The sequence below is a fragment of the Oryza brachyantha genome, chromosome 12 (genome assembly GCF_000231095.2).
Source record: "Oryza brachyantha chromosome 12, ObraRS2, whole genome shotgun sequence".
Taxonomy (NCBI): domain Eukaryota; kingdom Viridiplantae; phylum Streptophyta; class Magnoliopsida; order Poales; family Poaceae; genus Oryza; species Oryza brachyantha.
In genome coordinates this window covers 13556301-13617319 of record NC_023174.2, presented here as the reverse complement: position 1 = coordinate 13617319, position 61019 = coordinate 13556301, and the positions used below count along the sequence as shown (strand labels likewise).

The 61019-nt window shown below is 40.1% G+C and overlaps 7 protein-coding genes and 1 non-coding gene across 12 annotated transcripts; 2 read left to right on the top strand and 6 right to left on the bottom strand.

Moving 5' to 3' along the window:
* Window positions 1–3310: 3310 nt before the first annotated feature.
* On the bottom strand, window positions 3311–9895 carry LOC102717756 (protein DEHYDRATION-INDUCED 19 homolog 4-like). Of its 2 annotated transcripts, none has more exons than XM_015843336.2 (5): window positions 9660–9895; window positions 9404–9558; window positions 5656–5733; window positions 4013–4278; window positions 3311–3738 (listed from the first exon to the last, which is right to left on the bottom strand). In XM_015843336.2, exons 1-5 carry the CDS (start codon window positions 9718–9720, stop codon window positions 3633–3635), a joined length of 666 nt encoding a protein of 221 aa, XP_015698822.1. In that variant the 5' UTR covers window positions 9721–9895; the 3' UTR covers window positions 3311–3632. The 2 variants fall into 2 exon arrangements, with proteins under 2 accessions (XP_015698822.1, XP_015698823.1); XM_015843337.2 differs by having other exon boundaries at window positions 9672–9895.
* Window positions 9896–13430: 3535 nt separating this feature from the next.
* TRNAT-AGU lies at window positions 13431–13504 on the top strand. The gene has a single exon. It is a non-coding gene; the product is annotated as a tRNA-Thr (tRNA).
* A 3479-nt stretch (window positions 13505–16983) lies between these two features.
* Window positions 16984–21236, top strand: LOC102704386 (cellulose synthase-like protein D4). The gene is made up of 2 exons (XM_040529819.1): window positions 16984–18145; window positions 18238–21236. The coding sequence occupies exons 1-2, from the start codon at window positions 17196–17198 to the stop codon at window positions 20927–20929; spliced, it is 3642 nt and encodes a 1213-aa protein (XP_040385753.1). The 5' UTR covers window positions 16984–17195; the 3' UTR covers window positions 20930–21236.
* Window positions 21237–23679: 2443 nt separating this feature from the next.
* Window positions 23680–25109, bottom strand: LOC102717481 (major allergen Mal d 1-like). Its single transcript, XM_006664028.2, has 2 exons — window positions 24850–25109; window positions 23680–24011 (listed from the first exon to the last, which is right to left on the bottom strand). Exons 1-2 carry the CDS (start codon window positions 25022–25024, stop codon window positions 23707–23709), a joined length of 480 nt encoding a protein of 159 aa, XP_006664091.1. The 5' UTR covers window positions 25025–25109; the 3' UTR covers window positions 23680–23706.
* Window positions 25110–28139: 3030 nt separating this feature from the next.
* LOC102717202 (major pollen allergen Aln g 1-like) lies at window positions 28140–29563 on the bottom strand. Its single transcript, XM_006664027.2, has 2 exons — window positions 29283–29563; window positions 28140–28686 (listed from the first exon to the last, which is right to left on the bottom strand). The coding sequence occupies exons 1-2, from the start codon at window positions 29455–29457 to the stop codon at window positions 28385–28387; spliced, it is 477 nt and encodes a 158-aa protein (XP_006664090.1). The 5' UTR covers window positions 29458–29563; the 3' UTR covers window positions 28140–28384.
* A 3074-nt stretch (window positions 29564–32637) lies between these two features.
* On the bottom strand, window positions 32638–34417 carry LOC102716919 (major pollen allergen Aln g 1-like). Its single transcript, XM_006664026.3, has 2 exons — window positions 34004–34417; window positions 32638–33200 (listed from the first exon to the last, which is right to left on the bottom strand). Exons 1-2 carry the CDS (start codon window positions 34176–34178, stop codon window positions 32893–32895), a joined length of 483 nt encoding a protein of 160 aa, XP_006664089.1. The 5' UTR covers window positions 34179–34417; the 3' UTR covers window positions 32638–32892.
* Window positions 34418–41857: 7440 nt separating this feature from the next.
* Window positions 41858–43741, bottom strand: LOC102704111 (major strawberry allergen Fra a 1.06-like). Its single transcript, XM_006664569.2, has 2 exons — window positions 43567–43741; window positions 41858–42325 (listed from the first exon to the last, which is right to left on the bottom strand). Exons 1-2 carry the CDS (start codon window positions 43739–43741, stop codon window positions 42024–42026), a joined length of 477 nt encoding a protein of 158 aa, XP_006664632.1. The 3' UTR covers window positions 41858–42023.
* Window positions 43742–47296: 3555 nt separating this feature from the next.
* LOC102703830 (probable polygalacturonase) lies at window positions 47297–51801 on the bottom strand. 4 transcript variants are annotated; one of them, XM_040529906.1, is made up of 8 exons: window positions 51636–51801; window positions 50934–51257; window positions 50075–50195; window positions 49806–49980; window positions 49625–49695; window positions 47812–49185; window positions 47628–47682; window positions 47298–47545 (listed from the first exon to the last, which is right to left on the bottom strand). In XM_040529906.1, exons 1-6 carry the CDS (start codon window positions 51645–51647, stop codon window positions 48515–48517), a joined length of 1374 nt encoding a protein of 457 aa, XP_040385840.1. In that variant the 5' UTR covers window positions 51648–51801; the 3' UTR covers window positions 47298–47545; window positions 47628–47682; window positions 47812–48514. The 4 variants fall into 4 exon arrangements, with proteins under 4 accessions (XP_040385839.1, XP_040385838.1, XP_040385840.1 ...); XM_040529905.1 differs by having other exon boundaries at window positions 47297–47545; window positions 47628–49185; XM_040529904.1 differs by having other exon boundaries at window positions 47297–47539; window positions 47628–49185.
* Window positions 51802–61019: the final 9218 nt, after the last annotated feature.

Below are 61019 nucleotides of genomic sequence, written 5' to 3'. Positions count from 1 at the left end.
TTATTATCTGTCAGTGCACGTGCTCAATTCTCTCCGTTCCACGTTATAAGACTTTCTGGTATTGGCTAGATTCATACGTGTGCTAATAAATCTAGACACATATACAAAACATATATATTGATACATAGATGAATCCAAGCAAACTCAGAGAGTCTTGTAATATGGAACGGAGGGGTACGTGGTAGCGATGTTCACCACTTGCATGAATTAATGTGTGCCTATTTTTTCTAAATTCATTCATCTCTTTTTTTGTATTTGAAAAATTATTTGAGACCAGACGACACGGTTGCAAGTAAACGACAGAAAATAATTATCGCGGTGTAATGCAATTTTTCCCCCTTCCCCGAATTTGGGGTCATTGCCGTCGTCGTCTGGACCTCCCTCCGTTCTCCATTAACGACATACAACTCCTGTATTTTGACTAAAGTTTACTTTTAAGTTAATGAAAGTTGCTGGGTGATTGTATTTATCGTGTTAAAGACTTCAATAATGCGACATGTTTTTTCAAGTATTTTATTTTATTTTTGAACATTTTTTTTAAAAAAATTTAGAACTAAATTATCCAAAAGCGTATTATGAAATGTGAACATTTTAGCCGGATCAGACCGGGTGGCACGGTAAAAGGTTCGGGTGGTTTTGAAATGGTTTAGTTTTAAAATTAATTAAATAAAAAAAAGTTAAAGACCGATGAAATAATCTCAGTAATATATCTTGAATCATGTCTGTGTACGCTGACGTCATGTGGGCCCCACCGAGGTGACGACACCTTATCCGTGGTGTGGAGGGATGATGAGTGGAACAACAGGCGCCGTTGGATCTGGTGTCAATGGTATCTCCTTCATACACCTCTCTTTCCACTGGGCACCGGCAGCGATCACGAGAAATTTTTAGTTAAATAACGTATTAAAAAATATAATAATTTTTAGTTTAAAATTTTATATGTGTCATTGGCGAGTTAAGAGCCATACTGAAAAATAAATGGGATAAAAAATCCTAAAATTAATTCAAAATTAGGTTTTACCGTTCGAATTTTATTCGCGGCTTATTTGTTATAGGAGAAATGACAGGGCTCATTTTGTTTCATCGACTTGTTTCATTTCTTCCTTTCTGATATTAAACAAAAACTTAGGTGTCTTACAGCCTTTCGACCTAATTGCCAACACCTTGGATGCAATTTGATATTATAACATTACAAAGACTTATAGGTCTGAATTGAGCAAGCAACTCCGAATTTGGTACCTGCGGTATAAGAACCAAGGTGGCTGAGTTGTTTTTTTTTCTTTTCGAAAGACTATCTGATTTTCGTTATAGCTATTTTATGACATAATTAATGAAATTATCTACTATAAAATTGAAATTTTATTTTAAAGATGATCAACTTTTATACATAAATATTTTGCACTATCGAACAATTAATAAAGCGTTCTTACAAAAGACGAAGAATAATCTTGATAAAAGTAACGCATATGTGGTCCCATTCAACTCCTTAGGGACACGGCCAACCACAGACCAGTGTCTTTGATAAAATGCTGCTGGTAGGCCATCTGGCCTGGGGCCTTTGTCGCTCCCAATCGAAACAGATCAGCATGCATCTCCTCCACCATTCTTTCGTCGTAATCGTCATGTTTTGTCGACATTTCTTCGTATTGAAGACCTCTTTTCAGCCTTGCTGATCTGACTATACTCATGAGTAAAAAAATACAAAGTTGAAGTCTAACAAATCCCATTTTTCTTTCTAATAAAATAATCAGAATACTTAACTAACTACTATAGTTGTCTAAGCTAGGGCCTTTTTTTTTCCAAACACATGCAGTGCTATCAATTAATGGAAGTGATATAAGCCAAGGTGTGTGGTTTATTTTAAAACTCTGGGCCGCTTACAGTGCCGACAATCAGGGGTTGTTTAGCTTAATTTAAGCATAAACAAAAGTGGCCTATTAATAATTAAAAAGTAATTTATCGTAAAACTTTTATAACCGTATTCTTCATCTAAAAGAAAATGCAGAAAATAAAATACAATTAAAAAACCCCAAAATTAACTCTAAATTTAAAATTTTAAAATTTAAATTTTAGATTGTAAGCCTAAGCATAAGAGAAAAGACGGCGGACGCGGAAGGACATCAACGTAGGAGAGCGGCGAACTTGAGAGGATGATAGAGTGATGATTAATGTACATCTTTTGTTGTAAATGTAGCATTTGTAATCTATTGTTCTTTATACGCTTGTTACAGAATAGTATGGGAAATTTGCATAGTCAAATTTTGGGCAACAGAGAAGGGATTAGAGAGGACCTATGCACAATAAGATCGTGAACGGAAGTAGTCCAAGGGTTAAGGAAATATGTAGGTGAAAACACAAATTATGTAGAAACTTGAAATTGTTGTATAAAAGTTCCAGAAAAAAATATCAAATAAAGATCCGCACATTGATAAGGTGAGATTAATTAACCATACAAACTTTAAGAACAAACTCAAAAACATATTTGAAAATAACGAAAAGACACTACATGATTTATTTTTCTTTTTTTTTTGTTGCTTGTGTTTTCCACGGTATATTTAGGGTGAGTTAGAAGGTCATGGAAGAAGATGGTGATCATGCAAACGTGATATCTTATAAGTGAATAATTACTAAAGTATTAATTATTGTAAACTTAAAAATAAACTAAATGGTTTTTAGAAACAATTTTTAGGTAGAATTTTTTTTCTAAAAAATATATTGTTTAGTAGCTTTGGATACGTGCTCACAAAAATGACCGAGAGTCTTCACTCTTTCCAGTAGTACCGAATGCACCCTTAGCCAGGAATTGGTGGAAGTGGAAGAGGAGCATGTTTGTTCCTTCTCTCTCCTTTCATTTCTTTTCTCAATTTTTTATCCCTTAGACTTGCTACCGTTTACACATCAGACTTTTAAACTCACTTTCTCAGGGTATTGAAGTTAACAAATGTACATGCTACCAAGATGCAAAACATTTTTGCATATACTTCCCCAGGCTAGGAGGAAGCCTGTGAACAATCTGAACTTTTGTCATCTGCGTGTAAACGGTAGCAAGTCTTTTGGATGTGTAATATTGGGCAAAAGCACAGGACTTGAATTTGACTACCAAGTCTTGAGGATTTCTTTGCTTAGCAAACAAATACTATATGCTTAATGTCTCCTTGAGTTTTCCCACAGGTACATGCATGAGCATAAGAATCATGAAAAGTAGAAAAGGAGTACATGCCAACACAGAATATGTTTTCATCAATCTATGTTGGGCAGCTTTGAAAACTATGCGCTTTCTAGTAATATGAACACCACATAAACATATTTCAAATGGAATAATTACGAATAAAGAGGGTTCATTCTGGAAATCTTTTGGCATCCCAACATACATACAGCTAAGGCCACTTGGGTCTCCTGACAACAAAGGTATTCATGGTGTTACCAAGATATACATATGATCTTATTTGTGCGACACACTTGTCACATGCTAAGGAACATTCATATTCACAAATTCATCTTTCTGATCATCCTAGAACAATGTTGCCATCTTCAGATGGAAAATCATCTAGATCTCACCAACTTCCACTTGGTATTATACTGTTTGGCGGAAGCGACGGCTGCCTTCAATCAATTTTTAGAATGGAAACTCTTCACAAGATGTCATCAAACATCAGGGACAACACCAGCCCCTGCACAAATTGGCTCCTCCGAGTTTTCTCTTCCTTGACCTCAGGGAGCAAAGGTTCATCGTCAGCACTGGCAAAAAAGTACCAAAGTCAGTCCATCATCACTCTGAACATAAAATTTAATCAATGGTTAAAGGAGATATGTTTGTCCAATAATTCTACTGACAGGAATGTTTCATATATAGAACAACATCCTTCCTGAAGCTGATGACTTAATGAACTATCTTCAATTTTACAGATTTACTAACTGATGGCTATACGAATGAACCAACTGCATATAGAGCTAATACCAAAGCTTTGATGTACAGAATTAACCACATTGATTTTCAAAAAGTTTTCAGTACCTTTCCACTGGTTTCTGTTCCTTCTGTTCTAAGGAAACACTTTTCTCATCCATTTCATCCGAGAACTCTTGCTGTACGTCTTTTGGTAAATCTATGTCAGTGAAGTTGCTGACAAAAGAGGATAGTAGAGGATCAGCCTCTGTGTTTTGTGAAGCAGAACGCGTGGATCCTCCATAACGGTACTGCAGGTATTTCGCATCCTTTTTCAATGCAGCACGCGATGAAGAATGTGATCCATGTGAAACTCGACGATTTCTCCATTTACCCTGCAGATTAGTTTTGGTTGAGGGAGTTAAACAATATGTACCAGTAGTAGTTTTCATCAGAAAAAGAAATAAATGATTTATGATCTGTTTCAAGAAATGTCACTCACAGCTGAATGATTCACATAGTAGCATCTGTCACATAAATTATGATATCAGCCAAAAAAAAGAGTAGCAGATTGACAATGACCATAAACCCCAATGACATATATTATTCATTCATACTATTGATGGTACCAATTAATCAAGTACAGAAGAAGCTTTATAATCGCTACTAGGTCAGTATTTTTTTCTGCCTAAGGAACAAATTGAGCATCCTACTGCAGTTCCATCACAGAAATGTTAATCCAGAAGGCCAAAGGCCCTATTAATGCTACTATCATACAAGGCTCCAGTTAATTAATGTAGCAGTGCCAGTGGACCACTATAAAACATAGCAGAAATAGCAGGTGCTACGCATTGAGCTAGATAATGCTTTAATGTATCATATACGAGAAACAGTAGATAATGCATTAATTGGGCTTTAAGCCCACCATGAATTAAATGAAATAGCAGGAGCTATGCATTAAGCCCACCAGGTATTAAACAAAATCTGTAAATCAATCAATGACGCAATCTAATGCATAAAGATCACCATACATTAATTATGTATTAGACCTACGATGTATTAAACAAAAGTAGGAAAATCTTTAGAATCAAGATAAAATGGAGTAAACCTAACTAAACCCTCAAATTCACTTGTTCACACTAGCACCACAGTCAAAAACTCAAGAAATGGATATACTATGTACATGGTACATGTATAACCTTTTACTTCTTTGAAGATTATATACTGGACATAGTCAGATTGTGGCCTTTCAATTGATATTGCATGCTGCAAGTCAATAGTCAATGATACTAAGCTCAACAAAATTAATGAGCAAGTTGGATGCAGATGGGAGCTGCCCAAATTCCCGAAAAAAGAAAGAACTTTCAAGGGGAAAAGGACAACTCAATGGTACTCATTTTTTATAGAAATGACACTAGCCTTATATATGGCAGAAGAATCTATTTACTTCCTGAAAAGCCTCACACACCGAATAAATTCCTAATTCAGTTACTAAAAGGATCTGATGCAACGGCGTCCACAAAAAAAATGTTATTCACACCCAGTAGAAAAAAACTGACGAGGAATCAACAAATGCAACTTAAATACCTGAAGTTTGATTCATAAATAACAACCATCTGCCACATACAATTTGATGTTAACCAAAAACGAGTTGCAGATTGACAACTACCCTAGACCCTAGTGGTGTATATGCAACTCTCCCATATTATAATAGTGGAATTAATTGACTGGTGAAAAGGAAAATAGCTAATGACTGTTGGAAGGACTGGTACCTTGAAGAAACTGGGATGCTGTGAAGTGATGTGACTAACCAAGTCCATCCCGACTCCATCATAGCAAATTGGGCACACCTGCAAGAACAACAAGACAATTACATTAAAAAAATTGTATTACATAAAAACCTTTTAAGTAAAGAATAAGCTAAGGGTGCCAAAGCATTATACATAAACTTGAGATGTTGTAAGATTCACATGGGCATTCGGATGATATTGTGGCTCAAGGATCATAATATATATATATATATATATATATATATATATATATGAAAATTATATCCTACTACCAGGTGTAGCTACTCCCTGCACGTCCACGATGAAAAACATTTTCATAACTGTTTCTGCTTCCACCCAATAGAAAGTATAGACAATGTTAAATCTCATGTGAATGATATAGCTATATGTATAGAGTTTGTATTTTCTGTTAGAGGAGAGAAGAAATATGTATAGATGTGTTTCTGCATCTTAGACATGAAGGGAGTAGCTACACCTGGTAGTAGGAGAGAGGCTTCCTATATCTTAGACATGAACGTTGTGTCCATACATTCTAACCTATGTTCTCCTCAGTAGAAGAAATAGCAAGTGGTAATGCGCTATGCACTAAGCTATATAATTAAATGGGCACAACACAATTGTGCATTAAGTCTAGAACATAATAAAATTAAAATTCATAATGAAATGAGTGAAATATTATCTACTCAACTCTCATCACTTATTTACAGTACTGTCCAAAACTCAAGAGCTGCATTTGGAAATTACAAACAGAACCTTCACTCCATTAGACTTTGGACACAACTGGATTTTGGCCTTTGATTGGATATTGCACACTAGCTCCATAACACAATGAAAGATTGGGATGCAGAGCAGCAGAAGAAAGGTCACCAAACCCCGATTAAGCTATGAAAACTAACATATTTAAAAGGGGGGAAACAGCTAAATGGCATTCCTTCCGTTCCATATTATAAGTCACTTTGGGTTTATCCTAAGTTAAACTTCTTTAAATTTGACCAAGTTTATAGAAGAATATACTAGCATCCACAATACCAAATTAGTTTCATTATATTTATTTTTAGAGTATATTTATTTCGTGTTAGAAATATTGCTATATTTTTCTATCAACATGGTCAAACTTGAATAGAAATATGAAACAGAGAGAAGACTAGTTTTTCTTTTGAATAGAAATAATATTATGGCAGAAGAATCTAAATACCAAAAACATTCCATATTCCAACTAGATCCCTAACTCCATAACTAAAGCCACCCTGGCACAACTGCATTGCACGAAAACAACAAAAAAAACATTCACTTTCACCCAAATAAAACCAGAGGAATCACTAAAGCTTGCAGCTTAAATATCTGAACTCCACTCAAGATTACAAGTTTCCTTAACTGTGATAATTGTGGTAAACATTGAAAGCTATCATCAACAGATCAGCATACAATAATGTGCTAGTAGGACCACAGACAAGCGCATAGAGATAAAATCAGCAGGCCTAGGTGGTAAAAATTGGTTTGGCAGCCAAAGGGGGTAGGGTTCTGTTAAGCACATGGTTGTTAAGGCGGTAAGGCGACCTAAGGCGACCCCTCACCGCCTTACTGCCATAGCGGTAAGGCGTAAGGCGAGGCGACGCCTTAGACAGTCCCAAATTAATAAGGTGATAAACAAAATAATCTAATATGATAGCAAATCAAACATGCATTTTAACAAAAGTACATTACAGAGTACAATACCTATATACATTTCTTGTTCTTGACCACTCATGAACCCACAACATAGTAGCAGATGAAGGAGCATAGCAAATGGGATGTAGAAGAGGGGAAAGAAAGACCAAAACAGAGCAGCAAAAGAAGGATCAGAGCAGACAAAGGAGCAGAACAAAATCAATGTCAAGCAAAGGAAGGAGCAGAACAGAACCACAGGGTGGAAAGGGAGAGAAGAAACTATAGTATACCATTCAATTTTGTGCCCATGGAGGCCTAGGATGATGGTGCAATTGCAGAGGAAGGAGCAGAACAGGATCGTCGCAGACAGCAGATGGGATCGTCGCTAGGGATAGATACGTCGCCAGGGATGGATCGATTCTCTTTTCTGTTACTTTCTCCCTAATCTGGTGGGGTTTGGCACGTAGGGGCCCTTTTCACCCCAAAAATTGGTGTTTTGTTGTCCTATTGCACGCCCAAGGCCCATCTCCCCAATATTTTCGCGCCCTTTTGGCCAGATTGGCCTAAAATCGTGGCCTCACCTCCCTATGGCGTCGCCTTCAGTCGCTGTAGCGTCTCAGGACGCAATATGGACGCCATAGCGACGCCTAGGGCAAAAGGCGGACGCCATACTCAATCCTATAAGGCGGGATAGACGCCCTGACTCCTGCCAACGCCTTATCGCTATAACGACGCCATAGTGACGCTGTGGCGACGCCTTAACAACCATGGTTAAGCATCTAGGGCTCTAAGCAGGCTGCAGGCCAGGTGGACACCTCTTAGGAGATAGAACACTGGTTAAAATAGTTGGATCTTGCAATTCTTATCAACATAAAATGAAATAGTGTAACACACTAAGAAACTAATGGGAAGATCACACTCTAAGAACAAAAAACAGCCCAATTCCTCGCAAAACAAGAGCATATTAAGCTTGTTTAAGAACACAAGTCTCCTAAAGCCAACCGAGCATCTCAAATTTAATAGCCTGATACACATGTATTTGCCAAAAGCACATAAAGACTCTTGACCATTGATGATAGTATAATGATCTGTACTACACAAAATACACATTTTTGAAAAAAAATATATTATATCGTGGTTGTCATATTTGCTCGACCAAAAATACAGAAATACTATATTAGGCATCAGTAGGAACATCTAGAGTAGAATCATAAATTGTAGGGTTTCCTAAAGCTTATACAACTAACGGTAGCAATCAATGAAGCGGACACATGTGCTGTTCCTTTGGCGGCTGCCTTGCCACTCAGCACTCACTGAAGCCACCTAACTGATTTCTCCCGCAGTCCTGTGTTTAGGGCTTTAGGCATTTGGCACCGGCACAAGCGCGGCACAATCAAATTAAAGAAACTCCACCTTCACAACTGATCTATAGTAAAAACAGATCACACATACTTCATACATGACAGGAAGCAACCGCAAAACCAACAAAATGAAAACTTCGCAACTGAAATCATTGCTTGGCAACTAAAAAGTGGTTGAGTATGGATGTTATATCAGCAAGGAACCCTACATGCCCAAAAAATCCCAGCAAGTTGACCAAAATGTAACTCCACAACATAAGGCAGCCGAAACACACCAGATTAATAATGAACAGGAGCACCTTGCGCACCCAAAGAATACCTCTACAGAACTGAATTCATACCTCGATATCTAAAGGTAGATCAAGCACACCTAGTAGTATATAAAAGCATAAGCACCTTACATATCTTGACAACAGCCTTAGCTATACAAATAAAATCATCAAACACGCATAGCACGCAAGCAAAAACAACTCCAACGCCCCCAACAATCCTATCTTTCGCCACTAAATTCTTGTGCCTAGCGACTAAAATCACGCAGAAGCGCCGGCGCTCCTCGCAAACTACAAAACAAAACAATGTTAATAGCCCAAACATTTTACGCACGGCATTAATAAAGATGACCCGACGTTTTCTGCCAGAAGCAACTAAGGATCGCTACAATTTTACATCCTTTATTATTATTATTTTTTCCCCGCGCAAAAGCTTGAGATCGATGGGATTACCCCGGCCCTGTTCTCCGCCTGGTGCTCGTCCTCGATGTGGCAGCACAGCCCGAAGCCGTCGAACTCCTCGTCGCAGAACGGGCACGCCACCTCCGCCGCGCCCCTCTCCTCCTCGTCGCCGCTCCCCTCCGCGTCCTCCAGCCCAATCAACGCATCTGCCACACCCACGCAGACCCACACCCACGCACCATCAGAAAAAGGGAAGCCCCCCACCCCATCCCCACGCCCCCCACCCAAGATCGAATCTTTGGCCTACCGAAGCACGAACCGTGGAGCCTGACGTCCGCGGCGAGGCGCTCCCACGCGTCCATGTCCATGTCGTCGGCGGTGGAGGCGGAGGCGGTTCTTGACCGGGCGGGGACCCCGGGGGAGCGAACCGGGGCCGGCGAGAGGCGCGCGATAGGGCGGGGGGGTTTAGGGGGCTAGGGTTTTGCCGCAGGTGGGTGGGAGAGGTGGGAGAGATGGATGGATACCGCCGACACGGGAGGGAGGGAGGGGGAGGAAGGAGAAGGAGAGTGGGTGTGTGTGTGGTGTGTGCTGGACAAAGAAAGCTTTTTTTTGCTTAGGGAGGAAGGAGGCTCTCTTGCGAATAGACCCCTCAGTTTTTGTGAATTTTACGGCGTGTGATAATTGGCCCGGGCCCGGCCCAGGCCCAGTAGTAGTAGTAGCTCGGTCCAATTGGCCATCGTGAAGAGCATGTTCGAGAGTGAGAGAAGAGCTGCTTTCAAAGGAATAAGTTCATCGAAGGTCCTTAACTTAATTTGAGATCTCTTAATCCTAAAACCAGAAATATGTACCCTAAACTCATATAAACCGTTTAAAAAAGATACCTCAGCAGTATTTACTTAGTTTTTGATCAGTTTTGCTTACGTGGTGACGTGTGAGTCCCACATATGAGGTTTTTTTTGTTTTTTTCTTTTCTCTCACGTGTTGTGAATAATCTGAGCGACCAGGCAGGCGTAGGGCGGCAGCGGGACGGCGAATCTGCGCGAGGGCTGCTATGGCACTCGGCTCGGCTCGACAGGCTCATCGACGGCGAGGGGCTTAATTAGGCGACGAGGAATTCAAGCAACAAGGCATATCTTCTGTTCTACTCAGAGGACCAGCGCATCTACTACTTCGTGAGCAAAGGCAGAATCAATGGCAAGATCGTGAAGATCGTGCTTTGCCATTTGCCAATGAAGGGAGAGCCCGGAGAACGATCGTGCAGAATCGACCTGATAGCATGTTGGCATGGTGCTGATCAACAACGACATCAACGGCTACACGACCTTTCTCAAGGATTTCTGCTCCGGCGTGGTGCAGGTGTCCGCCGCCGACAGCAACAGCACCACGGAGTATGCCGCGTCGGGAGCGCTTGCCCGGACTGGTCATCGGCCGCCAACAAGTCGGCCATCATGACGAGAAGCATTCCAAGGCCGGAGCGTTCCGAACCGGCGTTGGCCACGTGAAGCCGACGAGGGCCGCCGACCCATCCCGCTGCCTCGTTCGCTGTACGCCGTCGCCCCCGGCCTAGCCGTCCCCTTGGGTCGTCGCCCCCGCCCGGCTCTGCCCCCGTGCGCGCCAGCCACCGCCGCCATTGTCCTCGCGCGGCTACGCCGTCTACCTGCCTCGGCCGCCACCAACCCAGCCTTTGCGGCCCCCGCCTAGCTACATCGTCCCGACGCCACCGCCCCCGCGTGGTTCCGACACACGCCCGCGCTCCGCCCTCGAGGTGCGCTGGCCGCCTCACGCCATCGCCGCGCGGCTTTGCACCCGCCCGCCACATGCCGCGTCGGCCCGGCTGCCACCGCCCCGCGCTCTGCCCTCCAGCCGCGTGGCTCTACACCCGCTCGCGCCGGTCGTCGCCCTCCTGCACGCGTCGGTCGCCGCCCGCGCTCTGCCCTCCAGCCATGTCGGCCGCCGTCGCGCTCTGCCCTCCAGCCCGGCACTGCCCGTGCCCCAGCCCATGAGAGAGGAGAGGAAGAAGAGAGAAAGGGTCCGGTAGAAGAAAGGAGGAAAAAGGAAAATTAAAAAAAACTGACATGTGGGACCTACCATATGCCACATCAGCAAAACCGGTAAAAAAATTACGTTGATATTGCAAAGGGACCTTTTTTAAACAATTTATACGAGTTTAGGTATCTACATATCTGGTTTTGGGGTTAAAGAACGTTAGTCAGACTTGATGTTAAGTTGAGCGACCTCAAGTGAACTTATTCCGCTTTCGAATGACAATTATGGATTTGTCAGCTCGTTTTCAAACTTATATTTAATTATGTAAAATATTTTTATATAAAATATTATTATCTGATCTTTTTGAAGAAAGTTTTTTTACTTTTTACTTGTTAATTTAATTGTCTATACCTTCACAAATCAAAAACATGCAAAATCTTACGCTTTCAAATGGGAGCTTTGTAAAACATATATCTTATTAGTGAATAATAAATTAAGTATTTATTATTCTAAACTTTAAAATATGTTAATATGGTTTTTAAGAAACTTTTATATAGAAATTTTTTTATGAGACATGTCATTTAGCAGTTTGGAAGCGTACTCATGGAAAACGAGGGAATGCTTCAAAAAAACCCAGCCTTAGGTGAGAGTTTTTATGTTTATGTTTCGGAAAAGAGAAATCTACTCCATACCATTTATGTTTAAATGAATTACCACTGACATTGTCTTACGTTGAATTTATCTATTGTTCTATAATATCTTATTGTGTCTAGGTACTTTCTTTTCAAAAATTTCTAAAATGCCCTTATCGACATAGAATGGAAACAGTTGATTTATTCCATTGCAAGTTTAAAAAATAATATTTCTGCGTAGCATCCTTACACACTATTTAGGTTTGTGTATAAGTTCTATGGATTTTCACTTCCTTTGTGCAAAAAAAATAATTTATTAGTTATACCTTTTGTGATGAATTTATTCACTATATGATACATAGAATAAATGTCTGCTCCACTATAATGTAAATCATCTTTCATTTGCTATATAAAATAATTTGTGTTCTATTATTTTTTAATATGATTCCTTTCTCATAACACATAGGAAACACCTTTTTTAAAAAATTAAAAATCTTGAAACATATTTAAGAAAACTTCTATGTCGTGAAAGGAAACTACACAAAAGAATTCATAATTTTCTAAAGGTTAATTGATTGTCATTGTCAACCCTTGTATGTACATAAGGGTATAGTATATTATAGAAAATAGCAATGTTTAGTGGTAAATGGTAGAACCAGGACAAAGACAATGCCATATAAGTAACATGAATTTATTAATTGTTGGCACCTGGTCAAATGACATATTATAAAGAGAAAAATCTAACAGATGCTATTAAAAATCCCACTGACGAGTGTGAGTTCTACAAAATATCATCATACGAATAAATTTATCTAAGAAATACCATCATACAAAATACCCCGGGGATAAACTCAATGCCATATAAGTAACATGAAATTGAGTTGATGGTTGAAATAGCCCATATAAGGTATTGTTTCATTTGTGTTATTAAAGACAAGAGATAAGCTCTACTGAAAACAACATATGGTTTCATGTATACAATCATAAGGTGGCTGCCATGCACGATAATATTTTGTTTTCCTTCTAGAAAAGAGTAAGATATATGTTGTCAAGTAATACTAACATAAATTTCCATACCTTATCAATCTTGACATATAAAACTCCTAAGAGCCTATTCGTTTTGAAGGAAAACCAAAGGATCTAATTTCTAAGGATTGGATTCCTTTAAAAACCATTCAGTTTATAAGAATGCACCATAGGAAAATCAAAGGAAATTTTCCCTTCCTACAAGACATAGAGAGAAAACATAGAAAAATTTCCATCCACTCAAACCTCTTGAAAAAATTCTTATGGAATGGCGCTACCATACATCCCTAATCCTCCACCTTTTCTATTCTTTTGGATTGAAATTCCTCCAAACCAAATAAAACCTAAAACTGGATTGGGTGAATACAGGTAAGAATATATGAGCAAACTCATTTTGAATTACTTATAAACTTTTATATAAATCTTACCAAGCAGCTCTCGTAGCTCAGTTGGTTAGAGCACCCGTTTAGTAAGCGGGAGGTCTTGAGTTCGACTCTCAACGAGAGCAAAAATTTCCTATTTTTTTCTTTTTTTTCCTTCAGACAGCACACTTATTTTTATTTTTTATTCTTCACACAGAACACTTGAGATTTTATTTTTTTTATTCTTCACGCAGAACACTTGAGATGTGATTACATTTCACCTTGAAAAGATTCTAAAAACGACGGTTTATAGTGAGTTGCAACATCTTTTCTTCTCTTTTTGGAGAAAGATCCAGCAAACAAACTCTTGACCTCAATACAAGCTAGCAAGAACAGAAGAAGCATGCATAGCAAGCGACGAGTCTTGTGTACTCACCTTTTGCCATACATTACAATGCAAAAATTTGAATTTTTAAATCTAATTTTGGAATGGTTTTAAGGTTTTTTGGTTGTTGTGTTTTTTAGCGTCGAGTGTTTAAGTTGCTAAGAACACAAATAAAAACGTTAACAACAAATTATTTTTTCTGCTAATAATTTCAGCATTTGGCTATCCCATGGGGCCCTGAACTGTCCATCTCATCCAGTTTTAACATTTCGGCAGAGACGCACAATATACAGCACACATCCATTCTCACGATTTCGCTACATATGCCCTCACAGATAAATTCGGAAGAGTAATTCTGAAATCGTATCTCTGCATCCAAAGCGTCTGGTAATTAATCCTAACCTGAAGCCAGGCAGGGAAGGCATTATATGTAATTCTGAATTCTCTCATTCTGCATTCCCTATCACTGGTAACAGTTGCTGCACTTCCTGTACCACACAACTCTGCTCTCTCTAATTTGATAATTCTTTGTCACTTTGAACAATATCTTTGACTTTGATTCTCTATTATAATATATGTAAAAATAAATAGATGTTTATTTATGAATGTTGTCCTAGTGTTTTAAATTAAATATTTTGAAAAGTATTAATAGAGTTTTAAAAGTTTGATCACGTTCATATCTAAAATGATATGATAGTAAGAATTAAAACTAGAGGGGTGGTTCAATAGCTACAGTCAAAATCCTGAAATGCATCTGGCAAATGATCAAGACTCCACCTCCAGCCTCCTCTCGACAGAAGATGGTAACATACCAAGTTGGTCATGGTTTGTCTTTTTGAGAGAAAAAATCTAAATAATATATTTAGAAACAAAAAAATAATATATGAATAAAACTTTTATCTAAAAGAAAAGATAAAAAATAAACTACGATAAAAAAACTCTAAAATCAACTTAAAATTTAAAGTTAAAAATTCAATTTTTGACGTATAAGCACAAGACCAAGGAAAAAAAAAAGAGGGGGCTCAAGTTCATCATTTTACAACCACAACATGGCTCACCACCAAAATTGGCCTCCTGGGAATTAATATGATCTGGACAAGTTCTGCTCCATCCCTTTAAAATTCTTTGCTTGGTAATTGACCAAAAACAAAGTACCGACAAGACTATTGTGCAGTCCCCATTTTCTGAGGTTTGCAAACAAGATTCAGAAGATGCTGATCACCTAATTCTACATTTGTCCTATGGCAGTGCCATTCTGGAACACAATACAGATGTCCCAACTAATCCAAAACATGACAGACATTCACAATATCTTTGGGGATTTTGCTTAAATCGAGCTTAAATGAAATAGCTTGTTAATGATTAAAGGATAATAGATAATATATGAGTAAAACTTATATCGGTTTTTACGCACATATTTTCCAAAAAGCCGAAATATGTGTTTTTGAAGTAAAAAATCTATATAAAAGTTCATAATCTTATATTTCTAAAGTACTGGTAGCAGTTAACTTCATCATATAAGATAAACTTTCATCCTCCATATAAAAAAACAGCGTTAGAAATAATTTCATTTTTGTTTTCATCCTCAGGAACCAATTTCAGCCACCTGATCCAAGCAACTTGATTGAATCTTGATGGCCTAGTCAAGTGTAATCTGAAATACACTCGATGACTCGAACAAGAACACATTTGATTCACAAGCCGATATTAACACCCAATTGAGCTGAGCAAAAAAGAACAATTAGGACTCATCCAGAACACCGGAATTTTACATGACTTCACCGAAATCAGTCCAATTCGTCCAAAATTCTCATGAAATTTCTCCAAACCAAACGAACCCTTATCGCCTAATGTTCGCTAACAAATGAATACCGAAGGATCACAACATCACTGGTTTAGTTTTACTACAGCTCAGACAAAAACCCTAGCGCTAAAAAAGATTTGATTTTTGGGACGCTCCAACGGCTGGGTGACGGATAGTCAATGCAATCAGCACATCTTGTTGACTTTCCACAATCTGCAGGAGAAGAAGAAGGAAAAAAGAAGACCCATAGTGGGGCCCACATTCGTGATAGTGGCAAACGGTGGAGCCAACGGTTGGGATGATATCCGTAATTTCTTTCTCTCAAGAGATCATCATGATGGTCAAAATTTGCTCCTGCTTTTGATTTCGCATCATCTCTCAAAAGTTGTATTTTGGGTGTGATTTATACTTGCCATTTGCAGTGGTCCCCATAGGAACTTTGGAGAGAGCCACATGCTGTGCGAAAAATTTGAAATTATTGTTAAAATAAAATAAATGCATATTTCAAATTTTAAATAATTAATGCTCAATTAAATCATATGCTAATCATGTTTTTATGTTTGGCATGTAGCTAAATAGCCACCCCCAACTGCTGAAAAGAACTGGCTCTAAATACATCGATTTCCATTGATTTGCCAAACATTAAATTTTAAAACCATGTAGTAGGAGTTGAATTTTTTTGGGTATCGTATTTTACTCTCTACCGATTGTATGTTAAACCGCAAATAACACACAACGGTTTTATGGCTTTGTAACATACATGAAATTATAGTTAAAAATCGTGCATTTCAAACAGAACCATCCCCTGCATTCATACAAATTTAAAACAAGATCCTTCTTTCCCTAGCCAAAAATATTTTTAGAACCTTACCAGCTCCGGTGCATGAGTGGGCCCATTTGGAACCCTGACTTATCCTGGACTCACATGTCAGCGACCTCAAGTGGTGCTGTACAACAGTGCAAGCTTCTTCTACCACATAACCCATGTGAATCAACCATGGACAAAAAACATTGATTAACCACCCCCCACAAAAGCCTGCTTTGTTTAGCCACAATCGGATGATGACAAACCAAACCCCAATCAGTAGCCTCTCATCACCCAAATCACAAGATCCACATGTACCGCCCCCGACCCCACCTGTCAGTCAGTCCATCACCCCAACGCGGGCCCCACCACCCCAAGTGGGCCCCACACGCGAGCATCTTCGAACCCCTTCCAAACGGCTACTTCCATTGAGAGAGAGAGAGAGAGGGGCTCCCCGCCTGCCCAGTCAAACCTCAGCCGTCCGATCCCGCCCATCCGACGGCGGCCGGATCCCCCGACCGTTGCCGCCGCCACGTCAGCACGCCACCTCGCTCGACTCGACCGTTGGGGCTCGCCGATTCTAAAAAGGCGAAGCGGAATAAATCCTCTCGGTCCCCGAGGCATCGATTGCTTCAATCCATCGCATGTGGAGAGGGATCTCGAGCTCCCTATAATTTTCTCTCCCAATTCGGTCGCGTCCAATCCTTAGCCGCGAGCTCGAGCTGTTCGGATGGTGAAGGCGTGAGCTTTTCTTTCTTCCTTTGCTCGCCGGAGTTGAGCTGAGCTGATTTGAGGTTGAGTTTGAGCTGGTTTGGTGAGTTTGAGTTGAATTGGTGGGTGGGGATGTCGAGGCGGCTGTCGTTGCCGGCGGGGGCGCCGGTGACGGTGGCGGTGTCGCCGGTAAGGAGCCCCGGGGGGGATGGGGTGGTGAGGAGGGGGAGCGGGCTGACGAGCCCCGTGCCGAGGCACTCGCTCGGGTCGTCCACGGCGACGCTGCAGGTGTCGCCGGTGAGGCGGAGCGGCGGGAGCCGGTACGCCGCCGGCGCGTCGAGGGACGGCGTGGAGGAGAGCGCCGAGTTCGTGCACTACACCGTGCACATCCCGCCCACCCCGGAGAGGGGGGCGTCCGTCGCGAGCGAGGCGGCGGGGGAGGAGGTGCACCGGCCGCAGAGGAGCTACATCTCCGGGACGATCTTCACCGGCGGGCTCAACTGCGCCACGCGCGGCCACGTGCTGGATCTCTCCTCCGGCGCGGGCGGCAGGCCGGCGGCGTCCGGGAACATGTCGTGCAAGATGCGCGGCTGCGACATGCCGGCCTTCCTCGACGCCGGCCGCCCGCCGTGCGACTGCGGGTTCATGATCTGCAAGGAGTGCTACGCGGAGTGCGTCGCCGCCGCCGGCAACTGCCCCGGCTGCAAGGAGGCCTTCTCCTCGGCCGGGAGCGACACCGACTCCGCCACCTCCGACGACGACGAGGCCGTCTCCTCCTCGGAGGAGAGGGACCATCTGCCGCTCACCTCCATGGCGAGGAAGTTCTCCGTGGTGCACTCCATGAAGGTCCCCGGCGCCGGCGCCGGCGCCGGCAAGCCGGCCGAGTTCGACCACGCCCGCTGGCTCTTCGAGACCAAGGGCACCTACGGCTACGGCAACGCTCTCTGGCCCAAGGACGGCCACGCCGCCGGCGCCACCAACGGCTTCGTCGGCGTCGACGAGCCCCCCAACTTCGGCGCCCGCTGCCGCCGCCCCCTCACCCGCAAGACCAGCATCTCCCAGGCCATCCTTAGCCCTTACAGGTTCCAAATTCAAACAAATTTCACCCAAATTTCTCCAAGTTTTGAGCAAAATTCGATGAAATTAGTTAATATTTTGGAGTTAATTTGGTCAGGTTGTTGATTGCGATTCGGATGGTGGCGCTGGGGTTCTTCCTCTCGTGGCGGATTCGCCACCCGAATCCGGAGGCGGTGTGGCTGTGGGCGATGTCGGTGGCGTGCGAGGTGTGGTTCGCCTTCTCGTGGCTGCTCGACAGCCTCCCCAAGCTCTGCCCCGTCCACCGCGCCGCCGACCTGGCCGTCCTCGCCGAGCGGTTCGAGTCCCCGACCGCGCGGAACCCCAAGGGCCGGTCCGACCTCCCCGGCATCGACGTGTTCGTCACCAGCGCCGACCCGGAGAAGGAGCCGCCGCTGGTCACCGCGAACACCGTGCTCTCCATCCTCGCCGCGGACTACCCCGTCGAGAAGCTGGCGTGCTACCTCTCCGACGACGGCGGCGCGCTCCTGTCGTTCGAGGCGCTCGCCGAGACGGCCAGCTTCGCGCGCACGTGGGTGCCCTTCTGCCGCAAGCACGGCGTCGAGCCGCGGTGCCCCGAGGCGTACTTTGGCCAGAAGAGGGACTTCCTCAAGAACAAGGTGCGCGTCGACTTCGTCCGCGAGAGGCGCAAGGTGAAGCGCGAGTACGACGAGTTCAAGGTGCGGGTGAACTCGCTGCCGGAGGCGATCCGGCGGCGCTCCGACGCGTACAACGCCGGCGAGGAGCTGCGCACCAGGAGGCGGCAGCAGGAGGAGGCCGCGGCGGCGGCCGGCAGCGAGCTGGGAGGAGCGGCGGCTGCGGCGGTTCCCGAGACCGCCGCCGTCAAGGCCACCTGGATGTCTGATGGCTCGCACTGGCCGGGGACATGGACGTCGCCCGCGCCGGACCACTCCCGCGGCGACCACGCCGGCATCATCCAGGCGATGCTGGCGCCGCCGACGTCGGAGCCCGTGCTGGGAGGCGAGGCGGCGGATTGCGGCGGCCTGATCGACACCACCGGCGTGGACGTCCGGCTGCCGATGCTGGTGTACGTGTCGCGGGAGAAGCGGCCGGGGTACGACCACAACAAGAAGGCCGGGGCGATGAACGCGCTGGTGCGGACGAGCGCCATCATGTCGAACGGGCCATTCATCCTCAACCTCGACTGCGACCACTACGTGCACAACTCGGCGGCGCTCCGGGAGGGGATGTGCTTCATGCTCGACCGCGGCGGCGACCGCGTCTGCTTCGTGCAGTTCCCGCAGCGGTTCGAGGGGATCGACCCCAGCGACCGGTACGCCAACCACAACCTCGTCTTCTTCGACGTGTCGATGCGCGCCATGGACGGGCTCCAGGGCCCCATGTACGTCGGCACCGGCTGCGTGTTCCGCCGCACCGCGCTGTACGGCTTCAGCCCGCCGCGCGCCACCGAGCACCACGGCTGGCTCGGCCGGAGGAAGATCAAGCTGTTCCTCACCAAGAAGAAGAGCATGGGCAAGAAGACGGACAGGAGGGAGGACGACACCGAGATGATGCTACCGCCGATCGAGGACGACAACGGGAGGCCCCTCGGCGGCGGCGGCGGCGGAGGAGATATTGAGTCGGCGGCGGTGCTGCCGAAGCGGTTCGGCGGGTCGGCGACGTTCGTGGCGTCGATCCCGGTGGCGGAGTACCAGGGGCGGCTGCTGCAGGACACGCCGGGGTGCCACCACGGCCGCCCCGCCGGCGCGCTGGCCGTGCCGCGGGAGCCGCTCGACGCGGCCACCGTGGCGGAGGCCATCAGCGTGATCTCCTGCTTCTACGAGGAGAAGACAGAGTGGGGGCGGCGCATCGGGTGGATCTACGGCTCCGTCACCGAGGACGTGGTCACCGGCTACCGGATGCACAACCGCGGGTGGCGCTCCGTCTACTGCGTGACGCGGCGCGACGCGTTCCGCGGGACGGCGCCGATCAACCTCACCGACCGCCTCCACCAGGTGCTCCGGTGGGCGACGGGCTCCGTCGAGATCTTCTTCTCGCGCAACAACGCGCTCTTCGCCTCGCCGCGGATGAAGCTGCTGCAGCGCGTCGCCTACTTCAACGCCGGCATGTACCCCTTCACCTCCGTGTTCCTCCTCGTCTACTGCCTCCTCCCGGCCGTCTCCCTCTTCTCCGGCAAGTTCATCGTGCAGCACCTCAGCGCGACCTTCCTCGTCTTCCTCCTCGTCATCACCCTCACCCTCTGCCTCCTCGCGCTGCTCGAGATCAAGTGGTCGGGGATCACGCTGCACGAGTGGTGGCGCAACGAGCAGTTCTGGGTGATCGGCGGCACCAGCGCGCACCCGGCCGCCGTGCTGCAGGGCCTGCTCAAGGTGGTCGCCGGCGTCGACATCTCCTTCACGCTGACGTCCAAGCCGACCAACGACGGCGGCGCCGGCGGCGCCGGCGCCGGCGGCGAGGACGACGCGTTCGCGGAGCTCTACGAGGTGCGGTGGAGCTTCCTGATGGTGCCGCCGGTGACCATCATGATGGTGAACGCCGTGGCGATCGCCGTGGCGGCGGCGCGGACGCTGTACAGCGAGTTCCCGCAGTGGAGCAAGCTGCTCGGCGGCGCCTTCTTCAGCTTCTGGGTGCTGTGCCACCTCTACCCGTTCGCCAAGGGCCTCCTCGGCCGCCGCGGCCGCGTGCCGACCATCGTCTTCGTCTGGTCGGGCCTCATCTCCATGATCATCTCCCTCCTCTGGGTCTACATCAGCCCGCCGGCCGGCGCCCGGGAGCGCATCGGTGGCGGCGGCGGCTTCAGCTTCCCCTAGCCGAAGAAGAAGAAGCCAAGACGGATCACTAGTGTTAAGTAGCTTATCGAGTTCAGTTTCTGAGGCTCTGAACTTTCTGAAGCTCACATGAAGGAGTGCTTGCTTCATGGAGTGTTGTCGAATTCAAGTTCAGTAAAAGTAATTTACCTAACTATTGTGTGTGATTAGTCGATTATCATGTATCAATTACTTGTGATTGATTTGATACTGGTGATGTATCAAGGAACCAATTACTGAAGACATGTCATGATTATCTGTAGAGAACTGTGTATGCTGTGTCCGTGCCTGATGAATTTCTGTTACTCCCCGTCCAAAAATAAACTAATCTTTTAATATTTACCTATAATGTTTGACTCTTCGTCTTATTTGAAAAAAATTTACGATTAATATTTTTATTTCTATTAGATAATAAATCATAAATAGTATTTTACGTGTAACTAATTTTTTAAATTTTTTAAATAAGACAAATGATCAAACGTTGTATACACAAACCTAAAGTTTGTCTCATTCGGAGGGCATAGGTCTATGTCACAAAACTTCAGAGAGCCTAGCATAAAAACTTTTGCAGCCTTATCTTTTTTACTTTTGTTTGTACTTATATGCTAAAATTTAAACTTTTAGAGTTGATTTTAGACTTTTTTATTGTAGTTTATTTTTAGTTTTGGTTTCTAGATCGATAAAAATTCGGATATAAAAGTTTTATTCATAAATATGCTGCTCGGCCATTCTTTTTGCTAAAAAACCAAAGATACCATAACAAAATTTCCTCCGAATTCCATTTGGAGGGCTAAAGTTCCAGCAATCCAAATTCTCTAACTTTGTTCAGAAAAGTCACAAGAATGAACAGTACATTGAGTTTTGGTGTACGGTATTGTACGATAGCAATTAATCTCGACCATTCGTTATCAATCGGACGGCTGAAAATACCTCGAAAGTTACCCCGTATTGGTCATATCTAACAAAATAACTTTTGTGAACAGAGAGAATCTCATTTGAATTGACCGCATGGCACAAATATTAGGGCCCCTCTGAATTACAGGAATAAAAAAACAGAGAAATAGAAAAAACATATGATTTTGATAGAAATATAGGTGTAAAATAGAGGATTGCAAAACACAGAAAAACATAGAAATGACTATTTGATTGAATCACAGGAAAAACATAGGAATTTGAGGAGAGATATAGACTCAAAGGATTTTTTTTCATGAGGTTCAACTTTTTGTTAAATTTTCTCCAAAACTTATATAGGAAGATGCATTCCATAGGAATTCATATGATTCATTCTTTTGATTCAAAAGACTTTATAGGAAAAAATTTCTATAAGAATAAAATCTTCTAAAATTTCTATGAAAATCATATGAATCAAAGGGGGTCTTACTGTTCGAAACTTGCTCTGCTCAGCTGCTTCAGAGCAGACCGACATGAGTAAGTATTTCTTGGACACAGAATTCTTGGTTTCCTTGTTCCTGTTGGAAACTGAACTGTTGTTGCAAAATTCACTCGAAATCGGTTTGTTCGAAATGGAACCTACAATGCAGAGTAATTGAACCTCTGAATTTGGATGTTTTAAACTGGCATTTTCGGTTAGGATAAAACTTCAGAGCCCAGCAGAAAAAAACTTATGGCTTGTGCGTGGTTCAGTGTATCGAGACTGCAGATTACACCGTAACGAAATTTCTTCTGAATTCCATTTGGAGGGCCAAAGTTTCCGGTGACCGGCTGCCACAAATATTACTGTTTGAAACTTCTGGTTTTGCTATGCTGCTTCAGATCCTGGATATAGATTTTTTTTCCCCCTGTTTCCTGTGGAAATCGAACTGTCTTTGCAATATTCACTCGACATCGATTGTTCGAAATGGTACCTTACAATGCTTGAACCATTAATCTCTGAATTTGGATGTTTCAAACTGGCATTTTGGGTTAGGATATAAATTCCTTCTACTGAACTGAAATTGTACCTAAGCCTACTAGTGGACTGTAATCCAATTCAAATCCGCTCCAATCCATTTCTTTGCTAATTAGTTTACCAAACCAACCCGCACCAATTATTCTTCATTGGGATCCAATGCAAACCAATCCAACTTTGATTTTAGCCTAACCCGCACCAACCCATTTGATTAAAATGGATTCAACCCACTCTTGCAAAATGGATGCACCATTTGATATGTATAAACTCGTACCTAAAATTTTAAAACTCACGTTCACACTATAAAAGTTTATCAAATTTGACTGAAATTTAGTGGGATGATCTGTTATGTATAAAATCAATTTTGTGCAAATTTTGGTCGATTTCTACATATGGGCCCCACGTATGTCTATTATCTTATCCATTAGCTATTTAATTAAAGGATACATTTACCCTCCACGGGTTTAATACATTTAGAAACTAAAATAACCTAACCAAATCCAGTCCATACCAATCCATTTGTCTCTATAACCTAATCCAATCCAGACCATTTGAAGTTACAATCCATTTGCACCCAACCAAACACAATCCAAATTAAAACCAACCCATTTAACCCATTTCCAGCAAACCCAGGCCTAATTGTATCCATTATGTCGATCTGCAAGCTATAACAACCTCCATAACTTAAAATACGAAATTACGCTCTTTATTCATCATCCATACATGAGGCAAAATGATACCTTTAACACTGGAAATCACAAATACCAAAATCATTTCACAAAATTACACTCACAAACTCAAACCTCCCACGAGAAAATTGTATAAAATTATTATGCTTCATACGGTAGATGCATCTCTCTCTTTTTTTTTTTCAGGCGTATTCGTCGGGGTGAGCGACGAGGTAGTCCTCGATCATCTTGAGCATGCCGTAGTAGCCGTCGACGATCTTCTTCTCCTGCTCCGGCGACAGCGCGGCGCCGCCGTCCTCGAGCTCGTACTCCACCGTGAGCTTGGCCAGGCAGGAGCCCGCGCCGGTGGCCTCCAGCTTCGTCTCCGTCGTGTGCGACTTGAGCTTCCCCACCGTGCTCGCCGACTCCAGCACGTCGGACCTCAGCACGCGAGCTGCGGCGTCGCGCACCGCTACCCGGGTCTTGTACGTGCTCCCCACTCCGGCGGCTGCGTATAATTATCGCTTATAATTATAAACATAATCGAAAGATATGCATGTAAATTGATCGGGTATAAAATAATTATAGCAAACATTAAATGTTGAATTTTCAATCTTAGATTTTAAGTAGATATTTGGTTTTTTATTGTAATTTATTTTTCAGCCTTGTTTTTTATCGCTAATAACATGTATATAAATGTTTTATTCACATGTTTTTTATTTGTAAATATATCGTTTTGTTTTTTACCTTAATAAAACAAACCATCACCCACCCCTCGAATTGCACCATTATAGTTTTAACTATCATAATAAAAATAGTCTGGCCTGGTTCTTGTTGCTGACCCTTCTATAATGCTCAAAGCAAACATGGAATGTGATTTGACCTTAATTATTTTCACCCACATATTTCTGCTTCTACCTATAAGCCCAATTTAAATTTTTATTTGTACTAGTTATTTTACCGAAGTTTATTTTCCAGTCTTGGCTTTTAGATTGTTTCGAATAAGTTTATTTACAGAGATTTTTTTATTTGTAAATATATTGCTTGACCTTTTCTATAAAAAAAGTCAAACAATCACCCCTTTTGTAATTGGGTGCAAATGGTTTTCTTGATAGATAGAAACAGTGGTGGATCCAACATGGGACGGTGGAGGCTCGAGCCCCCGTTACCCCCGTTAAATTTATTGGAGCCCCCACGAAGACTCTCCTAAAATTTATAGCAAAGATTAATAGAAGAGGGGTTGAAACTCTATATAAAGTATTCAGACTCCTTTAATCTCGTCGGCTAGATTCATCAGTGGATAGAAATATTCAGAAAACTACGTATACTGGTCTGGACCTTCTTACCGGGGTTAAGCTTCATGGTGTAGATGGTGCCCGGGCCGCCGTCGCCCTCGACCTCGACGGCGTCGACGAGGCCGGGGCAGGCCTTGGGCATGGCGGAGCCGTCCATGAAGACCTTCCACAGCCGCTCCACCGACACCGCCACGGCGTGCTCGTCGCGGACGCTGGCGGGAGCCATCACTGATATGTAGCTCCAACTGACCACTGCCCACTGCCCACTGATCACTGGTGGCTGGCTAGCTGCTTGCTTGCTTGTTTGTCCACGTGAGATTTGAGTGTGCTTCAGCTGTGAGCAGCAGCATGGGGTACTTATAGTGCCAACAGAGAAGAAGAGATCTCACCGTTGCAGACGGGAACACGGCTGTGGCGAGTCCATAACAGAAATTACCGGGGGTTCAATACGTACTAATTATCTAATTTTTTACCTGTATACTAATTAATATGACATAATTTAGTAAGAATTGGATAATTTATCCCAGGTCCAAAGACCCTGAAAAGATATACGTAGATTCGCCACCGCTCATGATAAGGAATACATTATCTTTTGGCGGTTCCGAGGAAAAAAGAAATGGTGTACTTTGCAAATAAAAAATAATCTATGAATAATTGGCTGAAAAATAAACTATAATAGTAAACCTTAAAATTAACTTTAAATTTTAAATTTAAAGTTGAAAATTTTAAAATCTAGATTATAAGTATAAGCAGAAGAGAAAAGACGCCGTTCCTAGGCTTTTGTCCAAGAAATTGGATGCCACAGCTGAACGCTGAGCTTGTCTGATGTGGAATTTTCGGGGTTTAGGAAGTTGGAATATGGAGAATTGGAGACCACATGGCTTGACTAGTGGAGATTTAGGATTATTTTTTGGTTCTGCAGCTGACCATGGCATCTAGAAGTTTGCTGACTTGTAGGAGGAAGGTACTGAGGTAATGCAGTTATACGAAATTAATTCTCCTGGAAGTACTGGGATCTACTTCCGCTGTCCTAAAAAAATCATTTTTTTCTGTGTTGAGAATTTGACCGTCCGTTTTATTTAAAATGTTAAAAAATTTAGTTGTACGTAAAGTATTATTTATAGAGTTTTTTTTCTATCTCTGAGAAGGTACCACGATATACCACTGTTTTCTATGTAAAATTTGGTATTTTCTAATATCTAAGGTACCAAGATTTTTCATTGTTGAGAATTTGACCGTCCGTTTTATTTAAAAAGGTTAAAAAAAATTATTTGTACGTAAAGTATTATTTATAGAGTTTTTTTCCATCTTTGAGGAGGTACCACGATATACCACTATTTTCTACGTAAAATTTGATATCTTCTAATATCTAAGGTACCAAGAGATACCAAATTTTATATAGGAAACAGTGGTACCTCTTGGTACCTCCTTAGGGATAGGAAAATTGCTTCTATTTATATTTTATCATCTAATAACAGTAAACAATTAATTGTAAACATTTTTAGATAAGATGAACATTCAAACACCGTATCTGAAAACTAAAAACTAAATTTATTTTGAAATGGAGGGAGTAGATAGACTCTTATGTTGAATTTCAACCCTTCCACCTTGGACAGATCTAAAGGTGTGGTTGTTAGTTGATTCAATTAAATTTTGAGTTATGGGAGGTATAGAAATTTTTTAGCGTATCATTTTAGAATTTATTGATACCTAAAGAGCGGTAAAGTATTGTTTATCTTACATAGTAATATGGTAACTCACCTTTTGAAAACCTAAGAATTAACTCAATTTTGCTGATTAGATATATTTTGTTATTCTTTTTATTTTTTAAGCTGATTATGGCATAGAAAAGTACTGCTATCCTTAATTCAACGAATCGCTTGGCGTTTTCACTGAAAATTGTCTACAAACTTAAATTCCTCGGTAAGAGGAACATTTAATTTAAATTGAATTTAGTCCAAATCATCGTACTGTTAAGTTCGAGAAGTTTGGAAGGACTAAAATGCACGGATTACTCTCTTGTGATGGCGAGCTAGCTCAGCTGCTTCTGCTTCAGTGGGGAGCAAACAGAGTGGGTACTTATAGGTGGAAGAAAAAAGATCATTCGGACCATCTAAAGCTATTGGCGGACCTAGAGTGAAATAGATGGAGGTGACACTCAGTGTTTTGAACTAGATTTAGATTTAGACTGTTACGGGTGTCTAAATTTAGATCAAAGAGATACATATATGGTGAAAATTGATAAACTCTAGCTAATATTTTTTTCGAGAGGGTTCCAATATATACAACTCCGCCCTTGTCTGTAACTCAGGTGGGATTGTGTTGGGACGAAGTTGCGATGCACACTCGTGAGTTCTAAAATATAAATATTTTGAGATTGTTTAGCAGATATTAATATTAGAGTAAAGTATATGGCCGATTCTTAAACTTGTGGCTTGGTACCACTTAGCTCTATAAACTTAGAAAATGTACGTTTAGGTCTATGAACGTGTTTTAAATGTACTATCCAGGTCCATGAACTTGTTTTAAATGTATCATACGTCTATGAACTCGTTTTAATGTATCATCCAGTGTCCATGATTTTAGACATTAAAATGAGTATGAGAAGGTATTTTATTATTATTAGATAATAAAACATGAATAATATTTTATGTGTGACTATTTTTTTTAAAAAATTATTATTCTTTAAATAAGACGAACGGTTAAACGTGAAATATGTAAATCCTATATTGGAACCGAAAGCAGTAGTTAGGAAGGTACACGGGGATATGATAGCAGGGAGTTTGAATGAGAAATGATGGACGAGACAAATGAGTATCATTTTATTTCTGCAGCTGACAAGTGAGTGTTATTTTTCCTAATTTTTTTTTTGCAGGCCCGGCTTCGTGTGCCGGCCAAATCTAATCAGTTCAGAGTTGTTTTCCTTCATCTTTTTTGTTTTTGCTTCGCCTATCGGGCGATGGAGAATGCCAGGGAATCTAGAAGGTCTGACAGAGTATGACGTGATTAGGTTATGCTAATGAAATTCATTTAAATTGATCGTGGACTCTTAATTTGTTTATGGGTTTCCAGGAGCAGAGAGTTGAGATGTGGACAGATCGTAATTAATTACATTCTATTTGGAAAATATTTCTGATAGATCAGAAAATACATTTACGCCACAACGTAGTCTCCCGTATATATAATTAACCACCAGATTAAACACTTCGCATTCATATGGGTATATATATTTTATTCCTGAGTGAGTAGGTACCAATTACACTAAAATTTTAATATCTCCTGGTATCTTTTAAAGTGCCGTAAAATTGCTCTATATTCATACGTAAAACGATCAACCAAATTAAACACACCAAATTCATATAAATGCGTATTTTTATTCGTTCGTGAAGCAAATGACATGGCCACAGGCACATACAAACACAACCACAAATCACACAAACCTTTAAACAAATCACTCCTTAAACAAACTCAAAACGCATCATATTTTTGCTCAAATCACATTTGCTGCGAGGCGCACGCGCACACACAACACGCAAATTATTCTCTTATTCAAATCCACCTCGCATTCATCCGTTCGTTTTCGATTTCAGGCGTACTCGGCGGGGTGGGCGACGAGGTAGGCCTCGATCATCTTGAGCATGCCGAAGTAGCCGTCGACGATCGTCTTCTCCTGCTCCGGCGACAGCGGGGCGCCGCCCTCCAGCTCGCACTCCACCGCGAGCTTGGCCACGCAGGAGCCATCGCCGGCGGCCTCGAGCTTGCTCTCCAGTACCTGCGACTTGATCTTGCCCACCTTGCTCTGGACCTCCAGCACCTCCGACTTGAGCACGCGGGACGCGTCGTCGCGCGCCACCAGCCGGGTCTTGTACACGCTCCCTACGTCCGCAGCTGCATATAATTTTAATAACGATAGTTATTTTATACATGTATTTATATACTCTTGTACCAACTAATTTACACCGTTATAATTTAGATAGTCTAAATCGGTGAAAGACCAGATATGCCAGTGGTTACAGTGACTTGAGTAACAACCAAAATCCTGGGTTCAAGTCTCTATAAGAGCATGAATAAATTCAGAAAATAAAAATAGCTGCATATATACGGTTGGATACAGAGGTTGGAGAAAAATACTCGAATTAGATATATTCATGGGAATGGCCTTAGGGCCAGCCCGAATTTTTGAAATTGAAACAATAACAATAATAAATAAGAAAATAATTTTTAAATTAATTATGAAAAGAAAACATTGATTTTTTTAGTTTTAGGTTAGAGTGGATGGGCTTGAGTTTATTGCTTCTCAAACCGCAGTTTGGAACTCAACCTGACCAAACTTTATTTGAACAAACCTATTTGGAATGGGCCTGGAAATTGTTTCAAAATCCCTCCTTTTTTTTTTAGGAGCCAAAGGGTTATTTCAAAACCTATATGGTAAATTTTCCCCCTCCAATATAGATTATCAAAAGAGAATTATATTATGGACCAACCAGGGTTAAGCTTGAGGGTGTGGACGGTGCCGGGACCGCCATCTCCCTCGACCTCAACGGCGTCGACGAAGCCGGCGCAGACCTTGGCCATGGCGGGCACGTCCAAGATCACCTTCCACAGCCGCTCCGCCGACACCGCGGCGGCGTGCTCGCCGGAGAAGCAAGACGGAGCCATCAGCGATTGATCGACCTTGCTGACCTGCAACAAGATGCTTAATCTGACACTACAATTTGGTCACTGATGGCTAGCTATAAAGCTGCTTGTTGGAGAACTGAGCAGCAGCAGCATGGGATACTTATAGGCTGCAGGAGGGCAAAGAGACCATTTCTCAGATCACTTAATTATTAATCTGCAGTTTTTTTTTCTCTTAAAGATAAATGGATAGAAGTTTGGTGCTGTAATTTGACCTGAAATTGGCAATGCAAATGCAATGGGCAGCTGGTTAGCCCATCATCAGAGTTCAGTCAAGACAAATTGGTTGTCAAAGTCTCTGAAGATGTCTGACCTGGGATAATATTCTGAAGGTTCTGTGACAAATTGGTTGGACTGGAGATCACATGGCTTGACCTGTGGAAATTAATTCTGGGTTTCGTTCCTGCAACCTTATCAGTTCTTAGGGTCCGTAAGTAATCGACACCGTTAATCTTTTTATCGGATGACTATGATTAAATTATACTACCAACAATAATAATAATATTAGGTGTAGTAGAAATTAAAAAAAAGGTAACATCCTCCTTTTTACTGTGATCTTTATTGCAAAAAAAATTTATAAAATACTACTAATCAATTAATTAACAAAGTATAGAATATTATTTTTAATCAATAGCTGAGATTAGTTCTACTGGGAGTATAATACTACCGTTATACTGAATCGGAGAGGGACCTCTGTTATTATGGGCAACGCTTCGATGCATATTACTTGTAGTATAATACTGCTAGTAGAACTAATCTCGTCCATTGATTTAAAAGGGTATTTTTGTACTTTGATTAATATTTGATTTGTATTTATTATTTTTTATCACATTATGCACGGATAAAAAAAACCCAGCAAGGCCCACTTACTATCATTGTAAAAAAAGACGATATTACCCTCTCAGACTTCTACTACACCTAAAATTGTTGGTAGTATAATTAATCACAACCGTCGAACAAAATTAGATCAGCGGTCTGAATTAAATTATACTACAAGTAATATGCACCGGAGTCGGCCACCTGTTCTTATTGTTTCATAGCTGACTAGCTGGGGGGATCATCTAGAAGGGCTGAAATTTTGACTGAATAAAGAAAAAATTAATGGGCTTCCAGACAATCAGGGTTATGAAATTCATCAAGTAGTGAGTAGTTTAGCACACTAGTTTGTTGGTGACTGACTGCTTGCAAAACCTTTATTTGAATTCGCAACAGTATTATTGGTGAACTTGTCATTCCCATGGAATTATCCGTATTTGCTGACTCAATTTATTTGCATATATTCAGATAGTGACCTTTTTTTTGTTAAGAATGGCAGTGACTTTTATTAGTCTTCTAGAATCAGGTACTCTGAAGAGCACTGCACGGAAACATGTGCCTTGCTGCAGGAAGTTAGCGTGAAAAAAAAACTGTTGAACATGAGTTGCATATTTGAATTTCCAACTCTAAATTTAAATTTAGAGTTGATTTTGAAGTTTTTTCATCATAGTTTATTTTTAGCCTTTGCTTTTAGATTACTAATAATATTTTAGATCACTAAGAACATTTATATAGAAGTTTTATTTTTCGTTTACAGATATGTTGTTTGATTGACTTTTTCTCCGAAAAAGCCAAAAGATAAGTCTCCATGTGTTTAATATTCGTAATGTGGATGTCTAGTTTAAGGAAAGTGAGCTAATGTCACAGCTTCTCAAATTACATCTGGTGTGCTTGATAACACATGAAGTCTATTGCAGATAAGAAAATAAGCTTCACGGAATTTCAGCCTGGTGGTCTCATATTTATAAAGCTGAAGCCTCATGTGCAACATTCAGCAGCTAAAAGGAAACGTTGCAGCCCTGCTTTTTTAAGTATGAGTATCGCTACACGTACTAAAATGTTGTTACTGAGCTCTTACTAACAGTGATTCTCAACCATTTGATTTAACTAGATGGGAGTTACACAAAATCAAGATGTGCTTATAACATGACACGACAGCATTCCTTTTGCACCAGATTATTCCTTGGCTTTTATATGCGCGCTTTTTGAATTATTAAACGGTCTATCTTTCTTTTTTTTAAGTTTATCATCTCTTTTTGTAGAGTAGATTTTTAATTTATAGTAGCTAATCTTATTATTTATACTATTAAATAACTATCAGAAAATAAAATAATCTTTCATCTTTCTATCTTTCATCAACCAAAAGAACACACCCGGTTGACATATAAGTTGCAATTGCATCTAGATCGTGCTATACACCATGTGTTTCATGTCTCAATTGAAGAGTGCTCAGGACTGGTTTCGAGCATTCAGCTCAATCTCAACTTCCATAATCTCTTGATGATCTACAAGTTCCCGTCATGATATTGGATCACTCCCTGACGAATAAAGTAGAGGGCTTGCCAGTTCATCAAAAATACCAGGAGGCGGGAACAAAGACAAAGCAAGCTAAAAATATCGCTGGGGCATCGCTATTGCAATAGTATAAAAAAATATAGATTGAAATAATATTTTAGTAGAGATTTTAGGAATTTCGTCGGGGTCATCGGACCCCCAACAAACAGGGCTAGCTCCGCCCCTGGGCGGGAATAAAGTCTGAAGAGGCCTAGGATCTGTACTGTTCATCTTGTGTAGGAATTAGGAAGTAAGAACTCAGACACGACAATGCTCAATTCGGTTGGGTCGTGCGAGTGAATTGGTCGTAGATGGTATTTTGTTGAGAATTACTGTTACATTGCTAACACAAAGCAACAACAAGGTGACATTCTTGTTTCTTCTGTTGATGATGTCAGATTTTGCTAGGCTCTTGGTTTTATTGTTTTCTTTGTTGTTCTTTTTATGTACTACCTTTTGCAGCTGTGAACTGATGATAATAAATTCCATTCAGAAAATAGTTAAATATGGGTTCCTCTTCGGTGTATTTTACTAGTAGTATTATACTGCCGGTAGAACTAATTTTAGCCATAGATTAAAAATTGTATTTTTGTACTTTGTTAATTAATTGATTAGTAGTATTTTATAAGTTTGTTTTTTCAATAAAGATCACAATAAAAAGGACGATATTACCTCTTTAAATTTCTACTGTATCTAATATCGTTGATAGTATAATTTAATCGCAATCGTTCGATAAAAATAGATCAATAGTATCGATTAAATCATACTACCAATATAATTTAAAAACACCTCAGTTACATATACCTTTTGTCCGATATGCAATCTCCCGACCTAAGCACCATACTAGACACACTGAATTCATACGTGTAATTTATTCATTCATGAAGCAAAGCAATCTCACCAACACTGAGCAGTGAACTCCACAGATGCATATTCAAGTATTCAAACACACAACCACACAAATTAACACCAAATCACACAACCTTAAACACACACAACGATCACTCTCACGAGCTCACATTACCCAATCATCTCGGATCCGTTCAGTCAGGCATACTCTTCAGGGTGAGCGACGAGGTAGGCCTCGATCATCCCGAGCATGCCGAAGTAGCCGCCGGCGATCGCCTTCTCCTGCTCCGGCGACAGCGCGCCGCCGTCCTCCTCGAGCTCGCACTCCACCCTGAGCCTGGCCACGCAGGCGCCATCGCCGGCGGCCTCGAGCTTGCTCTCCAGCGAGTGTGATTTCAGCTTCTTGCCCACCTTGCTCTGGGCCTCCAGCACTTCTGACTTGAGCGTGTGGGATGCGTCGTCGCGCGCCACCAGTCGTGTCTTGTAGATGCTGCCTGCCTCGGCGGCTGCGTATAAATTGTAAACAATTGTTATTATATTATATTATATGACTAGCAAAATATCCTACGAAAATGTATTACAAAATATTATACAAATTTTGTATAATATTTCTCTCACAGTAGACAGCCATATTTCTCTCTCCTGGACACTCCTACGCGAAATGACAAATTTACCCTTACACCACTCAAATGATTCCGGTACCAGCTCATGGGCAAAATTGTATCTAAAGGTACCAACTAATTACCACCATTCGATTGAGCTCATTGTGTGGCTCAGATTTGGTACCCGCTGGATAGGAGCAACTCTCTTTTTTTTTTTTTTGACATGGTCCCTAAATTATAGCATAAGCAAGAATTAGTCTTGTTTATACGAAGGCTCGCCTAGGAGCCAGCTCTATTGCCCTGAAAACGTAGCGCAATCTTATATTTTTAAATTTGAAATAGCAAAAATGATCATTCTTAAAAATAGTATTATTTAATTATGGAAAAGGGAACATTATTTTTTTAGGATTTTCAAACCGCAGCTTGAAAAGGCCTATTTGGGCATGATAATTAGTTCAAAATCCTAACCTTTTATTGGGGATTGAGATCCAAGTCCAAACAATACGATGGTAAAAAAATATTTCAATAGAAATCTTAAAAAATTCTTATAAAATACCATCAGGTATCACACGATTAAAATTTTGGTACCTTAAGATACAAAGTATCTGATGGTACCAAATTTTATACTAGAAAATATGATATATTTTAGTATTTTCTCAAGAATAATAAAATTGCTTAAACATAAAAAGACTATATCATGGACCAACCAGGGTTGAGCTTGAGGGTGTTAATGGTGCCCGGGCCGCCGTCTCCCTCGACCTCGACGGCGTCGACGAGGCCGGCGCAGACCTTGGCCATGGCGGGCGCGTCCAAGATCACCTTCCACAGCCGCTCCGCCGACACCGCGACGGCGCGCTCGTCGGAGATGCAGACCGGAGCCATCAGTGACAGGCCCTGAAACTCTCTGCCGATCACACACTATCCGTCACTGATCGATGGGCTAAGCTAGCGAGAACTGCCTGTACAGTTGCTGAGTTGCACTGCGAGTGATTCAGAGTTGGGCTGCAGGATGGGGTAATTATAAATAGCTAGGCTGCAAGAGAAGAAAAGTTTAATTCAGAGTGATTTGTTGTAGTTAGCATTCAGTTCAGGCAAGAAACAATTGGTTGGTAGAGTTTCTGAAGGATTGAGGTAGGGTTATGAATAACATGTCTTGACTTGTGGAAAAAAAAAGGTTTAATTTGGTTTTGCAGCCTGGTTAGTTCAGAGATATTCACCCCCCATATTTTCGCTTTTGCTTATGTTTATATAACCAAAATTTAAATTTTTAACTAATTTTAGGGTTTTTCACCGAAGTTTATTTTCAGCCTTGGCTTTAGATCACTAAGAATGCGTATATAAAAGTTTTATTTATACTTATTTTTCGTTTGTAAATATACTGTTTGGCTTTGATCACCCCCTTTGACTAGGGGAAATCTAGAAGGGATGAAACTCAGACTAGATATACAGGAGGGCTTCGAGACAATCAGGGTGAAATTCATTAATTCGTTGACTGGTTCCTTGCACAACCTTTGTTTGAACACGCAACAGTTTTGTTGGGAAAATTATTGTCATTCACATGGAATTATCCATATTTTCTGACTTAATTCACATTTACTTGTAGTTCATCAGATAGTGACCCTTTCTTAATTAAACAAATGGTAGAAGGAATGGACTGCGAAGATCACCGTACAGAATGATAGCCCCTTGCTGCAGCACTAAAGGTGGTTGTCGTTTGGGTGATGTAGGGAAAAAAATGAAACAATATATTTACAAATAAAAAATAATTTATTAACTTTTCTATATATGTTCTTCATAATCCAAAAATAAAGTCTGAAAAATAAACTACGATGAAAAAACTTGAAAATCAAATCCGAATTTAATGTTGAAATTTTAAATTTGGCTTATAGCATAAGCGGAAGCAAAAAGATGAGACTGCAAATTGGCATGGCAAAATCCATGCATTGAACCGTTCATTCGTAAGCTAAAAATAATTGAGAATTAAAATGGGAGCACCGTGAGAGGAGGGAAATAAATTAGCAAGCACTGTTAGTCAAATCATCATCTTGCTGAAAATATTATTTGTATTTGTGATTAAACTGATTTTCACATCATGGCATAGTGTGCATTTTAAATAGTGATATAGTGGTGTTCTTTGTTTCTAATTTCTATTTTAGAAAGCATACTGTGATTTGTCTTGGTAGATATTCTCTTCAAGCACTTGAACCCACCTGGATCATGGTGAAGCAGATAAAAGCAGGATGGAGAGCAATGAGATGAAGAATACTAGATGTTTGAGACTTGAGAGGTGATTTCATAATTGAAATTAGTGGGGGTAATTACATATGAGAAATACCAAGAATTAGCTTTGACCACATTTGAGACTCCAATAATATGCGATATGTAGTAGCCAAATAAAAAGGAACGACCTAGATATATAATTCTCAAGCATACAGAAAGCAACTGAACAAAAAAAAATTCTTTTGCGTTAATTCATCCACATGTAAGGTTGAAATTTAGTTATCAATATGATGCTGATACGAAATAAACAATAAAATCAGACACTGATCGCGGTGAAAATTAGCATGATGAAATTCACCGTTGCATAGTGGATAAAATTTAGTGGTCTTAATTTGTAGCTGACGGCTTGAGCAGCATATTTCTGGTTTTATAAACTCTATAACTTATGACAGATACGTGTATGGACTAATATCCAAATTTCTTTTGACTAATAACTGGAGAGGTAAATTTGTTTGCACATGTGGCAGTGTCGTTAGGAAAGTCATTGTTACATTTTCATTAGCTTATCTAGATTTCCTCAACTTAATCCACTTTCAAACCGTCAGATAATTACTTTGTTTAATGAATGATAGTGACTGTTTTCTAGAAGGGATAGACTGAAAAGTACCTACAAGATGGAAATTTGACATGACGTAACGTCAACATGATAACTGAACAGGAAACCGAAACATTAGCGGGGCATTTAACTTGATTTATCAGTCGCTATCTATGAGTTCTCATGTGTCTAAGATATATGGTTCTAGTGACAAATTTATTATGACCAAATGCAAATGTGGCAAAAATTAATTATTTCCTCAATTCATGTGTGTAAGTTTGGATGTTTAGCTATGTTAACAGGGATGATTATTTGGGTTTTTTATAAAAAACCAAATAGTATATTTATAAACAAAAATTAATTTATAAATAAAAATTTCATGTACATATTCTTAGCAATCTAAAATCAATATTGAAAATAAACTTTTTATAGATAATACTAAAATCAATTCTAAATATAAAGTTAAAATCTTAAATTTTAGATTATAAGTAAATAAGTCAAAAGATTGGCACGTAGACCAGCTCAGACCTCGACCATGGAGGGAACGTCCAAGATGACCTTGCACTGTTGCACAGCCGCACAGCCGACACCGGGACGTCATGCTCGTTGAGATGCAAACCGGAGCCATAGCGATAAGCCGTTATCTATCTTTCGCATATGTTTATGTTTATAAGCCAGAATTTTAATTTTTAACCTTAAATTTGAAGTTGATTTAGGATTTTTCACACAAGTTTATTTTCCAGCTTTGAGTTTTAGATCACTAAGAATACGTATATGAAAGTTTTATTCACGAATTATTTTTTATTTGTAAATATGCCATTTCACTTTTTCCGTAAACAAAATGTGACCCGCTATGGTGCTCTCTAGTAAGAATAAATCTGAATTATTGATCTAATTTTAGTAGATGGTTTAGATCTATTTCTATTGTCACCTCATTTAGCAGTAGAAACAAGAAGGACCATAATAGTAAAAAAATATGGAACGAAGGAGTAAAATATTATATTTCCCCTCTTTGAAAATATGTGTTAGTAAGCGATTTCAAATGATAAATGTAAAATCCTCTTATTTAGAATTAATAAAATCTTAAATACCAGTATTAGTCCTAATCATTAAGATAGTAAAGTACTGATATACTCTTATAAATCAACGATCCATATCTATTCTACTGGTAGTATTATACTACTAATAGAGACCGGTAGTATTATACTACCAATAGAGAGCACCATAATATTTCTCAAATAAAATATAAACAATCACCCCTAGGTACTCGTAGGCTACAAGAGAACAAGAGATTATTTATAATCATTTAGGCCCTGTTTAGTTCATAAAAATTTTCGCGGTCACCCGTCACATCGAATTTTCGGACATATCTATAGAGTATTAAATATAGTTTAGAAAATAACTAATTGCATAGTTTGGAAAGAATTTGCGAGACGAACCTTTTAAGCCTAATTAGTCTATGATGAGCCATACTTGTTACAGCAACTCACATGTGGTCATGATAGATTAATTATGCTTAAAAATCGTCTCGCGGTTTATTGATACCATATATAATTAGTTTTTTACTTAGTCGTTAAAATAATCTTCTGACACGATATGACACCCAAGGTAAAAAATTTCGCCAAGCAAACAAACTGTTATTACAGTTAGCAATGGAATTCAGTTCAGCGAGAAACGGTTGGTACAGCTTCTGAAGGGTTGAGGTTGGACTGTGAATCACATGTCTTGACCTGCGGAAATTCAAGGTTAATTTGTTTCTGCAGCCTTATCAGTTCAGAGATTTTTGACTAGGGAAATCTAGAAGAGCTGAAACTCTGACTGGACAGGAGGGCTTCAAGACAAGCAGGGTTATGAAATTCAATAGTTTGTTGACCAAATGTCCGACTGGCTGCTTGCAAAACCTTTGTTCGAGCAAGCAACATTTTTACTGGTATAATTATTTTCATCAATATGGAACTTTCGTTATTGGATGACTTAGTTCCCATTTGTTTCTACTGTCAAATGTCAGATAATGACATTTTTGTAAAGAATGGTACTCCCTCCGGTTTTTCTTAATTATGCTATTGACTTTTGAATCTATTCTTAATTATGCTATTGACTTTTGAATCTATACGTAGCCATACATTTTTTATTAGAAAAATCAAAATTTAATTGGAGCTTAAGCAATCAAACAATTAAAAATAAATGGATAATTGTGTAATTTTTTAATAAGGTGAATTATCAAACATTTATCCAAATATAAACGGTGTCACATAAAAAGAATTGGAGATAATACTTGCCATTGTTATGGATATGATATACCTCGTACTCTTATATAGTAACGCGTGTCCAGAAATACCGCATACCATATTATACATGGACGGGTATCTTAATATTTAAAAAAGCATATGAGAGAAGAAAATGATTGTGTCTAGATAAGAAAAGATAAGTAGTTCAATCTAGGTAGGATCCAACCTACCTAGCCATGCAGATTCTACCGTTTTCCCTTCCCAAACTCCTAAACAATGTATTTGTAAAAATTTTCTATAGGAAAGTTGCTTTAAAAATCATATTAATCTATTTTATATTTTTTATAATTAATAATATACTAATCTATTACTATATTTTCCGTGTCGGATAACTAACCCTCCTTTTTACTCGCTCGAACTTGGCCCTAGTCATGTTACCTAATGCCTTCCCTGTTTCTTACTTGTGAAAGGGGTATGTGTCGGTATAAATACAGAGATCTCCTAGCAGGGGAGGGAATAGAATCTCAATGCAAACACAAGCCTCATTGGATTAAGGATAAAGAAGTTGCTTTGTACTAATCGCCGACTTCAATCTCGCCAACTTGTTTGTTGATTTGTTGTTGCATTAGCTAATAGCTTAGATTGTTTCCACCTTAGTACTCAAGAGTAAATTTCTCCAAATATATATAAACATGAGTAAAGTTATTGCCCATCATCAGATGACCCAAACATGTAAAAAAAATTATGTGTCCTTCTCTTTACTGCCGTCTCACGTATACATCCGCATCACTCAAACCCTAAGTTCTTAAACATCATATTTGGATATTAGTACTGCTGACTTTTCTTTAGCATTCTAGAAGGCTTGTACTCTGAAGAGAACTGTACGCAATCAAGTCCCTTTGCTGCAAGAAATTCTCATGACTACACAATCTACATTTGTTTTTTAGTAGGCGCCTTGGGTTTGTTGTACTACACAATCTACAGCTTAAATAAGTTCTTTTTAGGCTTAAATAATTTAGAATATGTGTCTTCATGAGAGGAGGGGAAATTATTAACAACATAGTACTGTTAGTGCAATCGTCGCTATCTTCATGAAATTGTTTGTGTTTATGACAAACTGACGATTCATTTCCTCACCATCACATAGTGACCTTTTTAAATACTGATAGTGGTGTGTGTGTTTTTTTTTCTATTCTACAAATCATAGACCACATCCGAGGAGGCAAAGCGCACTAATGTTTCATACTCCCTTGTGCAAATGTTTGACGTTGGCTAGTTCAACGTCAAACAGAAAAGTTGAAAGGGCGTACGCGATTATCCCAAAATTCAGATAAGGTGATTTCATAATAGAGATATGAAGAATTATCATTGACCACACTGTTGAGCCTCCAATTATTCGCCGTATTATAATTAGTCTGAAACACAAATAAACATAATGGGATGATAATTCTCTACCTCCCGCAATTTACCCGTGTATACTTGAAATTATGCTGGCAGGGACACATTGGTGTAAGATGGAGCGTGACAATGTGATGCACAGGTTGACTAAAAGCAGAGGCGATTTATGGTTGGGTTACCAGAGTGTTTTGATGATTTGCATCTGACATGGAGATGCCTAAATGTGGCTTAAAAAATTACTCCCAGTATTTTATTGACATTTGATGAATTACCTATGTTTCACATTATAAGAGTTCTCGTCTTCTTTAGATTCATATGGGTAGTAATAAATTTGAATATATATATATATATATATTAATTTATGAATAAATCTAGCTAGATACAGGAAAAACATCTTATAATATACATTGCAGGGAGTTTTTTTTTTTGGGGCGGATCATATTGCATGTTTCATTTTGAGAATAGAAAGGTGTGGTTTTAGGTCATGAAGGACGATGTGGCATGACATGTTTTTCTGCCTTTTGGTTTCCTGCGTTCTCTACGTAGATTATCACTATTACGTTTCTCGGCTTCTGCTTGACGATATGTTTTTCATAAAAGAATATATATAAAAGTTCATCTTTTTCTTACATACATTATCAATTTTATAGCAGTTAATTTTATCAGCTATACCATTAGATAACTATTAAAAGTCAGATAATCTTTTATCCAGAAAAGAACGCAACCTCACCATGCCACCCCTGCTGTGGCTAAATAATACGGAGTACTAGATACTACGAGAAATTTGAGATTTTACCACTGCTTAATATTGGTTTCGATGCTATGCCATCTCACAAATGGGCTTCGATAAAGAGCCACATTTACCTGGGTGGGCTTCGATATTTTGCCATTTTATCCCATTTATGTATTTTAGATGTATTTTTGGTGAAATAATTACAAATGGAACTGTTTTGCCCCTGCTACCTGGTTGAACCGGACCAGGTGAGAACGCAAAGGGGACTGCCGACGCCGAGACCGTCCGACGGCGACGCCACCCGCACCATCCTCCTCCGCCGCCACTCGCCGCCTCTCCGGCCCATCTCCTCGGCTCAGAGCAGCCTTTCGGCCGGAGGGCGCCGCGCCTCCTCTCTCCAAACCCTAGGTGTCGGCGTCACCTCCTCCTCGCCCGCCACGCGTGCCGGCATCGCCTTCTCCTCGCCCGCCACGCGCGCCGGTGTCGCCCTAGCTCCGGCGACGGCTGTATCAGGGGCGTCCCCTTTCTTTTCTGCGATGTCATTCTCATTGAGAGGAGAAAAATGTGACAAGGGTAAATCAGTCACAAAATCAATTAATTTCACCGAAGATACATGTAAAATGCATAAATGAGCTAAAATGACAAAATATTAAAGCCCACCCAGTTAAGCGTGGCTCTTTATCGAAGCCCATTTGTGTGATGGCATAACATCGAAACCAACATTAAGCAGGGGCAAAATCTCAAATTTCTCAGATACTACCTATTTTTTACAGTAAGACGTTTTAACATTGACACTCGAATAAACCTAGGAGAAAAATAGGATGAGAGTAGACTAAAAAGTAAATTTTTCAAGAGATTAGAGTTCTCGCTAACTTTCCTCCAAAATCTAGATGCATTGAGTCATTCCTTAGAAATTTCATGGGAATCTAGGAAACTCCAATCCTTTGTTTTATAGGGCTATAGGAAAATTTTCTATATGATTTGAATTCCACTAATTTCCTCTATAGGTCATTTGTTTCAAAGCAAGGCTGACATTGAATTAGGATATTTCTCTCATAAAACATCATATGATTATACCATCATAATTTTTCCCAATCCGTTATTCCTTTTGTCTCACTGGAATATATAGTGATAGCTAGAAATTCATAGCAAATAAGGGAAGGGCACAAATATTTCTTAACGACACTCGTACTAATTTACATGCTCCCATATTAACCACAACACCACATTGACACATTCATACGTATATTTCTTTAATCATTCATGAGACAAAACAATCTCACCAACATCGAACATGTCCTTAGGCAGGCACACATACAACACCATTAGCGAGGAACGTACACACAATCATCTTGAACACACACACGCTGTCACCAAATCAAACACCACAACAAAATGGATTCATGTTGTGGCTATCCCAACTTTATTTAACTATCACACAAACAAACAGAAATGCACGATAGATGTAAGTACCGTGTCAGTTTGGGACAGCTTCTGGTAGAAGCAGCTTTTGGAAAAAACTGCAGCTGGAAGAAGCTCCTCCAAACAAGTCCTTAGACGTATTCCGTAGGGTGAGCGATGAGGTAATCCTCAATCCTCTTGATCATGCCAAAGTAGCCGTCGAGGACTATCTTCTCCTTCTCCGGTGAGAGTGGCCCACCTTCTTCAAGTTCATAGTCCAGCTTCAGCTTGGCCACACAAGAGCTGACGCCAGCGGCCTCGAACTTCATCTCTGTCGACTGTGATTTCATCTTGCCCGCCCTACCAAGCGGCACGTGTAGAACCTCTGACTTGATAAAATGAGTAGCGTCGTCACGTGCCACCAGCCGTGTCTTGTATGACCCCTGCTTAATAGCTGCATATAATTGTTACATTTGTTATTATTGCATGGTCAATACCTTTATATATGATGATATCTACTGATAGTATTTTACTATACCATTATAAGTAATCTCAACCGCTAATTTATAAGCTATATTATCAATATAAAACTATTTTACTGTCAGTAATTGATGGATAGTGTGTGTGTATATATATATATATATATATATATATATATATATATATATATATATATATATATATGCATGTTTCACTGGAATCGAAAATATAATTGTTGTCCATATTGATTCCACTAGCAGTAGAGACCATTATAAAACATTTCAATACCATTTTAAGGGGTACTAGGGAACAATATCTCGTTGGTCCAATAGTTACTTTATAGCATCATTGCTAATATCAACATGGTATATGAGGTATCAAATCTCATAGCTATAGTAGTGCTCCTAATACCGTAGGTACCAGACTCGATACCAGCGGTACCACACATGATATCCATATATACAAGGTTTAACTTGACAATGTGACATTATCAAGATTATCTCGTTCCAATGGGATTTTGTTGTGTAGTATTTCTGCATATTTTTTGTCGATGATATGGAAATAAAAAGCTACATGCATATACTGCCACATATGCATACCAGACTTATACATGTGATTTCACTCCTTGACATACTTTTAACTAGTGGGCGCCAATTATAAATTTTTGAACTTCATAAAATCACTATCGAAAGCCCCATATAACATTGACACACTCTAATATGTACGTATCAATTTGTACTGTTATAATTTAAATAATCGAATAAGATGGTGAAGACCTTTCACATTATTGACAATAAATCCTCACACATACTCTCCCTCTCTCTAAATATATACATACATATATATATATACACACACCTCTATCTTTTCGCTTTTGCTTATACTTAAGCCAAAATTTAAATTTTTAACTTTAAATTTAGAGTTTTTATATCATAGTTTATTTTTTGGACTTGGCTTTTAAATCGCTAAGAACACGAATATAAAAAGTTCTATTCACAAATTATTTTTCGTTTTCAATACACATTTTTTCTTTTTTTTCTTCAAAAAGCAAAGAAATGACCGCCATAGAATCTGCGCAACTGTTATACAGGCGTAGAAACAATATTGTAGGAGCAATTTTTTTTCCATCCTTAAAGAGATAACATGAGACACCACTACTTTTTATATAAAATTTAGTCTTAAGGGTGGGAAAAATGCTCGTACTAACATACACACCAGGGTTAAACTTCAATATGCTGATGGTGCCTGGCCCACCATCCCCCTCGAGCTCAATGGCGTCGAAGAAGCCAGCGCAGACCTTGGGCATGGCCAGCGGGTCAGAGAACACATTCCACAGCCGCTCCAGCGACACCGCAATGCTGCGCTCGTCGGAGATGAAAAGCGGAGCCATCAATATATTAAGCACACACCACACTGATCACTGAGGATCACTGATGGCTAAGCTAAGCTAGCTTGCTTGCTGCGAGTGATTCAGAGATGAGCAGCCATGGGGGGGTACTTATAGGTTGCAAGAGAAGAGATCATTCAGAATCATTTAATTTGTTAATTACTGTTGGTTGTTGTTGTTGCAGTTTCTTAACTTGTTTGATGTGGGAGTTTTAATTTCTGAAGGCTAGGTAGCTTGAGGTATGTATGTAGAATAATGTTCAGAAGATTTTCTGGTGTTGGTAGGACTGAATAAAGAAGCCGTTTGATGTGGCTATATATGGATATGTTCAGTGATGTATGTGGCTATGGAGTTGTTCTGAACTTGTCTGATGTGGAGATTTCTGAAGGCTTAAGGGTGGACTATGAATCACATGTCTTGACTTGGTGGAAATTCAGAACTGCTTGCAAAACCTTTGCTTGAATATGCACAAGTACAATTGGTGAATCTTGGGTTTGCAACTGCCAATTGCAGTTGGTCTAATCAGCGCAGGTAAAACGAAAAAAGATATTAGTGTATGCTTAATTGAGTAATAAACTTGAAAGAAGATTATTCTGATATTTTTAAATAACTTTCATATATATATATATATATATATATATATATATTAAAAACATATTGTTTAGCCGTTCGGAAAGCGCACTATCCTCAATGTCATCTGCCAATGTGGCCCTTGTCCTTCCCATGGAAACATCAGTATATTCTATTCTGACTAGATTCATTTGCACATCAAGATCATGCAGTGACCCTTTCCTAAACAATGATAGTGATGTTTCTGGTAACAGTATTCTAGAAGGCATTGGCTGCAAATTAAGAGAACTGCATGGAACCATGCCCCCTTGCTGCAGGAAATTGGCATCACTAAATGCTAAACATGAGGCGTAAGCATATTTCATTTGTAGTAGCTTGGCGATTTGAGTTTATGGTACTGTACAGTTGCACCATAAATCAAGCATCCAAAAGCTAAAAATAATTGGCTAAAAATAACTGAGTATTAATATGCGGCTTTTACGAGAGGAGGGAAAATTAGCAACAATTATATGTGATAGTACTGTAGGTGAAATCATCATCATCTTCATGAAATTGTCGTGTTTGTGATTTAATTCATTGACCACATAGTGACCTTTTTAATTAATTAATGGTAGTGGTGTATTTTCTACTGTAGAATGTATAGACTGTGAGGAGAACTAAATGTTTCATGTTAGACGATATCATAATTGTGACGAGTGAGCTGATTTCATATGAGAGGCACGAAGAACTACCTTTGACCAGACTTGACCTTCAAATCACAATTAGAACAAAAAAAAGGAACAATGAATTCGAAAGCATCCACAAGAAATGGGATGAAAACTCTAGCTTCCTTGAATTACCTGTGTAAGGTCGAAATTTAGTTACTGGAATGCTAAGAGATGTTGTCCCATCCCTCTATTGTTGCAATGAATACTCTCCGGGACAACGTTACACACTTTCTCGCTCACGGTCGCCGTTCTTACTTACCCATATGGATCAATCTTGATCTGCTTGAGCCACCTTTTTTGGCGCCGTCCTTCGTCGTGTCATCAAGCGCCTCCTTTCCAGCCACGGTGTCTAATCCGAGCTTGTGGCCTAGCTTGGTGCCAGGCACTGCTGCCTCCGGGAGAGCCAACCCCATTCTTGTTGGGCACGCCACCTCTGGGAGAGACCGATCTTTCTAGGCATGACCACCACCTCATCCTCACCAGACGTGCCTTCAAGAGAGACTGTTAGTCCTGACCGAGTGCTGCCATTCCCAGGCGTCTGCCGCCGCCACCTCGTCCTCGCCCAGCCGCCCCACCCCATCCTCATCATTCCATCTCCTAGATCTAGATTCAGGACCTGATGCCCCAACGTTCCGACCCTTGATGGTTTGACACCATTGCTCCACTCGGCTCTAAGGCCCCCTCCCGTATCCGATGCCTAGCCCTGAGCCCCTTCCCTATGTCCTGCCACTCTGCCTGACATCCCGAGGCCTCCGCCCCAACATCCTCTACTCGAGATCCCTACCCCTAGGCCTTGGCCCCGACCACGGGGGTATATTAGAGTATTATTAGGATATGATTGATTTGTTTAGGGTCCTTCCTTAACTGTAGATCTTTTCTTATCTCCTACTAATACACTTCTATATATAAATCGGCCCCTTGAGGCATATAAACATATCCCACACATACGGTAGATCTATTTCCCTCTAATCTCCAACATGCTCCACCATAGCATCTCCCTCCTCCTCCAATGCCACAAACGCCGCCAGACCGTCACTAACCACAACTACTGCCACCTCTGTCCTTAGACCCTCCTCCATGACCATGCTCGGAGTTCGCCAGAGAAAGGGAAGGGGAGAGAAGGGTCTCACTAGAGAAGAGGGAGGTTAGATATGAGGACTCGTTGGGGAAAGGGTAATGGTTCAAGAGAGTTACGTGACCTGACGAAAAAGTTCTAATGAGTAAAATGGATGTATTTTTCTTTTAATTTTGATAAAATTCAAATGTTTATATCATTGGACACTTCGACGGAGGTAGTAATAGATGTTGGCCGTGACCAACTTGATTGGGCCAATCTTGAACCATGTCCGAAGATTACCTGAGAAAAAGACCCATTTAGTATTAGCGTTGTACGTTTCATAATGTAAGATGTTTGACTTTTTTGTTGCAACGTTTGACCAGACATTTTATTTAAAAATTTAGTATAACTATAAAAAATGACAAGTCGTGCTTAAAGTTACTTTAATAATAAAGCAAGTCACAAGCAAAATAAATGATATTTTCATAACTTTTTTGAATATGACAAATGATCAAACATTATAAACAAAAAAATCAAACATCTTACATTAGAAAATGGAGGGAGTAGTTCTTTTGTGATCCAAAACTATATATATATATATATATATATATATATATAGTTGTCTCAATTTTGACATTTCTTGAGACGAAACATTTGCTCGTGCGTGAAAACCAACCTGACCAAACGGCCCAGGAAAGGAGCAATTGCGTGTTTCAGTAATTGTTGTTCTTAATTGAAGGGAAAATGTAGATCTTGATTCTTTTTTAATCACTGTACGACAAACTTGGTCACCAAAAATTTAACCAACTCTCCTCAAATTCGAAAAGGAAAGACTAACCTTGGAGTCACTCTGATACATTAGTACATAATGAAAATATCACTTTTTTAGCTGGGTTATATATTTTTTATGACAATTACGTCTGTAAAATGTTCTTTTGAAAATTATTGACGAAAGATAAAAGATTATTTGATTTTGTGATAGCTGCTTAATTATATAAACGATGAAATTAAATAGCACAAATTAAAAATCAACCTTAAAAATATGATATTATGAACTTTTCTATAAGATTTTTTTAAAAATACGCTGTTTAATATTTCGGAAAACATATCCGTAAAAATCCGAGAAAGATCTAAAAAAGTTATAGCATAAAGAACGCAACCGTCCGGCTCTTTTTAAGGACGTGCCAAGAATTCATAGGCGTCCTTTTGGTCCCATTTTTTGTCTTCAAGTTGCTCTGAGATGCTACGATGAGATTAGGGCCCACAAAGCAATTAATGCATTGATCCAATCCATGCATTTTTTTTTCTTTTCTTTTGGAATGGTGTGAGAGAAAAAATGGAGCATTTTATCTTTAGCAGTAAATCAACTGAAGCATTTTGTTGGCAGTAACTGGATTGTAGCAGCTGCATTCTACCATCCAGCAGGCATTCCACATCCTCCTTTGACTGCCTCCAGACACTGGAAGTCTGAAACTTCCATGACATGATCAGTTCAGTATTTTAACAGCTAGGATCCAATGCTATTACTTTACAGAATCTTATGTTTTGATCTTACCTTAACCTCAGACCTGCAGAAGACAGTAGTATGGTTTCAGTAAGTGATAAATTTTCTGCAGAACATGAATTTTATTCACATGGCATCAGGAAATTACTCCCCCTTCCTTACAATCTTGACAAGCACATCAGGCTGCACATGGTACTCAATTGAAGTTAGATGTGCACAATTCAAGAAATGATACCTTCACCAATCACCAGTTAATCCTCAATACCAGCTTATTTATCATATTGTGCTTGGTCATAACAGAGCAGATGCAGCTGAAGCTTGCACAAATGGCAACCCAGAATGAGTTAGCTAACACTGGCTTACTGCATGACGACAAAGGGAAGCTATTAACATCCCAGGAGAGGAGACAAAGGGAGATATCAACATCAATCTAACAACTCCATTGACACCAATTTATTGACACCAAGGAACACCCTGGCCTACAGAAGAGGCCAGGCTGTGAATTCCAGGATGACATGTGATATGCTGTTTTATTGGATGCTCACAGGATGATTGGATATACAGGGTGGTTCAATCATAATATTGTTTATTTTATGACCAAAATTGACAATAGTATGAAGAGAATCTAGACTTACTCCCCTACCAAAAAAACTGTTTTCTTACAGATTGAATGAACAAATTTCAACTGTACAAGCGAACACTTCACTGTGCAGACCCCTCTGGGCTTCTTCATTGAACAAGCAACATAAATCGTTTCATGAGCATCAAATCTGACAGTGCTAGAGTGGCGATTCTTTGATGCACCTATTTGGAAAGAATTTGGAAGGAAGATGGTGACAAAATCTGGATATCTCTGGATTGTACAAGGATTGGAAAATCTGGATATCTCTGGATCGTACAAGGAGTGGAACAGCAAAGGATGGACACTTTTTATGCACTTATGCTGCCGCAAGGGCATGGTAACTAAGAAGGGAGAAGCAGATGGAAGAATTGGAAGAGGCATGGTGGAGGTCTGGGCAAGGCTCTGGAAAGACCAACTCAGAGTATCCAGAAATGTTGGAGCAAGACCAGCAGTTGGATTGTGTTGAATTAGCTATGGAGAAACTGATGTTGGAGAGGCAGATATTGGTGAATGGGTCATCATTTATTCCCGACAAAACTCCTGCAACTGAGATGTTTGTTCCAACCATGTTCTTCAGTGTGATTCGATTGATCATCGGGAGTGCGGAAGGATCAAAAGGGCTATCCGGATGTGTCGACCAATCACCAGTGAACTTAATGGCAACATGAACATCTTCCATTTGGACATCCGATATTACAACATCTCTAATATAACCTCCACGGCCTGGTGCAGTCTTGAAGAGGATACCTTTGGAGGAACCATGGATATTAAGATGACCAACATAAATATCTGAAATACCACCGGACATCTCACTCCCAAATGCAAGAGCAGCTCCCAATGAGGCCTGGAGATCTACTCTGCTAATGTGAATGTCTGATGTTGGCCTTCCAAAGGTAATGCCATAGTTATCCCACCCACTTTTTAGCGAGATAGCATCATGGGCAACACTAATGCTGCTATCTTCAATGCACATATTAGAGCATGAATCTGCACCAGGAAAGGAATAGAAATGAGACAAAAAAAAATTGCCATGGTTCTGCAGCATACAATGTGAGCAGAAAGATCGTCGAAACAAGTGACATAAGCAGTTTAAGCAAGTTTTCTCATGCTGTTGAGACTTAGAAGTCAGAACATCTTATGTATGCTATTGAAGTATAAATCTCGTTTGCTAAGCCCTGGAAGTTCAGTTTTTTCCATAGCTTCTCAAAACACGTCCAAATATACATAATAGTAACCTTTTTAAGGCCACCTAATAACGGTGAGTCAAACTACCTAATATAACTTATTTGTTATGTAGTCTTTACCTATGAGAAAACTAGGATATAACAAACAAAATTCTGTAGATTACATGCGTTAGATATTACTGCAATGTAATCTCTTAAAAAAGGTGAAGAAAAGAATATACAAAGATAAAATTGAGTATTACCTGGAACAATTCCATCGGTAAGTGGAGCATCCAATGAGCTTTGAATTGTGACATTGTGGACCAATACGTTGCTGGAGGGGGAAAATGTTAGCACTTTTATAGGTAGTTTGTAGATTCATGTTTCAACATTAAGCAGAATGGAATTTAGTATGTCATGTCTTCAAAAAAAATGTGAACATACCTACAAAACACTGGATGTATACCCCATGCAGGGGAATTCAGTAATGTCAAGTTTGAAATCACAATATCTTCCGAATCCACAAACTCCACAAGATGAGGGCGGCTATAGTTCAACTTATTTGAGCGAAACCAGTTCCACCATGTCAAACCCTGGCCATCTATGATTCCATTGTTCCCTGGAGGAAATGCATATTAAGAAAGCATAATAAATATAATAGCACAAATAACTAACTGATCAAAACACGTACATGTCACAGAAGATTTTATTACCTGTAATTACAACATCAGTCACATTGTGTCCATTTATTAAACTGCGATACCTTGCACCTGGAAGATCGATTCCTTGGCCATAAGATGGCAACGGTTCCACAACTGGCCATTCTGATACCTCCTGTGGTTAAAATGCAAATGCATAGGATCAGATTCAATCTTTGTCATATAGTGAGTAGCCATTATTCCCCACGACACATAATTATATTTTTATTTACTTTTATTGATTTCCATTTCTTGTGTAAGATTTCGAGGTACCATCCTAGCTCCCAACATTTTACACTTCGATAGAATGCAGTGGGACAGTAACATAAGAGTTGCCATAAGTGTGCACAAAAAAATGGATATCTTACAGGAAACCAATCCCAATCTGCCAGGCTGTTGGCACTACATCCAATTGAAACATGATTAGAGATAGCGGCTTGACTTCGAAACAATGCCAACGTAAATTGTCTTTACTAAGCTGCTGTGCTGCCTTCACATGGGGATAGCTACATGTTACCATCCAATACTGCCCCCAGTGTTTGCTACACTGGCAAAGGCCCAAACAATAACCAATTTACCAATCTGACGCAACATTTTCCAGCAAACAAAATGAGATGATAGCTAAAACCATCTGAGTTCTCCAAAGTTGTATCATTTTCACAGTCATGCAGCAAATATCACATCCAATCATCGATGCCCCCACATCCCGAACAGGTAGGTGGATTGATGGCCAACCAATCCATCAACTAGGAATCCCTTAATCCATCATATCAATGCCAATGGCAATGCCAATGCAAATGTAAATGTAAATGTAAATGTAAATGCTCATGCTAATCAAACGAAAAGGCTCTCTGGGTGAGAATGGACGACGAACCTTGGCGCCGATGATGACCGCGTCCTTCTCCAGGAAGAGCGTGAGGTGGCTGGTGAGGTTGAAGCTGCCGGTGAGCCACCTCCCCCTGGGCACGTACAGCTGCGCGCCGCCCTTGTCGGCGAAGGACCGGAGGTAGAAGATGGCGTTCTGGAAGGGCAGCGTGTTCACCGTCACGCCGTCGCCGACGGCCCCGAACTCCGAGATCGTCACGCTGTGCGGCCGCGGCCGCCGCTCTTCCCGCGCGCACCGCGCCGCCGGAGCCGACGCCGCCGCGCGCGAGGCGGCGCCGACGAGAACGGCCAGCGCCACCAATGCCATAACCACCTAAAACCATCACCACAGCCACAGCAAAAGCCGTCAATACCGTCGCAACCAGCCAGCTCCATGAATCCCAACACCGAAGCTCGTCGACTTCCTCCGGATCATTCGGCGCAAAGAAACAAACGCGCCACCAAAGCAAAGATCTTTGCCCGCCCAATCCCCACAGCAACAAGATCTCGAAACAGGGCGGAGGCGCCAAAAAAGCAGAGCAAATCAAGAACCCCAACCCAACACCGAGGGTGGCAAGAGGAACCCCCCACGAATCAATCCAACCAGAGAGAAAAAAAAAACCACATCAGAGAAGACGCCACGGCGAGCAAGAAAAGAGGGCTCCTTTACAGCCCATCCGCATCCAGGATTTCAGTGATCGGACGTACTTACTAGCCTCGCCATTAGTCTTGCTTGCCCCCTTCTCGCCCCGGCGAAAGGGGAGAGTGGAGCGGCGAGGGGGAGACGGAGCTCCGCGGATCGCAGGGGAGGATGCGACGAGGAGGAGGAATTGCGTTGGGGTCGGAGATTTGGAGAAGTGGAAGAAGAGGAGGAAGAAGAAGATGTTTTGCTACTACTACAGCTTGGCTTCCATTTCTTTAGTATTTGTAGCCATATAGGTGATAGAGATAAATATGCAGTCAAGTACTCAACTGTATATCTTCTACGATAAAATTCCTTACGCATCCTTAAAAATTTGCTCAATTACTTTTGAATTTCACTTCATCCTTTTATGCTTGTGAGTTTTCATATCGATACCTATTTCCATTAGTTATTCATCGGTTGACCATTAAATATTTCTAAAATGAATATATTACCCCTCTCTCGTACTTGTGTGTTATCTACGGCATAAATTCTCATATGAAAAAGTTAACTTACATTAATATAAAAGGGAAATCATTTAATGCCAAACTTGAAAACAAAATTTGATTTTTTTTAATTTTTAAAAATTATAACTAAATCCACACATTAGTATCACTGCAAAAGGTTTAAATTTTTGGGAAGGGGTATGAAATTCATCAAATTTGATTTTAAATTTATTTAAAGTTTTGAATATGTTGATAAAATAATTTCGTCCCTTTTGTTTTTTAAATGAATCTTTTTCAGTACATATTCGTTGAAAAATAAATTTCAAATTTGATACTGAGCTTGATTTTTCACAATAAATCTTTTTAAAAATTTTAATAAAATTATGTTTCACTTTTTTAATTCATAACCAATATTCATAATTTATCACTTATTGTTTTCTACAACCCAAATAATTTATATATCAAAGATTAATACTTCCTCCGTATTGTATTATTTGATATTTTGGTTATGCCTAGATTTGATGTATATTATTTGTATCCATATATCTAGATTCATTACCTAGAAAGTCTTATATTGTGACACGAATGTAGTAGCTTTTAGCAATATACTAAGAATAATAAAGTCATTTCTACGATAACTAGTGGTCAAAGTAATGGAATAGGTAGATAAGGGATCCAAATAAAAACTCAGGGATATATAAGAGATCAAACAAATCTTAAAGGGAGCAGAAGTAATTGGGTAAAATTATAGGAGCATGCAGAGAATTGGCCCATGTATTGCTCCCTATGTTTTAGGTTATAAGATGCTATGATTTATGTAGATTCATTTATAAATCAATGTATATGTTTAAATATATCAAGATTTATTACTATATATGAATCTAGAGAAAGTCAAAACACCTTGGAACCCTAAACGGAGAAAATAATATTAAAACTAATTGAGGGAAAAAAAAACTACTATGAAGTGTCCCTCTAGATCCAAAGTATGTCGTTTAGAAGGACTTTCGCAGGAATTGAACTGATTCTTAGGGTTATCGGAGCTCCGGTGAGTTTTCTTTGTTGAGAGGATCGCTGTAAAATTCAGAGTTACCAGTGCTTGCACTGTCTCGAGATCATTGTGTTTTCGATGTTAAAGATATACTCTCTCCTTTAATTCTTAGTATCTATGTATTTCTAGTAAGTGGATGGTATGTTCATTGATAGTTAATTATTAATGTTGATCATATTTTGTGGTGTTTGTTTGTTTCATTGCCGTAGTTATATAGCGTACCATATAGTTTTTAACCATGAGATCCATTTTCTCATTCAATTCATTTACCAAACTCTAGCCTAAGTGTGGGCTATCAATTTGTTGGGCACACATTGATAAAGTTTGATAAATAATTCTGTCAATGTTTATAAGTAAATCAAACACTAATGAAGAATGAAGTCATGAAATTTTTACATCTGAAGGAAAGCTATTTGGAGCCCCCATCACCCAAACGGCCATCACCGGTACCATCCCCCTTTGTTAAGGGGTAAAAATGGTACCTTCTCTGCATTGTTTTTATCCACTCACTACATCTACAAATGCATCAATAAGTGAAGAGATTTGTTTCAGTCTAACAAAAAGTATCTTTAAGGTCGGTATCGGTACCTCATGGTATCAAATCGTTTCTGATCGTTGGATCTAACCGTGTTCATCCTGCTCAGTTAGATCCAATGGTGAGAAACGATTTAATATCGTGAGGTACCGGTATTTTGAGGTAATTTTTGTTGAACTGGAGCAAATCTCATAAGTGAAACAGTGAACACCGTGGCAGAACCAAGTCTAGAGCAGCTAGGGCTTGAGCCCTTTATTTGTCTCCTTAACCCCTAATAAAATCATTCAAAAACTTAGCCAAAATTTAAAGATTCAACAAATTACATCATTTAAGCCCTACTCTTAACCAATTCTTGGTTCCGCTCTTGACTGAACTTGCATTGGAATGTCCTTGCCTAACTCAGCTAGCTCATCGTCCTTTAGCTTTTATTCATGTAGATATGCTACAAGAAAACCAAGGACATTGTAATGTTAATACTATACTATAGGAATCAATGGCAACTGTAGTCCCTATATGAGACAACAAGAGGAGCCATGTGAAGATGGGGAATGTAGGTACACCAAGCCCAGCCCCTAGAATTAAGATCAATAATACACCTTCAAAGTAAATAATTAAACTTGCTTCGCCTCTAAATGGTAAAATAAAAGGAGGGATTTTTTTTTGTTTTGCCAACAAAATTCAAATTGTAAGAACGAGATTTTAGTTTTGGAGTTTCATTAATTATGAAGCATTAAGATAGCCTAGGTAGGAAGTTTTTCAAAGTGTTGAGTTGCATTTACTATGAAGAATTTCTAGTGTGTTGAGTTTCATTTACGTTAATTACATGGATTCTCGAATGAATTATACATATATAACCCCATCTGGTTTTTGCATGCTAGTTTTTTTTTTCTAACATTAAGTTATGAACTTTTGTTAATCTGATTCTGATATTAATTTCAATATATTTGCTTGGAGTCTCCGATAATTTATTCCCATAATTAGGCATGATTTCTCGAGTCCAAGTTTTTGTTTTTTGTTAGCACAACAATTAGCTGCATTTCTTTCAGACAAACTAACTGCATTGCCAATATTAATTTATCAATCTATCTCCGAACTAAACGTTGAACCAAAGAAGATAAACAAGAACAAAAACTTCATGAATTTTGTCATGGACTTCAGGGATCACACAGATCTGTCGATCGATCAAACACATCCATGCATGAACTCATCAATTTTGTCAAGGATGCATATATTCTAGCTAATAATTTTGTACAATCAACCTCTGCCGTTGGATCCTTTTTTTAGGAGTTGCTAATGTTGTTAATTTTGTGCTGGATCATTTGATCCAACTGGATTATTAGGTTTAACAACTAGAAGGTCTTTGGTCACTTGGGATGTGTTTGGTTCGTGGACGTTAAACCAGAAGGTCTTTGGTCACTTGGGATGTGTTTGGTTCGTGGACGAAGTGGGTTGAGTTGGCTCCATTCCTGGATTGTAGGACAGATTGGTTCTATTTTTCTATTTGGTTGGATGAATGGGTTGGACCTTGTTTCTTGTTTGGTGGAATGGATGAGATGGGATGAGTTGGACCTGTTTTTTATTTGGTTGAAGGGAAGAGACGGGATAAATGTTACCTCTCATATCTAAAATAAAATATTAAATACTAGGATTAAAATATGAATAACCTAAAGTAATTGAATGTATACTTATACTAGTAATATATTTTAAATAAATTTAATAAATAAAATGAACACCTCTCTGTGTGTCGTAGTTGTTTTGGGACGGATCCGTCCCACCGTTTTGGTGCCCATCCACTAATCAAACAGGTTAAGGATGGGTTGGGACTGTCCCAACCCATCCCATCTCATCCCTGAAACCAAACACATCCTTGGAGTATACGGTCAGCGACGGCTTTTGGATTGTCCAAGATTAAGTATATAGCATAGCACTACATTTGACATATTTTTATGATCTCTTAACACCAAATTTTACTCAATTATATATCAATCGCACAAAATCATGACAGCTACCAACCGTTGATTCGAATTGGTATTATTAGATTCATCCACCATTTGGAACATATCTATTTATACTTAATAAATTAGATTAGTTGGCAGCCCAAGTCAATGTCCAAGACGATCTACATTTAACAACTGAGGCATAGTTATTTATTGATTTAGTTATTTGATATGCTATTTGTTATGCTTATTTTCTAAATTGCTTTGGAAAAATGAGAACTTGTATTCTCGTATCTTGTTTTGCAAATCGAATTACTTTTATGTAAAATATAAGAGATTTGTTTCAGTCCAATAAAAGTTGGTACCTCGAGGTACCATATCGTTTCTGATCGTTGGATCTAACAGTGCGCATCCTACAATCCAATGATGAGAAACGATTTGGTACCTCAAGGTACTTTTTATTGGATCGGAGCAAATATCAAAATATAATAATGTCATGTCACTTTTGTTTTATATTTATAATATAATAATGTCATTATTTGTAGCATATAAAGATATGTATAGAAGCAGTTTTCCAAACACTGAAATATGTGAAATGTGCTGCCCAAGGGAGATCATCATAATCCACTGTAACACCAAACAGAGCCTGCCTACCACTATGTTTCTTCCCTAGCTGTGAGCCAAACAAAGATTGAAAACAACTTAGAGTGTAAGTAGTGTTAACTAATACTGGCAATGATTGTATGAGACCTAACACATGTTACTATACTGTAGTACCTTTGATGATTGATTGATGGTCTGTATAAACCTAATATTGGGCCCATATTACAAACTGCACCCCATGCAAGTAGGCACCCATGTGGTCTCTGTAGATGGGCCCAATTTCTGCATGTGGAACTGAGGAACTCCTCATCAATCCTATAATACTACACTTGGACACTTAATTATGGGTTTCTTTGCGACTAATCTTGGCAAAGCTTTCCAGTAGTAGATGTGACCTTTAACAATCTGTAAATAAAATCATATCTTAGAAGGTAGCACAAATGGACAAGTAAACGATCGTATTCCCATAAATTATGTCATGACATATGAGATATTTATCGTACTCCGAGCTTCGTCTACCAATATAAGTAATTTTAGTTTGTTCACTAAAGATTAAATTAGTTTAATGTCCTCATAATTTTACTTAATTTGGAAAGATCGCATCTAACGATATAACTGTCAGTAAGCAATATATGTAGTAATTAGATTGCTTGAGAAAGTAGTTTTTCAAATTCCCTCATACATGTGGATAAATGGAGAATCCTAGAATCCCTTGTATTTATGAACAAAATGAGTATATTCATTCAATAATCTAAAAGGCTCGCTCGAATCGGTCGAAATCTATAGGACTTCAACAGCTTCGCACTTTAAAGCCCTCTAGATGCAAAAGTAACCCATGGGACATCTCCTCAAAAAAAAAATTAAACAAAAAGCAATTATCAACTGACATCTATGTTTGATCAAGAGCAGAAGGAACAAACATGAACAAAAAATGTTTGCAAATTTATTGCAAATGGGGGACCGTACATGTGCAGGCAGGGACACCATCATCATGGAAACAGTGGCTGATGAACACACTTGAATTCTGGCTGAATTGGAGCAGTAGGAATGGAGGCTGCAGTTGCCAATGCCAATGAAATATGGCCCTATGGGTACACCAAATTAACGGTTTTTTTGTATAGTAGGTGCAGCATTGGTCAGTGGTCACTACTCACTACAGGTGTTGCCCAAAAATACGATGTTAGAACGTGCACAGTAGGTGACCAATTAATGGCTTGGAGTGTCTACAGTGTTTCTTTTAATTGAATGGATATGTCTACAGATAATTTGAACAAATTAGGAGGGAGAGGGAGAGGGAGATTTCAGTTAAATTCATCGATTGAACCTTTTGTCCGTAAAAAAGATGTCGTTTTGGATACGGGCACGGTCTTTTAGATGTAATTTTGATCGATAATTTCGATTATAAAGCATCGGATGATCTGGTACATTATAATGTCTCACCTTTTTAGGAGAAACCTCCTCGTTAGTTCTTGTGGTACGTACATATAATGTAAAATGTATTCATGTTCGAGATTTTCAATGTCTGACTTGGAACATATTTGAAATGGTGTTTCAGCAGAAGTGTTTTGAAAAAAAATATCAAGTTATGACATTACCAAAGGTGAGAAAATATGTTTGAAACAAAGTTTAGCTGGGTACATGTTGCGTACAGTGTACCAATTCTGTTTGCACTAGTGTCATGTGTCCTGAGCCCAACAAAAATCTATGCCACAAATATTGGTAGAATTGGGCCAGGTCTATGGTAATCAGACAGCCAATGTCTATACAAAAATGTCCACCTAACCTCCCTTAGCTGTATTGAGAGTGGTACAGCGTTTTCTATATAAATATTATTTCTAATTTAAATGTTCACGATAATAATTCGTATATATATATAAAGTGTGTGTGTGTATATATATATATATATATATATATATATATATATATATATATATATATATATATATATATATATATATATAATGTCTTGTATGTTTAGTTCCATACACCGAGGCCTTAGAAAGTCAAGACCGGCACTGCTCCTCCCGCTGACATGTGCTTACCATCTAACAGCTTGTCACGCCACCGGTTTGTTGTTTTTCTCCCTCACATCCCTCCCCTCATCCGCCGCTACTATGGCTCCCTACTGTATTCCTACCCAATGAGGCAATGGAGCTTAGCGGCCACCACGAGAAGGGGATGCAGGCGAGGAGGAGCACATGGAGATGAGACGCACCATGGAGGTCCCCACGATGATGATGAGCAGGCCCCCGCAACCCCTTCTACTTCGGCGCCATCAACGTCGATCGTATGGGTTGATCCCCTGTCTCGATCACCCTCTGCTTCCATAGCGAACATGTGAAGGAGATGCAATCGATGGCTTGAGCTCATTGGCACGTACGAGCAGAAGGATTGATCGGCCCTAGGCGCCTAGCTCAGCGTGGCTATACTCTTTCTCTTTCTCACTGTCGCCATAGCCCATAGGTCAGCAACTCAGCATGTCCTCTGTATCTAAATCTCTTTGTTAGTTTCCTATACCTCCTCTCTCTCACCGCTAGCAAGCCTCAGTCGAGAAGGGACTCAGCAATAGCGTGGTCTCGTACCATTAGCTGGATGTAGAGGGTAGGTGGAGACAGAAAGAGACAGGGGGAGGAAGAAATAAGAAAAGGCTGACATGTGGGTCCTGTATTTTTATTTGTTTTCCTTAACTGGCTGCTTTTTATCTTCTTTACCACGAAAGCGATAGATGCCACGTGGGATGAAGGCCAAGTCAACACACCACGTGTGCGTCACACCAGCCATAACAGCCTCGATACTGCCATGGGGCTACATTTGCATTGGTTTTGGAAAAATAGGGGATGCACTATACCGGTTTTGTGGCTGAGGGACACGATTGAAATTCGATCAATAGTCGAGGGATGAAAAGTAAACTTTTCTCTAAGACAATGTATACATGGGGGCGGACAGTCCTCTTCCAAACCCAGATAATTAATTGTCCCGAGGTTTTGAGCTCTGATAATATTGCCCAACATTATCCTGTTTGAAACACATGAGATGACACCATCGCGAGTGTGTCGAATTCGATTATGCAAATCGCATCATGGCATCTGTAATTACATCACTAATTGGGATTCCATATGCGATTCTCCCTTTAATGAGAAGATATATGTACAGTCGTCATGCGTATTTCGGAGGGGAAAAAGAAAAGGAAAAACTTCGACGATATTAATAGAAATTTTTTTTGTTTCATGGCGGGTCTAAATCTATTTTGGTTATCCTCTCGTAGTCGGCCCAAGGGTCTTCTGCCATAACAGCGGTGCCATTACAACCATCGACACGTGGATCGTCGCGCCGTTACATGTCAGTGTTGTTATGTAGAGGATCTGTGCCCCATGTAGCTTCACGTAGGTACAACCTGCAGGTGAAAAGGACCAACCTGAACGAAACTGCACGGTGCTTCCATCGATCTTTCAGACTTTCAGGCTTGACAATGGACCGAAGTAACCTGACGTACGCCGTGTTCATTTTGAATGGTTTTGGTGTAAGGTGGTGTTTAGATTGAGAAAATTGTTAGGAGAAGTGTCACATTAAATGTTTGACCGGATGTCGGAAGGGGTTTTCGGACACGAATGAAAAAACGAATTTCATGGTTAGCCTAGAAACCGCAAGACGAATCTTTTGAACCTAATTAATCCATCATTACCATATGTTGGTTACTGTAGCACTTATGGCTAATCATGAACTAATTAGGCTTAAAAGACTCGTCTCAAGATTTCTTCCATAACTATGTAATTAGTTTTTTGGTTCATATATGTTTAATGCTTTATTTAGGTGTCCAAAAATTCGATGTGATGTTTTTGGAAAAAAATTTTGGAACTAAACAAGGCCTTATCTGGCAAAGAAAACATATTAATAGATTAGCACATAATTAATTAATTATTAATTAATCAAATTAAAAAATAGATTAATATGGTATTTTAAAGCAATTTTCATATACAAAATTTTTAAAAAGAAAAAAAAATCTCGTTTAGCAGTTTGCGTAAGGACAGAAAAATTTTGATGGGTAACTGAGACAGCCGAACGCGGCTGTAGTTAAGCCAATAGCTTTCTTCGTATTGAAGAACCGCGTCATGCTCACATAAACACAACATATACAAATGGCCGCTATCTGTCATGTTGACTGACTGGTATCTCCATCGAACTGATACAGAACGAACATCGATCATATATATCTCAAACCCTTAGAAGATATAAATGGTCAATTTAATTAGTTGGTGAATATTTTTGCCAACTATGGGTAGTTCTTTGTCTTTAGTCTAGGGTTCAATATAGCTTTTTCTTATTAATCCATCTGTGATTTGTAGTACAAGATCGTTCGAAACTGCAAACGTTGTAATAATTATCTTCTCTGAAGCATAGAAGGTCGGTCCTCGAGAACTCATGTGGCCCTTCGGAAGCATACAAGATCGTTTTGAAGCTATATAATACATTTTTTTTTACCATCTTTGAGAAATATCTTAAGGTGTTAACAATTTTAATATAAAATTTTGGTAACTTAAGATATATGGTACTAAGTTTTTGTTACACCGAGGTATTTTTCAATAATATTAAAAAGGCTCATATCACACACTTTAATAAGTTTAAGGATTTGGATTTGTGCTTTTGAAGTGTAGGGACCTAGATGACACAAGTCTAAGGACCGTTAGAGCATCCCTAACAGCTCATCTAAATTTGGTCATCTATATCTTCATTTAGATAACCATTTAAACTAGTTTTATTCTTCATATGTTTATGTACTTCACTTGATCATCCATATATGACATCCTTTATATCTCTTTAGAGGATGGTGAGAGATCATCTAAATAT

What these genes read in the sequence shown, in the direction of transcription:
- LOC102717756 (XM_015843336.2), bottom strand. Translation starts at nt 9,720, where the DNA reads ATGGACATGGACGCGTGGGAGCGCCTCGCCGCGGACGTCAGGCTCCAC. An exon ending in AGGCGGAGAACAGGGCCGGG is followed by an intron (nt 5,734 to 9,403) that starts GTAATCCCATCG and finishes TTGTTCTTGCAG; the next exon opens with GTGTGCCCAATTTGCTATGA. An exon ending in AGCATCCCAGTTTCTTCAAG is followed by an intron (nt 4,279 to 5,655) that starts GTACCAGTCCTT and finishes ACTAATCTGCAG; the next exon opens with GGTAAATGGAGAAATCGTCG.
- LOC102704386 (XM_040529819.1), top strand. Translation starts at nt 17,196, where the DNA reads ATGTCGAGGCGGCTGTCGTTGCCGGCGGGGGCGCCGGTGACGGTGGCG. An exon ending in GCCATCCTTAGCCCTTACAG is followed by an intron (nt 18,146 to 18,237) that starts GTTCCAAATTCA and finishes TAATTTGGTCAG; the next exon opens with GTTGTTGATTGCGATTCGGA.
- LOC102717481 (XM_006664028.2), bottom strand. Translation starts at nt 25,024, where the DNA reads ATGGCTCCCGCCAGCGTCCGCGACGAGCACGCCGTGGCGGTGTCGGTG. An exon ending in CACCATGAAGCTTAACCCCG is followed by an intron (nt 24,012 to 24,849) that starts GTAAGAAGGTCC and finishes AATTATACGCAG; the next exon opens with CCGCCGGAGTGGGGAGCACG.
- LOC102717202 (XM_006664027.2), bottom strand. Translation starts at nt 29,457, where the DNA reads ATGGCTCCGTCTTGCTTCTCCGGCGAGCACGCCGCCGCGGTGTCGGCG. An exon ending in CACCCTCAAGCTTAACCCTG is followed by an intron (nt 28,687 to 29,282) that starts GTTGGTCCATAA and finishes AATTATATGCAG; the next exon opens with CTGCGGACGTAGGGAGCGTG.
- LOC102716919 (XM_006664026.3), bottom strand. Translation starts at nt 34,178, where the DNA reads ATGGCTCCGGTCTGCATCTCCGACGAGCGCGCCGTCGCGGTGTCGGCG. An exon ending in CACCCTCAAGCTCAACCCTG is followed by an intron (nt 33,201 to 34,003) that starts GTTGGTCCATGA and finishes ATTTATACGCAG; the next exon opens with CCGCCGAGGCAGGCAGCATC.
- LOC102704111 (XM_006664569.2), bottom strand. Translation starts at nt 43,741, where the DNA reads ATGGCTCCGCTTTTCATCTCCGACGAGCGCAGCATTGCGGTGTCGCTG. An exon ending in CATATTGAAGTTTAACCCTG is followed by an intron (nt 42,326 to 43,566) that starts GTGTGTATGTTA and finishes AATTATATGCAG; the next exon opens with CTATTAAGCAGGGGTCATAC.
- LOC102703830 (XM_040529905.1), bottom strand. An exon ending in GACTGATGTTGTAATTACAG is followed by an intron (nt 49,981 to 50,074) that starts GTAATAAAATCT and finishes CATTTCCTCCAG; the next exon opens with GGAACAATGGAATCATAGAT. An exon ending in TACCGATGGAATTGTTCCAG is followed by an intron (nt 49,186 to 49,624) that starts GTAATACTCAAT and finishes TTCCTGGTGCAG; the next exon opens with ATTCATGCTCTAATATGTGC.